At 35.8% G+C, this 72,089-nt stretch overlaps 1 protein-coding gene and 1 long non-coding RNA gene across 4 annotated transcripts; both read left to right on the forward strand.

The window, feature by feature from the left end:
• The first annotated feature begins 40,780 nt into the window (after positions 1-40,780).
• LOC107896018 (galactolipase DONGLE, chloroplastic) lies at positions 40,781-42,452 on the forward strand. The gene has a single exon (XM_016821180.1). The coding sequence runs from the start codon at positions 40,807-40,809 to the stop codon at positions 42,184-42,186; it is 1,380 nt and encodes a 459-aa protein (XP_016676669.1). The 5' UTR covers positions 40,781-40,806; the 3' UTR covers positions 42,187-42,452.
• A 2,536-nt stretch (positions 42,453-44,988) lies between these two features.
• On the forward strand, positions 44,989-51,296 carry LOC107896949 (uncharacterized). 3 transcript variants are annotated; one of them, XR_005903534.1, is made up of 6 exons: positions 44,989-45,227; positions 45,416-45,675; positions 45,774-45,855; positions 45,938-46,301; positions 46,435-46,521; positions 51,112-51,296. It is a non-coding gene; the product is annotated as an uncharacterized lncRNA (long non-coding RNA). The 3 variants fall into 3 exon arrangements; XR_001683961.2 differs by lacking the exon at positions 51,112-51,296 and having other exon boundaries at positions 46,435-47,476; XR_001683963.2 differs by lacking the exon at positions 51,112-51,296 and having other exon boundaries at positions 45,029-45,227; positions 45,412-45,675; positions 46,435-47,476.
• The last annotated feature ends 20,793 nt before the right edge of the window (positions 51,297-72,089 follow it).

Genomic DNA, 72,089 nt, shown 5'->3' on the forward strand with positions numbered 1-72,089 from the left:
CTATGATTGATGAGCTCATCAATACCATGATTTCCATTTCCTTGTTATTCTTCCATATTTATCCCGTTGAATTTCTTGAAATTTTCGATGGATTTTCAGAGATACACTTTTAGTGTACATTTTCGGGTCCGTCAATTCATATTCATGTGCGCACATATCCATTTCAGAGAGCACACTCCCGCGAACCTCGACCTTGCAGCGGGATTACCAGTCCAGGCTAAATCCCCTGCAACGACAATTACTCTAATGAGCTTGGATCTGAATTACCAGTCCAGGCTAAATTTAGACCCTAATTCGGATTACCCGTCAGGGCTAAATCCATTTTACACATATTCTTCGGGGGGGCTATATCAGGATAGGATCACCCGCCCGAGCTAGATCTTTTTTACCGTCAATTCCTTTTCAGAGATGCATCGAATTTTCCTTTCATTCAACCGGGATTTCTTCCCATTTTATCAAATATATCAATTTTTCATAAATTTTCATACAATGAACATTCAAATCATATTCACATCAATAACATACAATCTCAAGCATTTAAGAATATAATTCAAATTACACGAACTTACCTTGATACTTGTTTGTAAACAAAAAAAATCTACTAATCCTGAACTTTTTCCTTTCCTCAATCTAGCTTCATATTTTAATCTTCTGGATATAAATAAATAAATTTAATTATCAATTTAATAAACTTCATGTTCGTATGCAACATTCTCTATAATTCAACTATTATTTATAGTTCATTCAAAGCTGTCTACTTGAGTCATAGTCATGAAATTACTTTTATCTTGAGATACAGAACTCCAAATTAGGATCTGATAATTTTCCTTGAAACTAGACTCACATATATTATTACCATATAATTTTCAGAATTTTTGGTTTAGCCAATCAGTATAGTTTATTCTTTAAAGTCACCCCTATTCTGCTGTCAACAGTTCTGACCCTTCTTCACTAAAAATTAATTATCTCTTCATACAGAATTCAAATGATTTTTTCGTTTGTCTTTCCTAAAAATAGACTCATTAAGGATTCTATACATATAAATTTAAGCCCATAATTGTTTTTATTCAATTTTTTATGATTTTTAAAATTCAGAACAGGGGAATCCGAATTCATTCTGACCTTGTCTCACAAAATTCATTATATATCAAAATTTACAAATCCATTGCTTACATTATTTCTCTATGAGAAACTAGACTCAATAAGATTTAATTACATATTTTTTTCATCTTCTAATTCGATTTCTAAAATTTATGGTGATTTTTCAAATTTACATCACTACTGCTGTCAAATTCTGTTTTATGGCAAATTTCACTTTACTAAGGATTTTCATGGACTAAATAGCATTTTAAACATACATAACATCAAATATGACTTCGATTGGACATTCCAATGGCTAATCATTTACAAACCCTTTTCTTACCAAACCATAGCCATATCATAAACATCAAAATAATTATAAAATAATTATTTCTATCTCAGATTTGTGGTCACAAAACCACTATTCCGATTAGGCCCTAATTCGGGATATTACAAGGAGGCAAGGAATTACTCAAGGAAAGCCGATTGGTCCATCTCAGAAACCAGATTCATAGTCAAGACTGAAGATCTCCCTTCAATTTCCTTCAGGAGTTTTAGGTTTTCTTTATGTTTTATTATCTTCATTCTTTTGAGATGTTTTCTTTCATAATTATGAACTAAAACCCCTAAATACCTAAGGGGAATGAAACCTAAGACGGATCTTATTATTATTATCTGAATTGTATGATAAATATTTGACTTGTTCTTAATTCTTGTTTTGATATTCCAGGATATTGATTCAAGTTAATGCGCTTATTCAGAGGAGCAAAAGTCCCTGTCTAAGAGTAAATTTGTCATAATTAAGCAAAGTTGATTGCACGCCTAGAGATAGGGTGACAAGATTTTGCCGGATTAGGGTGAAACCTAATAAATGAGTCCATAGATCGAGTTAATGCAACACTAGGGTGTTAATAAGAAAGAGATTTCAATTAATCAACCTGGGGTTAGATGTTATTAGTCTCGAGAGAGATAATAATATAATTTAGGGATTTCTACGGATCAAGTCAAAATCGTCTGATTTAGAGTCAAATAACAAGTGAAGTCTAGGTGGATTTTTCCTTGGGTATTGTCTTCATCAATCGAGTTTTTCCAAAAGCTTTTCCCCAATTTTCTCTCTGTGCACCATTAGGTTAGTTAATTAGTTTAGATAAACAAATCCCTTAATTTTTAGGCTGGATAATAAAAAGAAAGTAATTACTAGTACTCTTGATTCCTTTGGGTTCAACAATCCGATCTTGCTAAAGCTATACTACTATTCAATAGGTACACTTGCCTTCATCGTGATAATAGTTAGTTTCAAGAGCAATTAATTATAAATTTTTAAAACTTGTCACGAAAATCACATATCATGTTTAATCAGCAAGCTCTAAAACCACCTCAAGCTGAGGCATTAAATAGTTTGGAGAAGTTATTGAAAGCCTACATGGCAAAGAATGACACTTTGATCCAAAGCCAAGCAGCAGCATTGAAAAATTTGGAAAACCAAATGGGTCAGTTATCTACAGAGCTTCGTAATAGATCGCAAGGAACCTTGCCGAGAGATACTGAGAATCCAATAAATTTAGGTGAAGAACATATCAAGGAAGTGGCATTACAAAGTGGTAAAATTCTGGAACCCCGATTGATTGATGTCGAAGATAAGCCCGTTGATAAGAATCAACCAGCTGTTGAAATTCCTACACCAAAAGAGTAAGAATCTGAAAAGACTAACAAGGTAAATCCTAACTTAGTGAATTCAGATTAAACATCTTCTTTGGATGCAGATTTACTTACTCAAAAGAGTTATCCGATTCAACCGAAAGTTCCATCACCTCCATATCCACAAAGATTGCAACAACACAAGCAGAAACAGGGGGTGCAATTCAAGAAGTTTTTAGATGTTCTGAAGCAGTTACACATCAATATTTCGTTCGTGGAAGCTTTAGAAAAAATTCTAAATTATGTGAAGTTTATGAATGATATACTGTTCAATAAGAAACGATTGAGTGAGCATGAGACTGCTGCCTTGACAAAGGAGTGCAGTGCGTTTTTGTAGAACAAACTGCCACCAAAATTGAAAGACCAGGAAGCTTTACTATACCCTGTAACATTGGCAAATCTTATTATGGTAAAACTTTGTGTGATTTAGGAGCGAGTATCAATTTGATGCCTAAGTCTATTTTCAAGATGCTAGGGATAGGTGAAGTAAGACCTACAACTATGACGCTTCAGCTAGTAGATCGATCTTTAGCATATCCCGAAGGAAAGATTGAGGATGTTTTAGTAAGTTTCAATCATCCTTGGGAGACCTTTCTTAGCCACGTGAAGAACGTTAATTGATGTGCAGAAAGGTGAACTCACCATGCAAGTTCAAGATGATCAGGTAACCTTTAACATTCTTAAAATGATGAAATTTCTTGATCCGGTAGAAGAGTGTTCAGTTATGGAAGAAATAGAAACCTTAGTTTCTATGGAAAGAAATTTTGAGGAAGATCTATTGGAGAAAGCGATCTTGACCCTTTGGAGGATGAAGAAGGTGAAGAAAACATGTCTTTGATGGAAGCCAATCCGAGAAATTTTATTCAATCCACACGGTTTGAACTGTTGGAGTTAGAAGTCAGAGAATTTGTGCAACCCAAGTTGACAATTGAAGAACCACCTAAACTTGAACTAAAGGTACTTCCTTCCCATTTGAAAAACTGTTCCACTTTGCTTGTGATTATTTCAGCAGAATTGACGAAAGATCAAGAGGAGCAACTAATTATTGTTCTAAAGAAATTTAAGAAAGTAATTGGTTGGACCATAACTGATATTTGAGGTATAAACCCTTTTTTTGCATGCATAAAATTATTTTAGAAGAAGGTGAAAAAGCTCGAATTGATGGGCAAAGGAGGCTCAATCCTATTAAGAAAGAAGTTGTGGGAAAGAAAGTGATCAAATGGTTACATGCAGGAATCATCTATCCTATTTCAAATAGTTTGTGGGTAAGTCCGGTGCAGTGTGTGCCGAAAAAAGGTGGAATCACAATTATTGAAAATGAGTGTAACAAGTTGATTCCAACAAGAACCATCACTGGTTGGAGAGTCTGTATTAATTATAGAAAGTTGAATAAAGCCACTCGGAAGGACAATTTTCTATTGCCTTTTATGGATCAGATATTAGATCGACTGGCAGGTAATGAATTCTATTATTTTTTAGATGGTTATTCGGGATATAACCAAATAGTTGTAGCTCCAGAGGACCAACATAAAACAACCTTTACTTGTCCATACGGTACATTTGCTTTTAGACAATTGCCTTTTGGTTTTTGTAATGCACCTGCAACATTTCGATGATGCATGATGGCAATATACACTGATATGGTTGAAATTTTTTTTGAGATTTTCATGGATGATTTTTCTGTTTTTGGTAACACTTATGATATTTGTTTGAGTAATTTGGCTAAGGTGCTGAAAAGATGCGAAGAGACGAATCTTGTCTTTAATTGGGAAAATGTCATTTATGGTTAAGAAAGGGATTGTTTTAGGGCATAAAATCTCAAAGAGAGGAATTGAAGTCCATAAAGCAAAGGTGGACGTAATTGAAAGCATACCGGCCCCAATTAATGTGAAAGGAGTCAGAAGTTTCTTAGGCCATGCTGATATTTCTCAAAAATTTCTAAATCATTGTGTTTGTTGTTAGAGAAAGATTTAGTGTTTGATTTCAACAAAGCATGTTTGGAAGCTTTTGAAGATCTAAAAGAACAGTTAATCTCAGCCCAAATAATCATTACACTTGATTCGAGCTCACCTTTTGAGTTGATGTGCTATGCAAGTGATTATGTCGTTGGAGCTATGATCATTGACCTGGACTGAACAAGCTCAGTGTGCCGTAAGGGTGTCACACCTGCATCACAGGAAACGGCGATGCCAATCGTTGTGATGACAGCGTCCCGGTGGCTGGCGACTGTTGGTGATCAGTGGTTAAGTAGTGGAACAATTCTACTCCTACTAGGACTCTACCAGAGAATTTAATTTTAGATTAATTATTCCAAAAATAATATTATTTTAATATTTTAATATTAAATTTAATTTAATGTTTATCTTGTAGATAAATATTCTATTATTTTAATACGATTTAATATTAAATTTAATATAATATTTATCATGATAAATATTATATTAATTTAATATTAAAGTGATTAAGTTTAATCATAGTTGAACTCTCTAAGCTCTCCCTATATAAGAAGAGCCTTGGGTCATTATTTTCACACACTTGAATTCAAGAGAAAGTTGTAGAGAGAAAATTCTCTGAAAAGATTATTTCAGAAAATTTCTAGAGATATTTTTTTAATTTATAATTTGACCCAAAAGTTTAGAGAAATTGCAAAATTGCCCCACTGGTAAATTTTATGAAAATTTTTCTGATTCGAAGTGAGCCCACACTAGACAGACGTAAGCTTGAGGATAGCGGAGAAGACTACTCGGTCGAAGAGCTCATCCTAAATAAATCGAAAAAGAACAATTTTTATTAAGTGTTTATGACTTTCGATATCACAACCAAGACTTTGTTTTGGAAAAAAATTTGAAACTCTAGTTTTTTTTTCCTAATTTATTTTTTGATGCGTTTTCCATACCTGTTTTCTAACACCTTGATGAGGGAGAGTTAAAGTGAATGTGCCAGGGGTGCTTCCTCCAAGACAATCGATACATGAGGCTAGTGTTGAGCCCTTAATGCAAGCGATGATCGGGGCTTTCCAGCGGATAACCGGAGGAAATCCTGCACTTACGAATTGAGGACTACCAGTGTCTACAAACTCTGGATGGAAGAGAATTTAAAGGAGTGATGGGAATTGAACCGACCAAATGTAAATATTTATTGGAGAGTGTGGAGAGAATCCTGGAGCAGATGGCCTGCTCGAATGAAGAAAAGTTGGGTTGCACCGTATCCCTACTCAATGATGAAGCACATCACTGGTGGAGTATGGTTAGGATGGGAGCTATTCCTGATCTTTTGACTTAGGATTTCTTTCTGGAGGCATTTCAGAAGAAATACATGGGTGAGCAATATTTGGAAGCAATGAACAGAGATTTCATTGTCTTGGTTCAAGGTAGAATGTCAGTGGCTGAGTACAAGTCAGATTTTTTATGACTCAGTCAGTATGCTCCTGAAATGGTGTGTTTTGAGAAGGATAGATGCAAGAGGTTTCAATTCGGGCTAAACTAGGAAATTCATGTGTATTTATTAGCACATGGATATGAGGCCTTTGATGAAATGGTTGAAAGGGCTAAAGATATGGAGGAATCTATGATCAAGCCACAGAATGCTAACTGATTTCGAAAAGAGAAGCTCTAATAGGTCGAGTGACTTGGAGCGACAGGATAAGAAGAGCCAAGAACTGCAGAATTTTGATAGAAGTACATGACATGAGTTCTAGCCGAACCAGTCACATCCACAGGTTACGATAATTGTTGCTTCTAGTGATACATTTGAGTGGTCGCTATGCGCACACTATAATTGTAGACATCTTGGCGAGTGTTGCAGGCTGTTGGAAGCATGTTTTGGATTTGGAACAAAGGGGCATCCGTTGAGGGACTACCCCAAAAGAGTTATGGTTGCTTAGACTGAAGGTTCTGCACTTGCACCTGCGAGAGGCAGAAGCCAAGGTCGAGGTGGTGATGGGAGGCTGATAAGACAACAAATCGTAGTTCATACCATAGCTACTCAGACCAAGATAGGAGGACCAACTCGAGTTTATGCAATTAGAAAACTGCAAGACCGAGACACGATTGACGTGATTGTATGAAATTTCGAGGACAGTTTTTTTAGAGGGAAAAAATTGTCACATCCCAAAAATCGGTTTAGTAGAATCGGGTTTAATAAATAGGGCTTGGTGAATCAAAATCGTAGTTGAGTTAGATAATTAAATTAAATAGGAATAATTAAATATAATATTAAAATAGTTCAAATTAAAAAATTAGGTTACGAAATTAAAATTGAGTGTTTGAGAAGGTTAAAACAGATTCTGAAAACGAGATTGAATTTGAAAATAATTTTGAAGTTGACTTTAATTGAAAAACAACGACCAATTTGAAAAAGGGAGAAAGCTGGAGGTGGTTAAATGGGCAATAGCACAATTTTTAAAAAAACCAGTTTCCTACTTAACAACGCCCACGTCTTCTTCTTTCCTCTTATTCATCATCATTTTCAAACTTTTTCCAAATACCAAATCAAAGGTTTTCTCCTAAAATTAATTCATCCTCTTTGATTTTCAAGCTCTCCTAATGCAAAATCTCTCTTCAATTTTGAAGAATACTCATGTTTTAAACCTCAATTTCTCTAAATCTCTTCACACGTTCGATGCTCGAAATGTTTTGTAGCTTGTCATTTTTTCAAAATTGTGGTAACATTTTTACTTTTCATGATCAAACTAAGTGTGTTAGCTTTACAAATTGAGTTTTAATCGATTAAATCAAGATCTCAATAAATCATTTGATTTTAAGTTGATTTTAAGCTGGAAAATGGTGGATTCCATTTTATTGAGGTAAGTTGCAGTTTCCAAGCTATTTTCAGCTTCTTTTGATCCTATTAAATTATTTTTAAAGTTAATTTTAAAGATCTTTTAGGAATTCAAAGGATTTGGACATTTTCCCATTTTTAATGAACATGTTTAGCTTGATTTTTCAAGAAAAATGAGATTTGTGTAATTGGCCTAAATTGAAGGTTTAAATATCCAATTAGATTATATTTAGGATGTTTGGAATCGAAATTAGGTTTAGAAACTAGATTTGAGTAGTGAAATCGCATTTTTAGCAAAATTAGCTAGTTTTAGATAAGATAGATAAGTTATGGTCTGCATTTTTTAAATGATTTCAATGTGTTTGAGGTTGTTTATAATGAGTTTGTATAATCTTTAATATTTTATGCAAAGTGTTAGATCCATCGGGAGGTTCTACAAGCAAGGAAAAAGGCAAACAAAGGCTTATTTGAGTTTTTTCCATTAAAGCCAAGGTTGTAAAGTGAGTGGTTTGGTGTGCTACAATTATGCACAAATCAAAGTATTAAAGGGTAACTTAGGTAGCCTAATCACCTATACTAACTTCCATGAGTAAGTGTTTCTACTTAATCTTCTACTTAATCTAATGGTGATTTGGAAATGATGCTTAAATGTGACATGTTATGTGATGTATATTGAGATGACAATGAAAATGTTATGTGTTTATGATTAAATATGATATGAATCTTGCTAATTTTATGCATACTATACGAAATATATATATATGTTAAGGCTTTTTGAGCATAACATGAGCACTTGTAAGTGCATGATATGAGACTTAAATATGTGATATGAAAAGAAGAGAACATGACTTATGTGATATGTGAAAGTGTGCATAAAATAGTAAGTATACATGTTTAAGTGGATGTGTTTGGAGGGAATATTTGGTTATGTTGGGAGGCTATATTTGGTGGTGTTGGAGGGTATGTTTAGTTATGTTTGGAGGGTAAATTGATTGTCTTTGGTTGATGATAGCTTTATACTACATGTTATATTGGTGGTATTTGGAAATTCGGCTATCCAATCTAATATATTTTGTATATATGCTTTACGATCACATTGTGCCAACATATCAATGAGAGCACTATGAGTTATGCCGAAATTCTTACCATGATTAATTGTGATGGTATGCTTTCTTTTAACTTTGGATATTTTTACTACTTGTGGTAATCTTTGAGCACTCACTGAGCATGAAAAAGTTTACACTTTTTTATGTTCAACAATGCAAGGATATAGCAAAATGAGGAGGAGAAGTGAGCTACCAAGTAATCCAAAGCAAGGCAATTTACCTTGAGTATGTTTAATGTGTGTCCAAATTAATAAGGAAGGTAATGTGGGACTAATTTAGAGGATTTTAGACTTTGAACTATTAATGGTTTGTAATTGGACATTGTGGAATTTTTAATTAGTTTGAATTGGAGCTTTTATTACAGCTTCAAAGGTTAAATGGTAGATTATGAATGCTTGATGAATGGTATAAGTATGTCACATCCTAAAAACTGGGTTAGAAGAAATTGGGATAACGAAACCAAGAGTGGTCACATTTTGTTTTTTAAGTTAAGATATTAAAAATCATGTAAAGTAAGTGATTTAGTTCAGTGGATAGGTGTTGTGCTTGTGTGTGTGTGAGGTTCTGGGTTCGAACCCTTCCCTTGTAATTTTGTTAATTTTTTTATCTGATACCAATAAATGTCATAGCCAACACCCAGCCTGGTAGAATATTATTCGCTTTGGGAATACATGGCCCTCACGGCTTTGTTCTTAGAAGTGCCCATACACCCTCAAAAAGCCTCTTACCCCTTAAGTGTTGCTACCCCTTTTTATATCCCAAGTCTCTCCCATGCTTTGCCAATGTAGGATTCGCCTAGGGTGTTTCATTCACCTCTTTAGGGACTCAACATCTCACTGAGGTTTTCCTCACCATCGCTCAAGAAGCACGACAAGTGGCTTTGATACCACTAAATATAACACCCCAAACCCCGCCTACAATTTATGACCAGATATTGAGGGATTACACAACTTATTCAAAGCTTTTGTTTTAACTGAACTCAATGCATGTTTTGAAAGCATAAATGTTTCTACGAAACTCGTATACATGTTTAGAAAAAAAAAACCAAAGTCCGAAAACACTTTTTTCAAACCCATAATTCGAATTCAAGTCACTGGTTTTGAAAGTACAACATTGACAGATCATTTCTAGTACAAAAACAAACATTCATTGAAACCACATGTTTATTTACAGAAAACACTTAAGTCATTACTTAATCTTTGCAGTAGAATTTTTCTTGAGTTAATTCTGAAAATCGAAATTTTAGTTTACGATATTGCAGTTTAATGTTAAAATATCAAAAGTCGACGAACAAAACATAACCCCAAAACAAAATCAAAACTAAAAACTTAGTCCAAAAATCAAAATTTTGAAAAAACATAATTAATTAAAAATAATAAAACCAACTTAAGTGTAATTAATCCACGGTCTCGCACGCCGTCCGATCTTAAGTCAGAAGTTAATTCTGAAACATATGAAACAAATAAATGAGCTAGAAGCCCAGTGTGTCACTCGGCCTACAAGCAAAATTTTTATTTAACAAGCGCATATGTAAATGTCATTACAAAATTTTACTTATAATGTACAAATATCATATTAGAATGTTGTATTACCAGAAACATATATCAAATCATAATGTCATATTTCCCGAACATATTTCGGATTGGAATGTCATATTTTCATAAATGCATATATTAGACTAGAATGTCATGATAGACCAAAACAAATATAGACATAGGTCCTACCCCCATCAGCTACACCAACTCCATCCAACCAATCACACCAGTTAGGACTACAAGGGTCCATCCATCCAATCACACCGGGTCATGGTGGTATGTCATGCATATAAGTGCGGCTCAGCTACCAAACAAAAATATTATGGTAGTCCGCTAGAGTCAAATATATGTGGTCAAGCCACTATAATTGTAGTCAAGCTACCATAATTGATATTGCAGATACACCACTAGAGGATGCAATAATACTACCAAAATCACACTTCCTCCATCACATATCATATCCCACCTTAATGCTCATACAAATACTAAGAAACATCATATGCACATATGCCATACATGTTTTTCACATCAGAGCTTACTAATAGAATTATTAAATTACAATTCATATACGAATTTCACATTTTACACATACTTGCAATTGTAACACATACCTTATCCCTATCACGTACATTCACAAATATCAAATTTCATATTTTATAATCATATTTATGCCTAACAAACCCCACAAAAGGTCTAATTATGAATTTCAAAATCTAATGAGCCTAAGTGAAATTTTCTAGAAAATGGACTCACACGCTCGTGTGGCCTATGCGACCTAAATGGCCTAGCCTGTGTGCTCCATATGTCCTGGGACACAGTCTAACACACGCTCGTGTGACGCAGAACAATTTTGAAAATAGTCTCTATTTTCAAGTTTTCCCGAGTTTCTAACATTGTTTCAGGTTAGAATCACACACGTGATTACTACTTTGTTAAACCACACCACTAAAACTCACAAACCTACAAATATTCATTAAACTTACTCCAATTCAACATCGAAAACCCTGACCAAAAACACATTCTAGCATTAAAATTTCAATCCTTAATATACGGTTCATGCACTTTCCACTATAAAACAGTGTCCAAACGAGCACTACCCCGCTGGAGAAACTCGATCTTCCAAACCCTCGCCTAACCAACAATCAGGGAAACATTTAATTATAGAATAGAAAGGCTAAAACTCAAATTTAATCTTGAACCATAAACAAAATACAACTAGAAGTAGAAAAATAATGGTTGAAACTTACACTATTGATGAATCAAAATCGCAATAGACTTTCAAGGTAGCCCCACGATGATCAAAAGGTAGTGAACAAGAAATAAACCAAGAAGAACAAAAGAAAATCACAAGTATAATCAAAGGAAAAGTAAAGAAGAAAGAAATAGGAGAAGATGATGAGAAAAGAAATATATGTGAAAAACAGAATGAGAATTTTGGGAAATGTGGGAAAACATGGACAGTTAAAGGAGAGCAATTTTAGGGGAAATAAAATTGTAAATAATATATATATTTTAAAACCACCCATATCCCCTTTGATTCCCACCAAATCCAATTATTTATTCTTATCAATTTTTTTCCCCAAAGTTTAAAACAAAAAATAATTCCTACTTTACATAAGTAGATATTCGAACACAAGACCAGAGGGTGAGTTGACACATTACTGCTGAACCAATAGGCTCATTCTGTCATCAATTGAGCAAAAATTAAACTTAGGCCAGATGTCCAAAGTTAGGGATTGAAGAAAAAATTAACAAAATAAAAATAGAAGGGTTCGAACCCAGAACCTCTCACACACACAAGTACAACACCTATCCACTGAACCAAATCACTCGCTTTACATAATTTTCAGTATCCTAACTTAAAAAATAGAATGTAACCACTCTTGGTTTCACGATCTCAATTACTTCTAACCCGATTTTTAGAATGTGACAACTCTCCCCTCCTTAAAAGAATTTCATCCTCGAAATTCCTGCTGGCACACCATTCACTTAACAACAAAATCTAAAATTTCACATTCCAAATTGAGCACCATGCTATCGCTGCACAACTCTGATTTCAATGCAAAACCAAAAATTAATTCACTCCCAAACTAAACAATTTTCTAACGAACTTTCCATTCACTACCTCAGATTATCTCATAAGTCTTTTTTATAGGAATATCACCAAAGATTCCAAAATCCCCAAGTCTGAGAAACTCCAATGATAATCAAATACTTAATCAATGCATAGTACAATTGAAATAGATCACAAATGAACCTGTACTACTACCAGATACGTTTCGATCCACTCGACACTTAATTACACAAACCAGTCTCAAATTCCCTATTTGTCGAAGCTTGCGTCCGACTAATAAAATGTTGTGAACAATCCTTAACATGATGCTCAATGGATCCACATCCAAAACACGCCTACATATCCCTCCAACACTCGCCCAGATGATGCTCATCATAGAAGCACAAATCAAAACCTAACATATGCCACAACTGCCTCAACCCGCTGAGACATAACTATTTTGGCCTCTTTTCCAAATTGCATGTTCAAGTCAACAGGACCAGAATTGCTCTTATTCCATCCTTATTCCTTTCCTTTCATACCAATAAATGATATGCCACGAATGTGATTACTGGTACGTTTGTTATCCATACTTTACCTTACTTTGCTTTAATTGATTGTGGTTCTATACATTCTTATGTATCTAGTAGTTTAGTAGGAAATTTGGGGATTGTGGTAGAGGACACTAGCTGTGAAATTTTTGTGATTAGTTCTTTGGGTCAATCCATTTGAGTTAGTAAAGTATATAGGAGTGTTCGATTGAGCTTCAGGGGTATGTATTCCCTGCTAACTTGATGGAGTTTCCATTTGGAGAGTTCGATTTGATTTGGGGTATAGTTTGGTTTATGGAGCATTGGATAGGGTTGGACTGTAAGACTAAAAAGGTGATCATTAAGGTTAGTGATGATGAGGAGTTTGTAATGGTTGGGGATCGTCGAGATTATTTATCCAATGTGATCTTCGCTTTGGTAGTTGAAAAGCTAATTTGTAAAGGTTGTGAAGCATATTTGTCTTGTGTGCATGACATGAGTAGTGTGAGTTCGGCTGCAGTGGAAATTTGCACTATGAAAGATTTTCCAAACATCTTCCCTAAAGAGTTACTGGGATTACCTCCGAATAAAGAGGTTGAGTTCAGTATTGAATTACTACCAGGTATGGTTCTGGTGTCCATTTCCCTATACCGAATGGTTCCTAAGGAGTTGAAGGAACTTAAGCTACAACTTCAAGAACTTTTAGATAGAGGGTTCATTCGGCCTAGTGTGTCCCTGTGGGGAGCAATGGTTCTATTTGTTAAGAAAAAAGATGACTCTATGAGGATGTGTGTGGATTATTGCCAGTTGAACAAATTAACGATAAAGAATAAATACTCACTTCTAAGGATTGATTATCTATTTGGTCAGTTCCGTGGAGCCTCTATTTCTCAAAAATTTATCTATTTCTCAAAAATTTATCTTCGTTTTGGGTACCATTAGTTGAAAGTTAAGGAGGCCAATGTGCATAAGATTACCTATAGGACTCATTATGGACATTACGAGTTCCTTGTCATGCCCTTCAGATTGAAAAATGCTCTAGCAACATTCATAGATCTCATGATCGGGTTTTTCAGTCATATTTGGATCAGTTCATTGTTGTGTTTAACAACAACATTTTAGTTTATTCTAAGACCGATGAGGAGCATGACAAGCATATTCGTACGGTACTTCAAATTCTTTGGGATTTTTTCTTCTTCTAATTACTAAAATTTCAAAAATAAAAATTCATCTTTACTTAGCAAAAGAATTAAAATCCAAGCGGCTACTTAAAGTTAAATTTGGGCTTTATAAAAGGGTAATAACACTTAAATGGTAAGAGGCCTTTTGGGGGGTTTATGGGCGTTCTAAAGAACAAAGCCATGAAGGTCGTACGTGCCCAAAGTGGACAATAGCTTATCGGGCTAGGTGTTAGGTATGACATTTATGGATGACAATCTCAAAACTGAAGGTTCGTTGAATGGTTTTCTGTGAGAGCATCACCTTTGACTAAGCTACTCCGAACACATACTCTATTTGTTTGGGTTCCAGAATAGCAATCGAGCTTAAGAAGCTCAAGTTAGTTTTGACTCAAACACCTGTCTTAATTCAATCTAAGTCTGGGAAAGAGTTTACACTAGTTTGTAGTGGAGCCATTACTTCTATGGTGAGAGATACATCATCTACATTGGTCATCAGAGTTTGAAGTACCTCCGCACTTAGAAAAAGTTGAATCTTAGGCAGCGTCGCTAGATCGAGTTCCTTAAGAATTATGATTGTTTGATTGAATATCATCCTGGTAAGGCCAATATGGTGGTCAATACTCTTAGTCAGAGATCTATGTCTGATTTCAGGGTGATGTTTGCTCGCTTAAGTTTGTTCTATGATGGTGAAATTCTGGCTGAGTTATAGGTTAAGTTGTCTTGGTTAAATGAGATTAAGTGTGAACATCTTTTAAATGAGCCTTTGATTAGTAGGGTTTAGGAGTTGGATGATGGTTGGAATTTGGATTTTGGGTATAATGATGATGAGATTCTATGTTTTTGAGTCATATCTGTATGCCTAATGATGTGGATTTGAGGCAGGTTATTTTACGGGAAGCACATAGTACTCTATCCTATACATCCCAGAGGTAATAAGATGTACCACGATCTACATAATTTGTATTGGTGGTCTAGGATAAAGCGTGAAGTGATTGAGTTTGTGTCCCATTGTTTGAGGTGTTAACAAGTTAAGGCTGAGCACCAACTTCCTTCTGAACTACTGCAACCCATTAAGATTCCGTTATGGAAATAGGAACGGGTAACTATGGATTCATTCGTGGGTTCCCATTGACACCATTTAAGAAGAATTCGGTTTGGGTTATTGTAGACTGGTTAACTAAATCTGCCCATTTCATTCTAGCTAGGATCAGCTACTCCTTACAAAAGCTAGCAAAGCTTTATGTTTCCGAGATTGTCAGACTTCATGGGGCTCTAGTATCTATCATTTTAGATCGAGATCCTTGTTTTACTTCACGATTTTGGCAAAAGTTACATGAGGCTTTGGATATGCGACTAGATTTTTAGCACGACTTTCATCCTCAGATTGATGGTTAGTCTGAGAGAGTAATTCAGATTTTGGAGGATATGCTTTGGAGTTGAGTAATTGATTTCTGGGGTAGTTGGGAGGAGTATTTTCTGCTAGCTAAACTCACTTATAATAACAGCTTTTAGTCTAGCATTCAGATGGCACCTTATGAGGCTCTTTATGGTAGGAAATGTCGCACTATGCTTTGTCAAACTAAGTTGGATGAGATGAAAGTTTTGGGTCTTGAGTTGGTAGCTGAGATAGAGGACAAGGATCGTTTGATTCGAGATCGACTTAAGGCCGCTTGTAATAGATAGAAGTCTTAGGCAGACCACCTTAAGAGGCGTGGGATTGAGTCTGAGGTAGGGGACCATGTTTTTCGGAATGTGTCTCCTTGGAAAAAAGTTCTCAGGTTTGGTTGTAAGGGTAAGTTGAGCCCTCATTTCATTGGGTCGTATTAGGTTTTGAGGCATGTTAAGCCAGTTTCTTATCACTTTAGGTTACCTCCAAAGTTGGATTGCATCCAAGATGTCTTTCATGTGTCTATGCTGAGGCGTTATCGATCTGATCCTTCACATGTGGTTCCAATGGAGGAGATTGAGTTAAGGCCAAATCTGTCTTTTAAAGAGGAGCCAATACAGATTTTGGATCATGAGGCTAAAGTTTTGAGAAGGAAGACCATTCTTTTGGTTAAAGTAATTTGGCAGAATCATGGTTCCAAGGAAGCTACTTGAGAGCCTGAGGACTTGATGCATCAGTAGAACGGTGGAAATGTGCAAGTGTACACAATCATAACAAGTAATAAGGTGACAAGTAAATGCTGAGTTATCGTACCCACAGGGACTGTAAAAATCAATATTTATGAAATTAATTAAAACACTTTGGTAAGGTAAAAATGATTTAGGTTTGAAAAGAGTGATTTATAAACTAAGATCTTAAAACTAAGCAAACAATTTAAATAAAATAAAAGAGTTCTAGTGCACGATTTCAATTAAGATTTAATCAAGATGATATAATTGTGTTGGATTAATTATACCTTTTTAACTTAGAAATATTAAATTTGTGCTCACGCTGTTATGAATAAATTCACGACAACCCAGTAATTTGCTAACTTATAAACATATTTACTAATTAAAAAATTCCATTTATCTCTTGAACATATCCCTATGCCAATTCAACCGACTAAACAGATTTAATAAAGGAAACATGCTATCGCACATACATACTTATTGAATTAAATTATCTCTCGCATATTCCTATGTCGATTCAACCGATTAATTCAACTTAATGAACATGTAAAAGATTATGTGAAGTAACAAAGTAGCCATACCTTGAAACAATTTAATCACAACAATCTTGCAAGTTATGCAAGGCATATGTATTGCCAAATACAATGCTAATTTAATTTTCAGTTACCTTAGAAGAATTAAACATGCACTGATTAAGTACTGAGTCCATTAATTGCAATTTCAATCCGTTTAAACAATTAATTCTTTAGTTATCTAAACAATTATAATGCCGATAACCTAAGCATGATTTTACTTATTCAAGCATTTCACTGAGGCCTATAACAGCATAAACACTATTTTAATAATTCAAGTAGGCAAAATATAATCAACCCAACACGAATTAAATTCAAGCTGAATTGATTAAAATAACCATTTCAACAACAATATTTTTCATAGATATGTTCATCATATAAACAACAGAAATTAAAAAGAAAGGGAACAAAAAGCAAATCTAGTGTTTCTCTACGGCTTGACTGTTGCTCCGTTCTTAGTCTCCGTTGTCTTTGTCGAGCAAGGCTTCTATGAATCCTTTATTGCTGCCCAAGATGGCTGAAGAACACCTCTTTCTCAAGAGAGGAAATCGGCACAAGAGGAAGGGAAAATGGGATGGAAAAATGGAGAGGAAACTTGAGAGAAGTGAAGAGAGGATGAGAGAATTTTATGGAATGAAGGATGTTGAGGGATGCTTTGAAATGGGCAGCATAGGGTGGCTTTTATAGCTGAAGAGGGCTGCTAAAAATAGCAAATTTAGCAGCCAAGAGAGCCCTCCCATGGCCAGCCACACACATGGCAAGGTTGAAGCTTTCAACCTTGCTAAAAATAGGCTGGGGCAAATCTACAAAGCCTAAAATAAAGGTGGGGTTTGAACGTAATTTGGAGGTTTTTTAAGGGCATTTTTGCAAGAATATTTTATCAGCTAATTTTCTGATTTGGGTCATCCAATGGACGGTTTTGGTCAGCCCAATTAGTGGCTGGTTCGGCTCACTTCATTCGGTTCAACCAGTGCGGTTCACTAGGCCCTTTCTTCGTAATTAATTAAAATTAATTCATTTAACCTAAATTAAATAGGAAATAAATTAAAATTAATTTAATTATGAATTAATACACATTTCTGGGCCGTCTTGGGCTAGAAATTAATTGACCTCGATACTTCAAATTGCTCTCGATTTTGTTCTTCTCGCAGTGTTTACTGGGCCCTTTTTCTCCAATTGTGTAATTCTATCAAAAATAACCAAATTTAATCAAAATTAACTAAAATATTAATTAAAATTCATAATGTTCATATTTTTAACATAATTTAATTATTTTATAATATTTAATTATTTTTTAACAAGAATTTAACCAAATTTGCATGAATTTAAGTAGAATTGGGTATGAAAAAGTATATAAATTTTTGTGTTTCCAATCAGCAGTATCCTCATCTTTTCGAGACTAGTAAACTTTGAGGCCGAAATTTCTTTTAGGATGGGAGAGTTCTAATGCCCCAAATTTGTGATTTCTTTTGAATGTGTATGATTGTCCAATAATTTGATTTGGTATAATGGTTAAGTGCTTAAGATGTGTGCTTTGGGTTTCATGTACGATTCCTTGGTTTTGGATTTTTCTCCTAAATTTTGGCTTAATGTTAAGTTTGAGTCCAGAGCTTATCTTTTATTTTTCATTGATTTATGACAACTATGAGCCTAGTGGTTCAGCGACAAGGCTTCAATTTACTCTATGGTCCTGGGTTCAAATCCTTTGTTACGTAAGTGGGGAATATTTTTTCTTAGGCTCAACTTATTGAGTTTAATTTAAACTTAATTAAATTTGGTAGGTGGGATTTGGATTAGATTTTGCCTTGCTATTTGATTTTATTTTATTTTTATGATAATTCTAAGGATCCCTAAATTCCTTCCTATCCATAATTGTTCACCCCCTCTCACTTGCACGTTCTTCCATCTTCTCCTTCTAGGTTTCTTTCTTTTTTTTATCTATTTTCTTTTCCCCTCTTTTGGGTGCTTTCTTTTTCTTTTATTTTGTTATTTTGGGTTTCTTTCTCCTTTGCTATTCCTTGAACATTGCCAATTGTTTCCTGCTTTTCTTGCATGGATTACTATGGTTTTTGTGTAAGTTTACTTAGTTGTTCATCCTACTATTTTTCTTTACTATGGATTACTACTTGGTTCCTCAACAAGTAGGGTCTATATTTTTATAACTTTATTCAATGTTTTGATTGGTAATTTTTGTGATGTTTAATTAGATGAAAGGCATGAAAATCCTAACCCTCCAGCAAAGTAGGTTCTATTTTTCGATGTTGTTACGAGGAAGTAAGTAATTGAATTTCATTTTGAGGGTTGAAAATTCAGTTTAAGGGGGTTATATTGCTTGAATATTGTTGGTTAATTCATATCAATTGATGAATGAATGTAGGTTTCTTGAAGCTCTAAGAGTGTGGTTAATCATATTTATGATCAGGTTCGTGAAAACAAACTAAAAACTCATGCAAAATTCGATAAAATTGTGTGGGGATGTTTCGAAACTACCAAGTGACCACACGGTTGTGTGTCAAGCGGTGTGGTCAACTGTGTGTGCCACACAATCGTGTGAGAGGACGTGTGCGCCGCATAACTATTTGAGAGGCCGTATGGAGCACAAAACCGTTTAAATTCTTACAACCCATGTTGCTTGGCTGTGTGGAGCACACGGCCGTGTGAAACTGTGTAAACAGTATGGGTAGACTGTGTGGACAATACAGGTTAGGTTTTTGAGCCGTGTGGGCCTTTTCGCCCAATTTTAAGGTCCGATCAGAGGCTGTTTAAGGGATTCAAAATTTGGGTCTGTAGACATCATATGGGGTCAGAAAATAGTAAGTTTTAGTATGTAATTTCATATAAATGAGCTTTATAAGGTATAACAAGTAGGATAAGTTACAATTAAATTATATGTTATGATATGATCAACATGAAATATATGTGTAAACATGCCATGGGATGTGTGATATGTGTATGTACACTCTATGTCTTTGATATGCATACGCGTGGGCTAGGTTATGTTATGATGGAGGAAGTGTATATGGCAGTTCACACTGCAAACATGGTGGCTAGACCTTAGATTATATGTATGGCAGCTTATTGTCAAATATGTGAGTGGCACACTGCCACAATCGGTTGTGATTGGATGGACGGACTCACATAGTCCTTTATGGTGTGATTGGCTAGTTGGAGATGGTGTGTAGCGAATGGGGGTAGGACATGCTATGATGTGATTCAATATGATATGACATCACATGATATACTAAGTAACTATACGATGTGATATGATAAACTGTGGTAAAAAATAATATGATCTGTATAATATGATAAAATATGATTTCCATAAAAATTCAATATGATACGAAAAGTGATGATTTTTTTCATCAAATGATTTGATAATTGTGTTCTTATGCATTGTGATTTTGGGCCAAATCATGCATTGGGCTTTAAGCTCACGTTTTGTTTGCTTCATTTCAGGTAATCCTCCAACTTAGGGATGGATGACGATTTTGGAGCTTGGGTTTCACATTTAGGTTTAAGTTTCATGGATTTTTTAATATTGTTTAATTTGGACATTTTAGGACTTTTTTTTTGGGTTTGTTTAAGTTTTGAACATTTTATCATCGGTTTAGATTGATTAGGGCTATATTAGTTTTTATCATGCTAAAGCTTTAACCGGTTAAAGACACTTATCTTAAGATAACTAGAATGAATCCTAGTTTTACAAATAATAAGTTTTTATGGTTTTTCCACTACAAACTTTAGCGTAAGTTTTAAAAATATGTATACTTTCGTATGCAGATGTTTTAAGTAAATTAACTTTGATTTTTGTAATGCAAACAAACTGAGAATTTAAGAAAAATAATTGTTTTTTTAAAGTAATTCGTAAGAATTTTCTACTGTTGAAGCATATTTTCACCAAGTTCTACATCATTTTTTTATAAATAAATGTTATGACCTCCACAGTCCGACCGTAACGTCTAGACCGGGTGTGGGGTGCTATCGAGTAATTGTTCGACTAACTTGTAAGTGCAGGTTGAAAAGTCGTTGGTTATTAAGGTAAGTCTTATATGTTTTATGTATGATTTGGAAATTAATCATGAGTTTAGTATGCATGAAATATAAAATTTGACAAATTACTAATTAAATAATGATGATTTTATGAAGAGATGCATGATGTTTTAATGAATCTTACTAAACAAGATTTATATGTATTGATCTACTATACTATTTTCAACCTTATGAAATGGTGTTTTCCAACATTTTACTACATTACAAGTTAGATCTAATCATTTGTTTTTAAATTAAATAGTTTCTAAAATCCTTTCAAATAAAACCTTTTAACTACCCTATCACCTGCATGAATGTTCAATTCAAGCTTTTAGAATATTTGATTATTAAAAATTCAATTTATGAATTACGCTGATGACTTGATGACCAGAGTAGAGCAACGAAAGCATGACGTTAGGTTATCAAATATTCCATAAATAATTGTATGAGGTGTGTTTGGTGGTTGGTGTGCTTTGTGGTGGCTTTAATGGAGAATTACTTCGATGGCTAATGTGACATTCTAAATTCGAGTCAAATCATCCTGGTCGAGTTTGAGGTGCCACAGGAGTCCTTTTTTAAGAATGTTTCTGTATTAGGTTTGTGTTTATGTCATTGATCTCAAGTTTGGTTTTGTCTTTTGTAGCACTAACCTTTTGGGTAGTATACAATTTTGGGTTTAATAAAAATCTATTTTACTGAAGAAAAAAAACATTTGTGTGTATACATACACACGTAAAATAGAATTACCGATAAAATTTAAAATTTGATACTTACTAATGAATATTCAATGAATTGAATTAACCTAAATTCATAAAAGTTGTAGTAAAAATGATTCTGTTCCATTTCATAAGTTTAGATCTTAAATTCTAAAAATTAATGAATCTTCATAATGAGTTCCTCGATGAAACTTTTTTTCCTTTATAAATAAAAATAAACAAATTGGATATTTTTCATTTTCCTTAAGTATCTTATAAATTTTTAACATACCCAAAGGGTCGAGAATGTGTCACTATTATTTTTGCTTGGGAGGTCGAAAAATTTTACAGCTGGAATAATTTTTGGAAAAAAATTTATTTGGTTTCTTTCCAGATATCATCGAAATAATTAATGTAATTGTATGTAATAATATTAAAAAAAAAGTGAAAACTTTTTGGTACAAAGCAAGAACATCAAGTTATGGCCATGTGAAACAAATGAAGACTTTTGAAGCTGCTTTAGCCCAATGGGAGGTTTCTCACTTCATATGGTCTACATTTGAAGTGTGCCACACATGTTGATCTCCTAGAGAAGAAATTTGATATCTTCAAGTGTCGATTGTAGCTTCTATCCAAAATTGGAATGTCCTATGATAATATTCATCGGTTTATTTCTTTGTTGAGTAACTTGCAATGATTGATACCAAAGGGTCTTAGAAGTATAAGAGTAGCTCTAAGGATTAGAATGCACACAAGGGCCTTGCTATTGGTTCTAAAGTTGTGGACAGTTGTCAATTGAAAATCATTGGGGTCTTGGGCCATGGTTCTATTGGTTAAGTTAAGTAAATGGTGAGTTTATTAAAACCATTGGGGTCTTAAAATACGGTGAGCTTCAGTTAAGTAAACGGTGCATTTAATACTGAGAATAAATTAGCAAAACAGTGCGTAGGGACTCTAATTAAATGGTTAGTATTGTTACAACTGATTTTTCCATGTTTGTCCTTTCTTTAGTTTCCTTTTTAAGCGTTGGTTGTAATGGGGAAAACTTTTATGAAAATACACAATGAAATTGCAAAAATCTATCTCTTTGTTCTTCTTCTTCTCTCTACTCTCTTCTTATCTCAGATTTGAGGTTGCATCAAAGTTATCAGAGCTCCTACGATCCCTGTGATGGCCAATGAAGGTGTTTCAACGCGATTGCAAAAGGAGGTTCTGGTCATGCAGCAGGAAATCTCTACAGTAACAGGCCATTTTCGATGAAATCGAAACAGTAGTTTCGGGGACCACAAATCTGACCCAAAAATAAAATTTATTTTTATTTTATTACATGGTCCATAATATGTTAGAAATGACATGTGAAAGTTTTGATACGAAAATTTTATCGACTTAGTGCTTAATTACGAGAAGGACTAAATCGCATAAAATACGAAAATTGCATTCTAGTAGCTAGAAGGATTAAATAGCTATGGAATTCAAATCTAGAGGTCCTTATATGTAATTAGACCATTAAGAAAAGTATGTAGATTTTTTTTAGTGACTCATCTATGGAAATATAGAAAAAAAGGTAAGGACTAAATTGGAAATTGCAAAATACTTAATTCATTAAAAGATGAAAAGAAAATATCATCTTATTTTCTCATCATCTTCAACCTAAAAACACATGGAAACCCTAGGAGAGAGAGAAGAAACTTTCAAGGCCTAATTGGGTAAGTTTTCTTGTCTCGTTTTTAGTAATTTTGAAATTTTTGAAACCAGGATAGTTTAATCTATTTGAGGGATTAATTTGAAATTTTATCAAGGTACGAACAATGGGTCATGGATGTATATGCTGAAAATTAGAAATTTATGGTAGAAAATGAAAGATTATTGATAAATAAACAACTTTTACAAAGTGATTTTTGATGAAAATATGATTTAGGGACTAAAATGTAAAGTTGTAAAATTTGATAAAAATTTTGAATTTTTATGAGTACATGTGCTGTAAATTTTGTAATGGGGCTTTGGTTAGGCTTGAAATAGGGAGTAATTTGCACAAGTTTCATTTTCGGGGCCTAGGGACGAAATTGGAATTTATGGAAAAGTTAGGAGCAAAATAGTAAGTTTGCCTAGGACATAAATTGAGTGCAAATAGATATGAAATATGTTAAATTTGCGATTAAAGCTATTTATATAGATCCGAAAAACATAAATTTGAGGTTAGACTGAGGAAAAGAAAGGGTTTCGGATTAGTAGATTTTATAAGCGAAAAAATGTCGAGGTAAGTTCGTGTAACTTAATCGAGCCTGTAAATATATTTAATTGAATGTTGTTTTTGTATGGAATGTGACTTATATTAATGTCCATTACTTGAATGTTATAATGAGGAACTTAATACATGCTTGAAATGGTGATAAAGGGTTAAGTCCCAATTGAATGTTGAATTCCGATGATTATATGCGCTTTCCCAAAACTAATAAGGTCCTGCATTTGTTGCGGAAGGGATTTGTCTCAGACGAGTAATCCTATTGATCTTGTTATATAAAGGATTTAGCCCAGACGGGTAATCCCGATATAATACCTCTCGAGCATACGTTATGATTAGGGTTTAGTCTAGACTAGTAATCCTAATCGAGCTCCTCTGAGCATACGTTATATAAAGGATTTAGCATGGACTGGTAATCTTGTTATATGATATTGATCGCAATGATTCGTAACAAGTAATAAATATTTATAATGAAGATCAAACCTAGACTAACTATTATCATGACGAAAAGGCAAGCACACCTATCGAACAATAGTATAGTAATGGTAAGACCGGGATATCGTACCCAAGGGAACCAAAAGTACTAGTAATAACTATCTTTTTATTATCTAGCATAAGAATAATAGGGGTTCATTTTAATTAACTAATTATTTAAAATAAGAACGTACAGAGAAAAGAATTGGGGAATTGCTTTTGGGAAAATCGATTGACTTGAGACAATACCTAAGGAAAAATCCATCTAGACTTTACTTGTTATTCTGGCTCCGAATCAGACGATTTATTCATTCAACTTGTTCCATAGAGATCCCTAAGTTATGTTATTATCCCTATCCAAGACTAATAACGTCTAATCCCTAGATTGAATAACTGAGACTTTTCTCTAATTAACACTCTAGGGTTGCATTAACTCGATGTATGGATTCCTTGATTAGGTTTCACCCTAATCCAGCAAAATCTTGTAACTCTATTTCTAGGCGCGCAATCAACTCCGCTTAATTATGACAAATGTACTCTTAGATAGGGCCTATTCCTCCTCTGAATAAGAGCGTGTCTTGAATCAGTATCCTGGGATATCAAAACAAGAATTAAAAACACATAATTAAGAACAAGTTAAATATTTATCATACGATTCAGAAAATAATAACAAGATTCGTCTTAGGTTTCATTCCCCTTAGGTATTTAGGGGATTTATTCATAACTAAGTAAGAAAACATCTCAGAAGAATAAATAATACAAAACGTAAAGAAAACCCAAAACTCCTGAATGGAAATTGAGGAGAGATCTTCAGTCTTGATGATGAATCCGGCTTCTGAGATGGATCAATCGACTTCCTTAGGGTAATTCCTTACCCCTCTTCTCTGTCTCCCTTTTTCTCCTCCTCTAGTGCGTATTTATAGGTTTTGGAATGCCTAAAAACCCTCAAATTTGGCCTTTTTCGAATTGGACTCAACTTAGGCTCGGCACGGACACGCCCGTGTGACACGCCCGTGCTCGATTACTTCAGGCCGTGTTCGAGCCTGCCAAATTGACACGGTTGTGTGGTCTGCCCGTGTGAGGAGGTCCAGGCCATGTTGATTTCATACTTTGGCCCGTTTCTCGTTCCTTTCACTCTCCTATGCTCTCCTAAGTATTAAATATGAAATTAAAGCATTAGGAGCATCGAATTCACTAATTCTAATGAGAAATCATCCATAAAATGCATTAAACATGGGGTAAAAATATGTATAATTTATGGTTTATCAGATATGTGGCTCGAGAGAGTGTTTCTTGGTTAAGTGCCCTAATGGGTACCCTTGAATAAGAAATTGACGGATTATTGTACCGTACACTTCGAGTGTACTACTTGAGCATCTATCAAAATTCAATGATTCAATAGACATATAACTCTTGACATGGCATGAAAATTTTGAGATGAAATGATAATGTCTTAAAAGAGTATTGCATGATAAGCTCATTTTTGTTACTTGATTGATATAAAGATTTTGGTGACTAACATGTTTGATTGAATATATGTGTTTAGGCAATTTAGCCAAATGGAAGGAAAACATGATATTGTATGCTTAGATTTAATAAATAGGATTGGTAAGTTTAGTTTTCATTATACAAACTTACTAAGCATGTAATGCTTACTCCATTTATTTTTCCCTTGTTTTATAATGTTCAGAAACTCGTGAAGGTTAGAGATCACTGGAGCATCGTCACACTATCAACTAGTCATTTGGGGTATACTTAGTAAAAATCATTTTGGTATAATGGCATGTATAGGAAAACTTGGCCAATAGTGGCTTGAAAATGATGTTTTGTAACATAGCCATTGGAATGGCTAGTAATGGCTTATTTTGGTATGATTAAGTAGGTTATGATGATATATTCATATGTGATATGTTAAGTACATGTGATCTAATGATATTAATGCCTAAGTTAATCCAAGGTAAGTTTACAAACACATATGCATGTAATGGTATGCCATGATGAATGATGGAATTGTCTAATTTGAATGCTTGGGTTGGTTGGTATTGGATGTGTGTTTCAAGTACAGGTCTTGGGTGAAATTTTGGGTGAGAAATAAAGCTAGAAATGGCTTCATTTTGTCTACACGGGAAGACACATGAGCGTGTGCCTAGACCGTGTGTGGCACACGGCCTGGTAACATGGGCATGTGGTTAGACCGTGTGTCCCCTGCACCTTAATTTTGAGAAATAGAATGCTCAAAATTGAGCACATGGGCAAAGACACGGGCGTGTGTCTCAGCCGTGTGTGCCACACGGCCTAAAACACGGGCATATATCTTGGCCATGTGAAACATGCTCCTAATTTCAAATTGAATTAATTAACCACACAGCCTAGCACACGGGCGTGTGGCATGGCCATGTGTACAAGTTAGAGAGTTACATGGGGTCAAACACAGCCTGCAGCATGGGTCCAATTAAGGGACGTTTTGAATTATCTCGATAAATAAATAATGATTTACATGAATTATTTGTAAAATGTTCTAAAAGTTCTAGTAATGCTCTTAAACTCTGTTCTGACGATGGATACGGGTTAGGTGGATACCAAGTTTCAAGAGTTCAAGGATGAATTTCATAGGGATTTACAAGCTTTTTTAGGGTAGTTATTTGGACCTCCAGCAAATAGGACCATGGGAAAGGGGAAGTGTGTTTAGGGGCTTCACCTAGATTCTTTCCAAAAGATTCGGGGGCATCCAATCCCCCAACTGGACCAAGCATGATACCTCTAGTTGATGTGAGCAGTGTGCATTTACAGAATCACTCACCTGTGTTGGAAGCATCTGAGAGACCAAGTAAGCTTGAGTGTCCCAAGTTTTATGGCAATGATTTTCGACGATAGTGGACCAAGCTCAAAAGGTCGAGCTATGTAATGGCACAATTTTTACTCTCAACGAAATGGTGGTCTCCAAATGTTATCCTGGCTAGCTTACATGAAGAGTTTGCAAGATCATTTTGGATTTGGTCAGTTTGGGAACCCTATGAAAGAGTTGGTTAATCTAAAACAACAAGGTACAGTGGAACAATATCAAGATAATTTTATTGGTTTATTAAATCAATTGCTTTTTCCTGAAACATATGCCCTTAGCATTTTTCTAAGTAACTTGAAGGCCGAAATCAATCATTATCTTGACTTGTTTAAACCCTTTACTCTAATGGAAGCTTTTCAATTAGCTAGGAAGATTGAAGTGCTCTCATCTTGCTCATTAAAGAAGACCTTAGATCCTTTGAATAGTTCCCTTAGATCATTGCTCAACCCATCTGTGATATCAGCTTATTCTTTAGCTCCCACAAGGTCAGTTTCTGCATCGCAGTCTATGATTAGTACTTGATTGTAGTAGAAAAAACATATGTTTTCTCCCTACTTATTGGTTAATTTGTTCCCATTTAGTTATCTTTAGCACACATTTTAGTATTTTTATTTTAGTAAATTGCATTTTATAACCCAGTGAATCCTAGCCTATTTTATCCTTAATTTTGCTATTTTTCTGCACTAATGTCGTTGCATTAGTTAATTCCAGATTGTGTCCAGAATTGTCACCGTAGTTGACAACTGTCTGATAAGAGCCAACCATGTATGAGCTGCCCAATCTGGTATTGATGCGTGATATTCGTAATAGGTTTTAAATATTTATAATGAATCGTTCTTAAAACTAACTATTATTACAATGAAGGCAAGTGTACCTATCGAACAGTAGTATAGCTTTAGCAAGACCGAATTGTCAAACCCAAAGGAACTAAAAGTACTAGTAATGACTGACTTTCTATTATCTAGCCTACGAATAATGGGGTTTGTTTTAACTAACTAATTAACTAAACTAAGAATTCACAAAAAAATAGAATTGGGGAATTACTTTTGGAAAAACGATTGAATTAGGACAATACCTAAGGAAAAATCCACCTAGACTTCACTTGTTATTTGACTCTGAATCAGACGATTTATTCATTTGACTTGATCCGTAGAAATCCCTAAGTTATATTATTATCCCTCTCGAGACTAACAACGTCTAACCCTACGTTGAATAATTGAAATCTCTTTCTAATTAACTTCCTAGGGTTGCATTAACTCGATCTATGGATCCCTTTATTAGGTTTCACCCTAATCCGGAAAAATCTTGTCACCCTATCTCTAGCAGCGCAATCAAGTCTGCTTAATTATGAAAAAAGTACTCTTAGACAGGATTTATTCCTCCTCTGAATAAGAGCTTAACTTGAATCAATATCCTGGAATATCAAGACAAGAATTAAAAACACATAATTAAGAACAAGCCAAATATTTATCATACAATTCAGATAATAATAACAAGATCTATCTTAGGTTTCATTCTCATTAGGTATTTAGGGTTTTTAGTTCATAACTAAAAAGGTAAACATCTCAAAAGAATAATGAATACAAAACATAAAGAAAAACCCAAAACTCCTGAAGGGAAATTGAGGGGAGATCTTCAGTCTTGATGATGAATTCGACTTCTAAGATGAATCAATCGGCTTTCCTTGAGCAGTTCCCTGCTTCCTCCTCTGTGCCTCCCATTTTCCTCCTCCTTTAGGGTGTATTTATAGGCTTTGGAATGCCTAAGAACCCTCAAAATTGGCGTTTTCCGAATTGGACTCAACTTGGGCTCGACAGGGACACGCCCGTGTGCGATTACTTCAGGCCGTGGTCAAGCCTGTTAAATAGGCACGAGCGTGTGGTCCACCCGTGTGAGTTGTGCTTCAATTCTGCCAAATAGATATGTCGTGTGGTCTGCCTGTGTGAGGAAGTCCAGGCCGTGTTAATTTCGTACGTTGGCTCATTTTCTCCGTTTTTGGCCTATTTCTCGTTCCTTTCACTCTCCTATGCTCATCTAAGTATAAAATATGAAATTAAGGCATTAGGAGCATTGAATTCACCAATTTTAAGGAAAAATCATCCATAAAATACGCTAAGCATTGGATAGAAATATGTATAAATTACGATTTATCAGGTATAATTGCCCTGTACGTACAATTAAAGAAGGATCTTGAGGGAATGTCACTTGTACAGTTGAGGAGAACTTAAAAGATTGACGTGAGATAAGGAAGAGGGGATTTTTCGCTAAACTTGTAACATCCCAAAATAGGGCCTAGTCGGAACAGTGGTTTTCGGACCACAAATCCGACGTTGAAATATTTTTTTATGATTATTATGAGGTCTAGAATATAGGAATATGCATGTGTTAAAGTTTCATGAAGAACTTCTATGAGTAAGGTGTCCAATTGGAAAATAATGACCAAATTGAATAAATTGTAAAACTTGGATTCTAGAAGCAATTTGCATGAAATCAGTTTAGATTATTAATTAGAAGTTCTTAAAGAGTAATTTATCCAATTTCTAAGTTTTTTGGACAAAAATGGGCATGTATGGATAAAATTTCAAAGAAATGGCTTAAGGGCATTTTGGTCATTTGGCTAATTAATGAAATAAAACAGGAAAATAAGCCAAAAATCAGCTCATGTTCTCCACCTTGTTGCTGAAATTTGAGAGCCACCATAGCTAGGGTTTCTTCACTTTTCAAGCTCAATAGTAAGTGCTCCCAAGCCCCGTTTTTAATGTTCTTCGTTTTTTTAAAATCCCGGTAACTTACTCACTCCATTTCTACCCATATTTTGAGTTAGGGTTCATGTATGTAAAGTGACCCATGTGTGGCATGTTTATCCTTTGATGATTTATGGAGGACTATGAAAGTTCGATGTGTGTTAAACATCTTTTTCTAGGTGATTTTCATAAAAAAAACCCCTAAAAGGACATTTTGCAAAAGGTGTAAAATATGTGGTAGAAATGTGAAATAATGGAAAAATGTGGGCTGCCATAAGAGGAAAGAACATTCGGCTAGGCTTGGGTAATGTAGAAAATTCATGCATTTCATCATACGAGCCTAGGGACTAAATCGTAAATAATGTGAAAAGTTAGGCGCAAAACGATCATTTTATCTGGGGGTGAAATTTAGACTCAAAAAGGATAAGGTGAGGTATTAATGATTCATTTTTATTGTTATAAACCCCGAGGAACAAATTCTGGAGGTTGATCAAGGAAAACAAAAGGTTTCGGAATAACCGAGATGCAAAACCGAAATGGATACCAGGTAAGTTCGAATAACTTTAAGTAAACTATTTTCATGCCTAATTACATGTGTTATGAATGTATGATAATTGGTTATAATGATGGTATGAAAATCCATGAAATGTGTTAATAATAATGAAATGATAATAAATGTCTCGGTTGAAGTCAAAAAGGGAAATTCGATAGATAAACCATTGTCTGCATGTGTTGCAAAAAAGGATTTAGCCCGGACGAGTAATCTGTTGATCTCAAATATAGGAAGGATCTAGCCCGGACGGGTGTTCTTTGAGTGATCGAGCCTCTCAAAAAATATGTGTGCATTGTGGATTTAGCTCGGACGGGTAATCCGACTAGGGTCTGAATTTAGCGTAGACTGGTAATTCAGATCTGAGCTCATTATGGGTGTTTGTTGCTACAAGGGGTTTAGCCTGGACTGGTAATACCGACATCACCCTATGAGTTTACATTGCGGGGGATTTAGCCTGGACTGGTAATCCCGCCGTAAAATGTGAGGTTCGCGGGAGTGCGTACTTGAGATGATCGCTCTTATGACTTGATGGTAAATGGATAATCCATCGAGACTTCTGAGAAACTCAACGGAATTAACATGAGATATGAAAATGAAAATCTTGGATAATGAGCTCATCTAAGACAAATTACAATTATGGAACTAACTTGTCAGTTTGAGTGCATGTTATAGGGAAACTATTTCATGCTTGTTGGTTTTATTGCCTAATATGGATGCATGCTAATTAATCGGTAAGTTTACTTTCTAGTTATTCGGGCTTACTAAGCATGTAAATACTTACCCCTCCTTTTTCCTTGTCTTACAGAGCTCGTGGACTCGTGAAGATTGGGAGACGGTTGGAGAATCAACACACTATCATCTTGTTTAGCTTTGGTATATAGATACTCTTATTTTGTTCAATTGCATGTATAGGGCTTTTGTTATTTTGTTATATGTGTCATTTGATTAGCCAATATGAAAGCTTATAAAAGTATACATATTCACTTGTATATGGCCATGGAAATTGGCTCATTTTGGTGTAGGTTGTGACCTACCAAATTGTGCATGTTATGTTCCAATGTTCTTGTGATGATTAAATATGGTGTGATACAATTAGTCATATATAATATGACCAAATCACATGGGGTGGTTAGGTCACAATTTAGCAATGAGTTAAGATAACGAGCCAAGCTTAATTGAGTTACAAGTTATGGAAATCCTTAATATAAAGGGGATAACCTAGCATGTATAGAAACCGATGAGATGAGGTTTACATGCAATGAAGCATATTAAGGTCATTTAAGAGTATAATTAGATCATGTTAAGTGTTATTGAAAACTATAAGAGGATATGATTATTAGAGGGTGACCTAAGGCTTGAAAAATAGCCCAACAAGGTCTACATGGGTAGACACACGGGTATGTGTCTAGGCCGTGTATGATACACGGACCACCCCATGGGCGTGTGAAATGGTCGTGTGTCCTCTGCACCTAAAAATTTTAAGTCAGAATGCATGGTAGTAAACACACGGGTAGAGACACGGCCGTGTGTCTCAACCGTATGGCTGGCACGACTTAGCACATGGGCGTGTGTCTTGGCCGTGTGCCCCTAAATGTATGCTGACGTCATAAACAGAATGCTCGAGTTTTTGGGCACAGGCGACCACAAGGGCATGTCTAGGCCATGTGAAGGACACGGGCCAGGGACACGGGCATGTGTTTGGCCATGTAAAAACCCCTGTAGGTTTGAAATAGAAAATAAATTCAATTAATTCCACATGGGTAGGGGACACGGGCATGTGCATTGCCTCCACACGGGCGTGTGAGGTGTAACCTAGCAATTTTCCAGGAACTTTCTCAAGTTCTCGGTTTAGTCTCGGACCTTTCTCAATGTATGTTTTGGGCCCCGTAGGCCCATAATAGGGACACTAAGATGTTGTTTGATTGGGTTCAAATTGGAACGAAATTTTAATAACTAGTATTTCTCAAAAATGTTCGAGCACATGCATGGTAACGCCTCGTACCTGGTTCCGATCTCAAGTACGGGTAAGGGGTGTTACAAAACCACCATTCTTTTATCCTATTTTGAAGCTTGCGGCTATGGCAGCTTGAGCCTCCTATGGGTGAGCCAACTTGAAGACTGATGCAGATCCACTCCTGATGAGGAAATCTAAGTGTAGAAGAAAGGGAAATTGAGAGATCTAGTTGAGAAGCCTAGGAATAGTATTACCCTATGTTTTCTACTGTATAGAAGTACAATGAATGCTTTTTAAATTGTTATCTTATTAAATCTTGTTTTATTGTTTAATCTTCATGGTTTGAATGTTCTAAACACGGAAGTGTTATTTCAGTCACTAACACTAGAAGGTGTAGTGACAGTTTGAATTAATAAGCATTTCTGCAAAAGTTGAGTAAGAACTAAAGGAATTTAGTCCACTTGTTTTTAATAGTGCCATATTGCCGTCATCGGAAGGTAAGGTTAACGTGCATGGTTAAGTCCCAGATTAAATAAAATAGTGTGTTTGGTAAGATATACATTAAATTTTATTGCATTAACAATCACCTATCTGTTATACCTTGTGAGTAGTTAGTATACTACTGAAGATTCATGTTGGGGATCTCATTTTATCATTACCATATTTTATTTCATTATTTTTAAGATATTGCTCCGACAATTACCCACACAATTTAATTCAGTTTTTTTAGCTATTGCATCGAAATTAATAGACAAAGAACTATCATCCCTATGGGATTGATATCCGACAGACTCACATCTATCTACTATACTTGCATCGACAATGTACGCTTGTACATTTTTGCTGTGACATTAACAGTCGATCAGTGATCTAGTAAGCAAATCTACTTCCTAGTCTATTTTACCAGCAAAAATGACTGAATGGCAGCAGAAGAGCCTATGCTTCTGGTGTGGAGCTAAGTACCATGTCGAACACAAGTGTGTCAAATCTCATTTATACCAGTTTCTACTTGAACCTCTATCTGACAGTGTAGCTGAAGAATTTTAGGAATGCTCTGATAGGCTTGAGGAGAGTAGTCCTAAAGAAGAACCATCCAAATCCCCTATGGTTTCATTACATTCCCTCACTAGTTTACAAGGTCACAATACCATGGGCCTGGTTGCTCGAGTGGGGTCTATTTGGGCAATCATTTTGGTTGACTCAGGTAGCACACATAACTTTATCGATGCTATGCTGGTGAGCAAATTATCTCTGCCAATGGTGCACCAAAAGCAGTTGAAGGTCACTGTAGCAAATGGGAGCTGTTTGTTTACCAAGGAAGTATACAAAGGAGTTCGATGGGAAGTTCAAAACTTCCAGTTTGAAATGGATTTCATAGTATTACCACTGTGTGACATGGTGTTAGGGGTTCAGTATTTACTGGCCTTGGGGGATATTATTTGGAACTTTGATTCCTTAACTATGCAGTTTATGGTTAAGGGTGAACCATGTATTATTCATAGTATTGTTCCAAGCGCAATAGTAGCAAAAGCCAGTGGCTCGAATTCCAGATGTTTTATGGCTATGGGACAAACCTTGGGGCCGTATACCTCAGTAATGAGCTCACCTAATTAAGTGGCACTTTCTGCTAAAGTATCCAATGATAGTGAGAAATAGCTTCAAGGGTTATTGGAAGACTTTGCTGATGCTTTCCAAGTGCCAAAGGGTTTACCACAACCTCAGTTGCAAGATAATAGAATTCCTTTAAAAGATGCAGGAGTTCTGGTTAAAATTCGACCATACAGGTATCCTACCATTCAAAAGGGAGAGATGGAGAAATTGATTCAAGAGATCCTCTAAGCTAGGATAATCAGAGATAGCAATAACTCTTTTTCTTCCCCTGTAGTGATGGTCAAAAAGAAGGATGGAAGCTAGAGGTTGTGTGTTTATTATAGATAACTAAATCAACATACAATCAAGAATAAATTTCTGACTCCCATAATTGAGGAGTTGCTAGATGAATTCAGGGAAGCTCGGGTGTTTTCTAAACTGGATTTGAGGTCCGAACATCATCAAATCTGAATGTGGGAACCTGATGTACATAAAACAACATTCAGGACACATGAGGGGAATTATGAGTTTCTAGTGATGCCCTTTGGCCTTACTAATGCACCCTTCAGTTTTCAGGCTCTTATGAATTTAGTGTTCAAACTACTGTTGAGGAAGTTTGTGCTAATATTCTTTGATGACATACTGGTCTATTCAAAGTCCTGGTCCAAACATTTACAACATTTGAGAACAGTTCTCCTCATCTTAAGGGATCAACAACTGTTTGCAAAAAAGAATAAATGTTGTTTTGGTACTTCTCAAATTGAGTACCTTGGACATGTGCTATATGAGGGGACAGTATCCATGGATAAATCCAAGATTGAATTTATTTCTTCATGACCACTCCTCAATCAGTGAAAGATTTAAGAAGCTTTCTTGGACTATTTGGCTACTATAAGAGATTCATTAGAAACTACAGGTTGTTAGCCAAGTCTCTAACAGATTTATTAAAAAAGAATGGTTGGGGTTGGTCTGAATAGGAAAAATTGACTTTCCAGTCATTAAAAGAAGCTTTGTATGCAACACTAGTCTTAGTGTTACCAAATTTTCAGCTTAAATTTACAGTGGATACAAATGCCAGTGGTTTTAGAATTGGAGCAGTACTGCAACAGCAAGGGAAACCAGTGGCCTGCTTTAGCAAGGCCTTAGGTGTAAGGCACCAAGCCTTATCGATCTACAAAAAGGAGATGTTAGCAGTTTTATTGGCTGTTAGGAAGTGGCATGCCTACCTTGTGGGGAAGCATTTCAAAATTAGAACAGATCACCAAAGTCTAATGTTTTTATCTGACTAGGTAGCTATCACACCATTCTAACAACGGTGGGTAGCTAAAATGTTAGGTTATGACTTTGAGGTCTCTTACAGGAAAAGAATCAACAACAGAGAGGCTGATACTCTCTCTAGACAACCCCAGCTAGAGCGAAGTCAGTTCTTTCAGTTATCAACTAGTTTTGTCATTTCTAGTCTCTTAGAGCAGATGCAACAATCATATGAATTAGATGATAAGTTGAAAGAGATCATAGAAGGTATCAAACAACATAGTCATCAGGACCAAAAGTATTCATGGGATGGAAGATTTTTGCAAAGAAAAGGGAAAATTATAGTGGGGAAGAACGTAAATTTGCGAAAGGAATTATATCACCATTTTCATGCTAGTGTAGTAGGGGGTCACTCAAGTATCCATGCCACTAGGAATTGTTTAGCTAGTTTGTTGTACTGGAAGGGTCAAACACCAGATGTCAAACACTGGATTAGAGAGTGCTTGTTCTATCAGAGATGCAAAAGTGAGATAGTAACATCTCCAAGACTTCTACAGCCCTTATATGTGCCTAATCGAGCTTGGTCTATTATCAGTTTGGATTTCATTGAAAGATTGTCGAACTCAAAAAGGAAAAAATCCATTCTGGTTGTGGTGGACCATTTGACTAAATATGGTTATTTTTTGGCCCTATCTCACCCATATACAAATAAAGATGTAGCACAGGAGTACTTGAATCATATTTATAAACTTCATGGAATGCCTGGGTCAATTATATCAGACAGAGACAAAATTTTGTCAGTGGATATTGCAGGAACTATTTTAAAGAGCTAGTACTATCCTCAAACGGATGCTCAAATGGAGGTATTTAATCGGTGTCTTAAGAACTATCTGAGATGCATGACCAGAGAGACACCTGCAAACTGGTTTAGTTGGTTACCTTTTGCAGAATGGTTGTATAACTCTTCTTTTCACTCCTCCATTCAACTCACCCCATATAAAGCTTTGTATGGACAGCCACCTTTTAAACACACGCCTTACTTAATAGGAGTCTCATCAGTGGCAGTAGTTGACAGAAGCTTGCAGGCTCGAAAGGCTGCTAGGACCATATGAAGCAGTTAGCTGACAAACATTGGTCTGAAAGGAGTTTCCAGGTTGGTGATTTGATATAATTGCGACTGCAACCTTATAGGAAACAAATGGTTAGGAAGGCTCTTCATCAAAAATTATCTCCTAAGTACTATAGACCCTTCCATGTGATTAAGAAAGTGGGGCAGGTGGTGTATACTCTTCAATTACCCCCAGGTTCCCGTATTTATTCAACATTTCACATCTTTCAGTTAAAGAAACAATAAGGTCATCTCCTACTCAAGCTCAACTACCTTTGATTGATGCCCATGGAGCATTGTAGAAAGAACCAATAAGAATTGTGGACAGAAGAATAGTTAATAAGGGGAACCAAGTTGTTACTGAAGTTTTGGTAGAACTGATTGACTCTTTTCCTATAGATACAAAATGGGAATCTTTACCTCTGCTTTAAGAAAATTTCCTCACTTTCATCATCGAGGACAATGATCATTTTCTTGAGAGGCAGTACTTGTTACGGGATAAAAAGCTAACTAGGAAAATTGAGAGTAAAAGGGTCTTAAAATACGATGAGTTTTAGTTAAGTAAACAGTGCGTTTAATACTGAGAATAAATTATCAAAACAGTGCGTAGGGACTTATAAAATTTATTTACAATATTACTTTAAATTAAATATAAATATAATTTGATTATTCGATAAATGTAAATTTTAATTTATGATTTTAATTTATTTATTTTAAATAAATGTAAACTTTTTAAAGAATAATATAATATTAAAATAAAATAAAAATAATTAAAAAACCCAACATTAAGTTATAAGTAGTTCTTTATCTACTTATTATTTTATAGACTTTTTATAAAAAAATATATACTTCCTTTGTTTTTTTATTATAAATCAAACAAATTTTAAAAAATAAATCAGATTTAATATTTTCACTATGATCTTAGTTAAATAATTTTAAAAAATTATATTATATAAATTTTGTTATTTCATAATTATGACATATTATATTATTTTTAAGTCAATTTTCCAGATTATATTTGATTCGAACTAGATTTTATAGCACGTGAAAGTCACTCACCGCGTTGAACCACGTAATATAAAGTGTTCGTCAAACCAGGTTACCCATGAGCGGGTTATGTTTGTACTTCACATCAAATTTATAAACCTTTTCGTCAGCTGAATTGTCGGCTAAAGTCCAAACCTTTTTGCTTTCCTTTTTCACTTGTTAATTTTTTTTATTTTTTTTGTCCCTAATTATCCATCTCTTCCGACCATATATTTTATTATTTAAATAATTAAATGATTTAAGGAAATAGCTAAAAAAAACCCACAACAAATAATTTCCAAACTGAAATTAAAGGAAGAAAAAACTTATACTAATAGAATTTTATAATCTTATATATATATGCTATACGGGAAATATAAAATTACAGAAAAATAAATAAATAGCCATATTCACTCATTTACAATTTAGATAAATTATTCTTTTATACATTGTCTTTTAAATGTTTTAAGTTATATCATCACTTTTGTTTAAATTTTATGTTATAAAATTGATCTTAAATAAATTGTCTCTTTATTTTAAAATTTTATTTAATTGAATTAACTTTTAATGTTATTATATTAAGAGTAATGAATATTAAAATTTTACATATAAAATATAGTTTTTTTAAAAAAGCATTGTTACAACTCCTAAAAAGTACTAGGACGACACTTGAAGATGGTTCTCTCTTTCTCACACTATCATTAACCACTCAACCTTCCGAATTAACCACTTGTTATGAGACTGCCTGTTAATAGAGGGAACCTCCCCTTCCATCAAGCTTCCTGCTTACTAACGTTAGCCACCCATTTTTTAGTGTGAACACTCCTAGTGTAAACACTCTCTTTAAAGACCACTAGGGCCCACTTAAGAATAGCAACCTCGTACTCCTTCAAAAGAAGTAATAGAATGAGTCCCACCGTGCATGTCCCTCATGTACTTCATAATGATAACTACCCTACCATGTCACTACCAAACATACGGTATCTTTTATAAATACTATTCAATACAATGGAAAAGGAATCTTCTGCTTCATTAGTAACCTCGAGCACGTACTCTCTCACTTTTTGCCTTCCTTACTTGGTAACCTTCTTCCTCCTAAGATAGCTTGTACTCTTTATATACATTAAAAAATTACACATATATATAAATCTAATATTTATTGTTACTCTTATCCATTGTTTTGCAAGACATTAGCTATAATAAACTTTTAACTTTTATATACTTTATTGATTTTGTATTTATTAAAGAAGTCAAAAAGAAGAGTTTTTTTTTCACAAGATTGTTGTATGTATACCATAAAAACAAATCCATATTTCACATTATATATATTAAAGATATATTATAATTTAAAAAGAAAGTATATTAAAAAAATTGAAGTCTATAAAGAAAATGTTAGAAAAAATAGATTTTGAAAGTTTTGAGGTATATTCTCCATTGGTAAAGGTAGAGATTTGATTAATAAAATTATGGTTTTATATTTTACTTCATGAGACCTTCACAACGGTATATCATATACTCAAAATGATTGAGTGATGAATGAGAAATTGATGCTCAAAGTAAGGCAATTGTGAATTATGTTGAGGAAAATGAAAAGATTGATTCCACCTTGGTTAGACATCAAGTAAGAAATATGTTTATGTATGAATCAACTTAATAGTTATTAAATGACTAAGCTAATAGTCTCCTTTGCATGTAGGAGAGATATAAATTGAAACATATTTATTTAATTATAATATAAAAAATCTAATTATATTATTCTTGACAAAATTTAAATACAACAAATGAGAGGCACAGTATTAATAAAGTGAGTTTACTAAAATGTCAATCACACTTGATGGGAATTAAATTAGAATTTGAAAATGTTACTTTAGATAAGAGATATATTTAAATTTCCAAATGTTTGTTTTAAAAGTTAATTTTGAAATGCAAACTTCTTCATATCATGTGAATAAAATTATTGTCAAATATTATAATAAATTTGACATTCCATTATAAGTCGTAACTTTGACAATGGTAAATAAAACTGAAACATTTTTCTGTGAAATCAGAAAATATTAATTTATTTTTGTTAAAATGTTGTGGCAAGTTTGTAGTTTTGCTGTCTCAATAGTTGAGAGGTTATTTTGACCCCACAAAATAACGCCTCTGAAGGTTTACGAGCACACGCGTATAAATAAGATATTAAATTTTTAATTATTTACAATTCAATAAATGAGTATTAAAATATTCTTTTATATTATGATGGTGATTTTTATTTTATTTTATTATCAGCTACGTAAAAAGAAAAAAAAAAAACCTCTGACTCTCTTGGTGAATTCATTTCGTAAAACTTAAAATATACCTAGATCTCTTCTTCGGAAAGAAAAACATATCTATTATCAATTAAAAATATGAGAAGTAATAAAATTTTTATATTTAAATATTTTAATTATTAAATAATATTTTAGGATGAAGCCCATTTTATCTTTATTTATTTTTATATAAAGAGGTGGAAATGTTTGAAGCATATTCTAATTAGGGGTGATCAAAATTCAATTTAATTAAAAAAATTGAAAAAATTTTGAATTTCAAGTTAATCGAATCGACTTATTCAAATTATTTAAGTCAACACGAATAAGTAATTCGAGTTTCGAGTTTAAATACACTTTTGGTCTCTGTCAAGTTTGAAAATGAGCAAATTGGTCACTCTCTCAACAAAAAATTACAAAATAATTCAAAATATTTATAAAAATTATAAATTTTATATTTTTTAAAAAATTATAAAAATTTCAAAAAAAATTCAAAAAAATATATAAAGAAAGTTAAAAAAATTAAAAATTTTCTAGGATAATAATTTTGGGACATAAATAAGTTAATTAATGATTCAAGTTTATCATACTAAAGTATTTTTTTTTATTTTGCTCTAAACAAGTTTTCAAAATTATATGCCCTAACATGAAATTAGTTATATTGTATCAAGATTTAAATTTGATATGTTTAACTTTTTACTTTAACTCGTTTAATTTCACTCGACTCGATTTGAAAAATTTTTATATCGAATCAAGATGATAAAATAAAATTCATCAACTCAATTAACTTAAATTTTTTACTCAATTTAATCAACCCTAAACTTAACCACGCAAGTCCTATCTCACGAAACTATAACTTAGATGAACAATTTTTTACTTCCTATATAAATAAAAAATAAAAGATAGATATAATTAAAATTTGGAATAATTTTTATAAACATAAGTACGTAAACATATTCATTTCAAACTATATTTTATCCATTTATAAATGTAAAAATAAAAATAAAAAGGATTGACCAGCCGTAACAAATTAAGCCCTTAATTATCTCCAAAAAAAAAAAAAGCCCTTGAAACCCAACCGACCAATTAAATTATAAAAGTCTTTTTGTGATTAGTATTATTTATTTCAGTCAAATCCAAACGACAAACGTGCTTTTTCTTTTCCTTTCATTTATTTTTTTTATCATTTTTTCCTCAATTTCACCATGAGAGAAATGCCATTGTCACTTCTTCAGCTCTCTCTATCCTTCATATATTTATATATATTGAATTCCTTCGTATTTTATATTCAAACAAATCGAGACTTCTTTTGATCTCCTCAGTCTCCGTGTCTCTCTCTCTCTCTTTCACTCTCTGAAATGGCGTCCAAAGTGTTGATGCCAAGCTTAACCCTAAACAATGTAACCTTTCCAGGGGACAATAAAACTCAATCACATTCATTTGGGCAAGTTTCATTCCCTAAAAAAACTGGGGTTTCTTCATCAAGACAATCGGTCATCAGTAGGAGCTGTGCAGTTGCAGTAAAACCAGCAGCTCTGATGGCGACGAGTACAGCAAAACCAGCCACTAGTTATACCTTGTCTCACTTGTGGAGAGAAGTTCAAGGTTCAAACAACTGGGAAAACCTATTGGAACCATTGGACCCTCTTCTTAGAAACGAGATTATCCGATACGGAGAGTTCGTGGCAGCCTGTTACAAGGCCTTTGATCTGGATTCAAGCTCCAAGAGGTACTTGAACTGCAAGTACGGGAAAAAGAATATGTTGAAGGAGGTTGGGATGGAAAATTCAGGCTATGAAGTGAGTAAATACATTTACGCTACACCCGATGTCAATATCCCCATCCAAAACGGGGCTACTTGCGGTCGTTGGATCGGATATGTCGCCGTTTCATCGGATGAAGCTGTGAAAAGGATTGGGAGAAGGGATTTGCTGATAACCTTTCGAGGCACGGTCACCAACCATGAATGGGTTGCTAATTTCATGAGCTCACTCACGCCTGCAAGACTCGACCCGCACAACCCGAGGCCCCTAGTGAAAGTGGAGTCTGGGTTTTTGAGCTTATACACATCTGAAGAAGCTGATAGCAAGTTTGGGCTTGAAAGTTGTCGACAACAGCTCTTATCTGAGGTTTCCAGGCTATTAAACAAGTATAAAGGTGAGGAATTGAGTATAACTTTGGCTGGTCATAGTATGGGGAGTGCTTTGGCTCTTCTTTTAGCTTATGATATAGCTGAACTTGGGTTGAATAGAACGGATACCAATCACCAAGACCAAATACCAATCACTGTCTTCTCCTTTGGGGGACCTAGAGTTGGGAACACGAGTTTCAAGCAAAGATGTGAGGAACTGGGAGTCAAAGTGTTGAGAATAGCGAATGTCAATGATCCCATTACAAAGCTTCCAGGTGTTTTCTTGAATGAAAACTTAAGGGTTTTGGGAGGAAGATATGAGTTGCCATGGAGTTGTTCTTGTTATGCTCATGTTGGAGTTGAACTAGCCCTAGATTTCTTCAATGTCCAAAACCCTTCTTGTGTTCATGACCTTGAAACCTATATCAGCTTACTGAGATGGCCCAAAAGATCAGTTCACAGTAAAATTGATGAAAATGATGGGGTCGATTTGTGGAATGGGGCAAGGGGTTTTCTCTTGAATGCCCAAAATTTTTACATTTGTTCGCCTTGGATTGGTGCTGCCATCGACATGGTAAACATGGTTCAATCTCAAAATCTTAGTTAATTAGGGTAGATGAAGAATCCCATAATATAGGCCTTATACCTTGTCCTTTCCCCTCATCATTTAGAGGTTTTTGCCAAGGAAAAGGCGATTCGTAGTGACAATACATGTATTTAGAAGTAGAGCCACAAAATATTAGTTAAGTGTAGATTTAGGGAAATTCTTTTGTATAGTCTCTTAGAAAAATTCAAGAGGTATATATATCTCAAGCACAAAGAAGTGTAGAATGGTCATATTCTTAATTTAAAGATCTTATTCTTATTGCTTTACAACATTTTGGGTTGGCTGCCTTGATTCTTCTCTTTTCCAATTTATCTATTTTATTTCTATGTTCCATTATATATAGACGTGTGTGTGCTTGTGAAGTTTAAGTGCTTTTTTTTTTTGAGGTAAAGTTTAAGGGTGTGTTTTGACAGATTTCATTTGATTTAAGGTGTAGATTTGTTATAAGTAATTTCCAGAGATATATTGTTAATATTTTGAATTGATGAAATCTAAATACTAACATTTTAAAAAACTTTAAAATTTTCGTCCAAACAGCATTAAACAGAAGAATATGGGGGTCAGAAACCTTGTGCTGCAATGAAAATTCTCTGCCTCTTTTCTTTACAAACTCACTAGACAAAAGCACAAGAGTGCATAGAATCCCATGCAAAGCACAAAACATGCAAACCAAGGATTTGGTAATCTTATTTTTTAATTTAAAGTCAAGATTTTATTTAAATTAAAAAAAAAGGTAATAGATAAGTTTATATTTCATCAACCGAAAGTATATAAATACATACAAATAACAATAAATTAGAGATAATGTCATCTAGATGGATATATCATATATTTTTAACAATTTCATTATAGGTTTTGATTATATTTATTTTTTTTGACACAATACATTGAACTACACATAACCCCTCTCCAATAATTAAATAAGAGAATAATGCGCTTTAGCACACTTGAACCCATGTCTTCCTACATTGATAACAATGCTTATGCCAATCGAGCTAAGACTTAATTGACGATATATTATATATATTTTTTAAAAAAGATATATTATATTTACTTTTTGAGAATAATTTATATTAAAATGATCCTAAAAATTAAAGCACTGATAAAATAATAACATCTCATTAATTTTTAAAAATATAAAATTAATATTATACACTCATCCGTATTTAATATATTATCTAATTCAATTTCAGTTTAGTTAAAGCATTTAAAAACAAGTAATCTCAATGATAAAGAAAACATTGAATGAATCGGAAAATAACTCATTAGTAGCCTTTGTTTTCTTTTAGATTTCTTGATGGATTTCATAATTTTTCTAATGCATTCAACGATTTCTTTATAAATTTTAAAGACATAAAAATAGTATTATACATTTATTTAGATTTAAATTTAATTAAACCATTTAAAAACAAATTAATTAAATTATAAAAAAAATGTTAGCAATATTTTGTTGAGAGCGCCATTAGCAATTATTCTTTTTTTTTTCTGTCTCGACCTATCAAAACTTTGATTTTTTTTTTTGAAAAAACTAAAACAGGTTAATGGCTTCACTTTCTTACTTTATAAAGTATTTACACTTCCTACGCTTACAGCTTAGTCTCTTACTTTAATTTAATTTTTTATTTTTTTAATTTAAAATTTTAAGTTCAGTTATTTATCTTGTTTAAATTATTCTATTAAAATCGCTAATGTGACATTCTAGAATTTAAAAAAAAAATGTATTCATTTACTAGTCATATGAAAAAAAATATATATTGTAATTTACTTGAATTTAACAAAAAAAATTTTAATAATACTAATAATTAAACTTAAAATTTTAAATCTAAAAAGTAGAAGAACTAAATTATTAAAAATAAAAGTACAATGACTAAATTCCAAATATATGAAAAATGCATAAACTTAAAGCATCTTTTAACCTAATAAATTTTGTTTTTTTGGACATAATGTAATAAAAATACATACCATGCATTCTAAATATGTGATATATACCTACAAATTAATTTCGAATGATAAATTTGCAGCAACTGCAACATTGGAATAATTTAGAAACAAACCAAATATATAACAATTTGATCAAATAGTTGAAATTTGCATTCTAGACTCGCCATCATCAAATCAGCTTGATGGTGAGCACCAATCAACCAAGAAAAAACTGTCAAAAGCCTAAAAAGACTCATCACATCATTGATGCACAAAAGGCCAAGTCTCAGAAAGCCTATCATTCTCCTCATAATCTTGAATCTATCAAAATTGCTATAATTTATCATGCTAAAACACTTTGAGAACAGTTTCTAATAGATCGGGTGACACCATTATATTGGAAAATATATCATATACGCCAGAACACGACTAAAAATTAAAAGTAAAAATAAAACCATCTCTGTTTTCAAATAAAACATAATGGACAAACAAAAATCATGAAAATGTGGACGGAATAGAACCACGAAACTGTGAACAAAACCACAAAAATGTGAACTGAAATTAAAAACAAAATAAACTACGAAAAAAATGTTGGAGAAACAGCAATTAGCAACTAGCCTGAAGGAAGCAAAGATTTAGTTTGAAAAAGTTGAACAGCTAGGGGTTTTTATGAAAAGAAGAATTTATTTATTTAATTATTAAAATTAAATACTCTTTTTTTGAAGTAAATTTAGCTGGGTTTTTATTATTAAGAAAAAAATAGAAAACACATTTCGAGGCCCGATTCTAGTATTGGCTTTATGGACTATATTTTGCTTATTGGCCTAACAAACAAAATCTAAATTAAAATAAACAAAATCAAATGAAAAGACAACTTAATTAAAACTGCAGAAAAAGGAAACCTAAAGTAATAATGCCTAGCCGATTTCCAAGGTACAGCTGGACACCAATAGCCTCTTCTTATCTTTTCCAACGTTCCTTTCTGTGCAGTCGAATAGCTTCTCTTTTAGTTTTCATTTCTACTATTCAATTCTTCCTGCACAAAATCCTCTCTAATCTGGGCATGTTCTCCATCGTCCTTCCGGGTTCAAATGGAAAAGGTCTAGGTTCGCTCTCAACTGGTATGTTTCCTCTCTTTTATTTAAAGATTCTTCTGCTACTTTGTGGGCATGGACGTTGTTTGTTTTGTTTATAATCTGGAACCTGATTTCATGAAACCATGCTTTCTTACTTTGAGTGTCACTGATTATCGCCCCGATGACTGACTTATCTTGTTCTTGTGATTGCCATTTTTTAATAACTGAGCAAGAATCTCCCCTTATCATGACTGAGCGAAGGTCCAACGATATTCCTAACTTTACAGCCTGTAGTCCTGCATAGGCTTCAACTGTGAAAGGCGATGGAACATTTGAGTGTAATACAGTTTTTGATGCCAAAAGTTCCCCCGAACAGTCCTAAGCCACCAAACCTGAAGCTGATTTAAAGTTTCTTTTATCGAAGGCTGCGTTAAACTTGATTTCCGCCCTAGTATTAATTTCTTGACTGCTATGATTTTTGTCTATGGTCAAGGTACTTGATCTATCTATTATACTTGTAAGTTCAGCTATATAGCTTTGTATTCTTTGTGATAACTCTCTTGCTGTCTCTGTTTTCCTTTCATGGACAAGCCTGTTTCTCAAGTTCCAGATGAGCCATATTCCACAGCAGACCATTCGGCACTGTTCAGAAAAGAAACTCTTAAAGATCTAGGTAAGCCAGTCCCTTATACTTAGATTTGTGCTATGTAGTACCCACGAGAAGTCTAACCTTTTCCATACCTCTGTTGTTATAGGACATTACCAAAAAACGTGAATACTGTCTTCCTCTTTGTTTTCGCATCGAGGACACACTACATTAACCGTTACTCATTTAGATCTTAGGCTGACAAGAATAGAAATATAATTCCAAGAAATACGCCATATTGTGATTGTAATCTTCGTAGGCATCTATAGATTCCAAAGTTTTTTTTTTTGTAGAAATCTTTTAGATTCGTTTGTATTAAAAGATTAGAATCTAAGCTAGCCTCCTGTAATAGTTTATAGGCGCTTCTTATTGAAAATTTACCGGATGTTTCCCCTCTCCATACTTGGAAATCGTCATAAGGTGTTTCCGAAATAGGGGTCTGCAAGATTTGTTGAGCTACTTCTGTTGGAAAGGTACTATTAATTAACTTTGTCTTCTATGTTCTTGTTGAAGCTTTAATTAAGTCTGATATTAACTCTATTCTGTTGTTTCTATTGCTCCGTTCGTTCGTGATCTGTCCTTGGATCTATCTATACTTCCATACAGAAATTCCATCGCCTCTTCCAACTCTCCAACCCAGTCCATTCTGTAGTAAGCCATTTGCAGCCCAGATAATCCTCCAAGTAAGAGAAGGTAAGTTCCCTAGTTGAGAATTAAGAAAATCTGACTGCAGATAATATTTAGCTTTAAGAGCTCTCGCCAATAACGAATTCGGATAAGTAATGAGGCGCCACCCCTGCTTGGCTAATAAAGCGATATTAAACTGACTAAAATTTCTAAAACCAAGGCCCCTTTTAACCTTTAAGATACATTCCTCCATGTACACCAATGTATTCCTTTTTTCTTATGCCCTTTTTCCCACCAAAACTTGGCAATAATACTCTCTAATTCAACATTTAACGAATTTGGTAAAAGAAAACAGGCCATCGTATATGTTACACCCCTTATCCGTGTCTGAGGCCGAGATAGGATATGAGGTATTACTAGACTTAAAAAATACATAATCACATAAAATCAACCATAAAATTGTCTAGATCAAAAACATTCATACGTATGTATAACGTCTTTTAGATGGGCTTATGAGGCTCTATACATGTATCAAAGATGATTCGGGACTAAAATGAAAACTTTAAAAGCTTTTGGGAAAACTTTAAAAATTTTATCATGAAATAGGGTCACATGCTTGTGCGGGTAAGCCATATGGTCACACACGCGTGTGGCTTGGGACACGTTCGTGTCCTCAGCCCGTGTAACTTTCTGTTTATGACGTCATTACAAATTAAGGGCACACGGCTAAAGCACACACCCATGTCCCAAGGCTATGTCTCTCACACGGCTGAGACACATGATCGTGTCTTAGCCTGTGTGACCAATTCGAAGTTAAAGTACAAGATACAGGGGATACACGGTTGGACTACATGCCCATGGGGGTAGGCTGTGTGTCACACAGGATTTAGACACACGTCCGTGTGTCTACCCGTGTAGACAAATACAAGGCTATTTTTCAAGCCATTTGCCACCCATAGTTGTAAACACACACTTGTACATCTCTATAGCAATTAACATACTTAACTTGAGCAATTATACATCTCTATAGCAATTAACATACTTAACTTGAGCAATTATACATCCACAATCAAGGCTCAAGCATGGCATCCTCACAATAACACATGCATGCACGTAACATTTCTCTTATTCAAGTCCAAACTTACCAGAACACATAATATATATAATTGGTTTACCTACAATTTATCCATTTGTCATTATTATCAACATGCCAACAAATCTAATTTAAATCTTCAAGCATTCATGCCTTATAACAAAATCCACGTCTTCAAAGCATTAGCACATACATGTATACAAAATTTGATTTACGACCATTTAAGCCATATAAGCAAATTTGCATGGCTACCCACAACATCAATCTATTAACTATTACAAGCCAATACATTTGGCTAAATTATAACGACATATTCACAAAGTGACTTAGTCCCTATACATGCCATAAACTTAAAAGATTTGCATATGTTTTTACCCAACTTGATAATGTGATGACGTCTCCTGCAATCTCCAACCCGAGCTAGCGAAAATTAACCTATAAGAGATGAAAAAAAGAAGGGGAGTAAGCTATAAAGCTTAGTAAGTTCATATGAAAATAATAATAAATTTTATTAATATGCTTTTACCAAATTCTTACAACATGCTCTCAAGGTATCACAATTATAATTGCATGTTAATCCACTATTTGATCAAATTCTAGTTAAGTAGTCTACTCAAGTCAGACACTAAATTATTTATATTTGGATCTATGGAGCTCCAATTTAAAATCTGTTAATTTTCTCTAAAACTAGACTCACATATCTTTCTACTATAAAATTTTCAAAATTTTTGGTTCAACCAATTAGTATAGTTTATTCTTCAAATTTACCCCTTTTTTGCTGTTTGATAGTTCTGATCCCTCTTCACTAAAATTTAATTATCTTCTCATACGGGATTCGAATGATGTTCCCATTTGTTTATTTTGAAAATAAACTCATTAAAGAATCTAAGAATATAAATTATAACTCATAATTATTTTTTTACAATTTTTGGTTATTTTCCCAAATCAGAACAAGGGATGTAAAAAACATTCTGACTCTGTCTCACGAAAATTCAAATATCTCATAATTTGATATTATTTTTCTTATACCGTTTCTTCTATGTGAAACTAGGCTCAATAATATTTAATTACATATTTTATTTAGCCTCTAATTCATTTTATATTATTTTTGGTGCATTTTCAAATTCGGACTGCTACTGCTGTTCAAAACTGTTTTTGTATAAAATAATGATAACTAAGTCAATAACACTTTTGCAAATTATTCCAACCATCATGGTAGAAATACATATCTTACTCATTTGTATCCTTACCAATAATGCGTCATAAACCAAATTCACTTCACCTGAGTTATATGTACATACCTGTACCACTCGTAATACGATCACTTACCTTCTCGTTTTGAACATACTCGTTGGATCATTCAGAATACCACGGGTTACTTGGAAGTCTCATACATATAGTATTGTTTTAATGTCATATTCCCGATATGGTCTTACATGAAATATCATATTGATGCCATGTCCACGACATAGTCTTATACAAAATCACATACCAAGGCCATATCCCGAATATGGTCTTATACGGAATCTTAATAACCTTATTGTTTTGACATTTGTACCCTATTCATTTCTAAGATTCATTCAGGATTTCTCATTCATCGGAACGTTGTCATAATCAACATTGATAAATTTCATGGGAAAAAAATGTACAATTCATGCAATACCAAAATATAAAATACATAACATAAAGTAGTATCTTTTACACATGAACTTATCTCGACACCAAAGTTATCAAAAAGTGACCTAACCATCGATTCCTCGTTTTTCCTCCGTTTTAGGTCCAAACCTCAATTTTCTCGATCTATAATGTCACATTTAGTCTAATTATTAGTCACATTATTCAATGTGGTCCAAATATCATATTTTAGCAAAATTATGTTTTTGCTCCTGAACTTTGTCATAATTACACTTTTTCCCCTAGACTCGTAAAATGAAATCCACTCAATTTCTTTGTTACCCAAGCCTAGCCGAACCATTTTCATAACTATAACGTCTCAAAAATTTCATTAAAACACACTCTTACTACACATTTTATAACTTTCTCAAAACAGTCCTTTTTACACCTTTTTTACCAAAAAATACTTAACAAAAGATGTTTATCTAACACCCAACATTCATTTTCTTCCATTAGACATCAAAACACAAGCATGTCATTCATGGGTAAATTTTTAGACATGAGCCCTAGCTTAAAATAATGGTAGAAATAGGTAAATCGAGTTACAGGAACTTCAAAAATATAAAGAACTTTGAAAACGGGGCTAGGGATCACTTACTATTGAGCTTGAAAGTTTGAACAAAACCCTAGCCATGGCTTCCGTAGGGGTTTCGGCTGGAGCAAGAAGATGGAGGCCAATTTTGGCTATTTTGGGCTTTTAATTCACTTATTTACTAGATTACCTAAATGCCTCTAACTTAAAAATTGTTCATTTCACCTATCTCATGTCCATTTTTGTCCAAAAAATGTCCAATGGTCCAATTAATATATAAAGACCTCTAATTTAAAGTCCATAGCAATTTGAAACCTTTAACATCTAAAACTCACATTTTGCACTTTTTACGATTTAGTCTTTTTGACCAAATAAGTGCCCAAACATCAAAATTTTTAAATGAAAATTTCACGAATTCATTCTGTGAAATTATAATATCCTGAATTAGGGCTTAATCGGAATAGTGGTTTCGTGACCACAAATCTGAGATAGAAATAATTATTTTATAATTATTTTGATGATTATGATAAGATTGCATGATTGTGTGAAAATTTCATGATGAAATTCTATGCCTAAAGTGCTTAAATTGAAAGTAGGGACTAAATCGAATAAGTTGCAAAATTTGCATTCTAGAAGTTTTTAGTATGAAATTGCATTGAAATATTAATTAAGAGACCTTAAATAGCAATTTTACCAATTTTAAGTTCACGGACAAAATTAAGACATGGAAGGAATTTTGAAACTTTAGTAAGGAGGGGCATTTTGGTCATTTGGATATTAAATGAAATAAAATGGGAAAAATAACACAAAATTGGTCATCATCCTCCTTAGTTGCTGCCGAATTCTCCCTTTCTCCATAGTTAGGGTTTCTTCAACTTTCAAGCTCCATAGTAAGTGATTCCAAGCCCCGTTTTAATGTTCTTTACGTTTTTAGAATCTCGGAAGCTCGATTAAGCTTATGCTAGCAATAATTCAACCTAGGGTTTATATTTGGAAAAATACCTATAGGCGAAATTTGTGTATTTTGATGTTTTATGATAGAATATGGGGTTTTAAATTATATTAGACAACTTGTGCTACTCGATTTTGAGTGAAAACGAGTAAAAGGGCTTAATCGGCAAAAATACCTAATAGTCGCAAGTATATGTTAGAGTGAGAATTTGATGTTGCCATAGAAGGGAAAAGTGATCAGCATGTTATAAAATATAAGAATAAGGAATAAAGTTTTATTCCTGGGCCTAGGGGCAAAAGTGTAATTATGCAAAAGTTTAGGGGCAAAAGTGTATTTTTTCAAAGTTCGTATTAAATGTTGTTTTGATGAATGTATGTATTAAATAAGATTAATTTGGTATTATAGATCAAGAGAAACGAGATTCAAGTCGCGATCGAGGAAAAGAAAAGATTGTGGACTAAATTGCAAAATCTTTATATTTTGGAACCAAGGTAAGTTCATGTGTAAATAATGTAGCATAATTATTATTTTTAAGTTATTGATGTTAATTATATGATACGCTGATTTTTAATCGTGAAATATTATGCTTTGTGGTTAATGTTGAGTAATATGCAAATTATGTTTACTACTTGATAAATATGAATTGCTACCGAGTATCAGTTCTGATATTCCATAAAAGACGACAAATGTGATATCGAGGGAAAAAGCCCGTTTGAACCTTAGGAATAGATTAAGATACAAGTGACATGTCACTAGGATGGTTGAGCATCCGAACTCGCTGAGTTGAGTCCGAGTTCACTTATGGATGCGAATGTCTGAACTCGTTGAGTTGAGTTCGAGTTCGTGAAATGTAACTAGGCATCCGAACTCGTTGAGTTGAGTTCGAGTTCACTTATGGATGCGAACGCCCGAGCTCGTTTAGTTGAGTCCGAGTTCACTTAGGGGCGGGTTACATGATTTCTTGATTACATATGAGGCACTTATGTGCAAATTATCCGTGTATCTGAGTTGTATTCCGATGTGTTCAACGGGTGAAAATTTCTAGTGAAATGGAAGAACACTTAAGATGCAAGCGACGATTTGGTAAGTGTTGTGAAATGGACACTTTGGACAGGTATGTTAACCCTCGGGTTGAAATTAGATACAACAACGATAAGGTGGTAAGATGATGAATGGTGTTTATAAATGTGATATATGTTTTGGTGATACCATGCTAAAGTTGTTTGGTATATTTGTATTGTTATGTTACTTGTTATTTACATATGAACTTACTAAGCATTTATGCTTACTCCCTCCTCTTTATTTACTGTAGTTTTGAACAAGCCAGTTCGGGAATCGGGACGGGTCGAAGGTTCGATCACACTATCCAAAGGACTTTCATCTGGGTAAATGGCTTGTAAAACTTAAGTATGGCATGTATAGCAATATACTTATTTTGTGTAAATAATTTTATGATATAGCCATGATTGGTTGAGAAAATGTTTGATATTAATAAGTCATGGTGATGGTTAAATTTAGATCATGTTTGATATCATGGAAGTTTAATAGTTTATCTAGTTCATAACAACTCATGAAAAGATGAAACTTGCCTTAAAACAGAATATTGCTGCAGCAATGACATGAATTTGAAAAATCACTAAAAATAGTATAAATGGAAATAAATGATGAGTAAGTTATGAAATTGAATCTTAATGAGTCTATTTTCATGTAGATTGAACAAAACAGACATATAAATTATATTTTATGAGATATTTAAACTTTTACGAAACGGGGCCAGAGTGATTTCTGGATCCCCTATTCTGAATTTAGAAATTCATAATAAATTTTTAAAAAAATAATTAGAAGTTTTTATTTATATTTACAGATTCCTTATTGAGTCTAGTTTTAATAGAAACAAACCTCATATCATTGAAATTCTTTATAGAGAGATATCTAATTCGTAATAAACAGAGGTCAGAGCAGTCGAACCCTGAAACAGGGGAGACTTTAACTAATAAACTGTACTAATTGGCCCAACCAAAAATTCTAGAAAAAAATTAGTAAATAGATATATGAGTCTAGATTTGGGGAAAATTTACGGATCTTGATTTCGAGTTTCGTAACTCAAGATATGATTTTTCTTGTAACTGTGACGTGGGTAGCTAGAAAGCTGTGAATGTAGAAACAAATGATTTGAAGTTCTTAATTTGATAAATTATGTTCGGTAACTCCTCAAGCTCGACTCCGGCGACGGTTTCGGGCGTGGGGGTGTGACAGCCCAAAATTGACCCTAGTCGGGAAATGGTTTCGGGACCGCTAAACCGAGTCACAATAATAATTAGATGTTATATCCTATGTTTATTTCATGTGCAAGTGCATGTGTGAAAATTCCATGCTTTGATTTTGCCAATTGTGAGTGAAATTTTGAAATGTGACTCATGTGAAAATTTTTGCAAATGCTATAGGCTAATTTGTAGTGGCCAAATAACTTATAGTATGAAATAGGTGGATTTGCATGTCAAATTTCCCACCTTAAAACAAGGTGGCCGGCCATGATGGGCATGATGAGCAATTGTGCAATTTTTTTTATGGAAATTATGGCATAAGTATGGCACAAATAAAATATGTTAATTTGTGTCATAAAATGTTGGGATAAAACAAATAAAATAAGGGGCATGGGCATAAAATAATAAAAAGGAGTATAGTGAATACAAAAAAAAAATGTGTGTGTAGTTGTTTGTCCTCCCCCCATTGCCGTGAGCTAAAGAAAAGAAAGGAGAGAATTTTTGTTCATCCTTTTCTCATCTTCATACTTGCCGAAACTAGAAAGAAAAACAAAGAAAAAAATTTCTCATCCTTTGGTTCATCCTTGGCCAATAATTTTAAGGAGGAAGGAAGAAGAAAGGTGAAGAGGTTCGGCCATGCATGTAGCTAGGCTAAGGTATGTTTGATGATGTTCCATGAGATGCATGCATGTTTTAGTTGTTAGCTTGAGTTCTACCTAGCCCATGGTCTAAATCTTGCTATGTGATGGAAATGACATTTGACCATGGATGCATCATTCTTGGTTGATGTTTGATGTGGTGGTGATGAGGCAAGAGGATGAGTTAAAATTCGGCCTAGGTGGAGGTTGTGTTAATGCCATTGCATGCTAAATATGAAGTTTGTTAATGATGCATGTGATGATGACTTGATGATTCTTGAACCTCCTTTTTAGCATTTTTGTGTGAGCACATATGTGCATTGGTTGCTAAATGGAGAAGAATCGGCTAGCAAGTTGTGTGCTAAGGCCGAATGTAACTTTTACATGTTAATGAGCAATGCATGTGTTAAATCGATGGAAAGGGAGAGGATGCTTTACTAGTGTGTATATGTGTGTATTAAGTGTTGAAATCGACCCCAAAAATAGACATGCATATTCGGCCAAGGGGGAAAAATTAGCTAATATGTTGTGTTGATGCATGATTTCACATGTATGTGAACTTTAATGTCTAATGTATAAATATGGGCTAAGTGCTTCGTGTTCATCTTTTTTTGATGCCTAAATGATGAAATCAATTTATTTGTTTAATTAAGCTCAAGAGCAAAGGGGAAATAAATCCGATAAAGGGAAGGAAAAAGTGGTCGAATAGTTAGCGGAATTGTTCGACAACACCCGAGGTAAGTTCTTGAGTAAGAGAGCTTAAATTACGATGTGATTAAATCATGTTTTAAGCAAATTAAAATCATGCTCTATGTGTGGCTATTGAGCCGAATGTGCAAGGATGGTATGTGCCTTGTGTTTGAGTTTTGCTAATGAAAAAGAAATACGAATGTGCCATGAATTATTGCTAGATGTGCATGATTAATTGAATGCTGTCCGGGCTAAGTCCCGAAGGCTTTGTGCTAAGTGACTATATCCGGACTAAGATCCGAAGGCATTTGTGCGAGTTATTAATTCCGGGTTAAGTCCCGAAGGCCTTTGTGCGAGATACTAATTCCGGGTTAAGTCCCGAAGGCATTCGTGCGAGTTTTAAAATCCGGGTTAAGTCCCGAAGGCATTGTATGAGTTACTATAACCGGGCTATGTCCCGAAGGCACTTGAATGAGGAGCTATATCCGGTTAAATTCCGAAGGTACGTGATTTTGGTAATGAATGAGCTTGCTGTAAAATTCCAGCTAATACTCGAAAAACATCCCAATATTGGGATATGTTACGTATGTGTTGAATTTAATCGAGCCCTTACAAATAAATATTCGCTCAGTTGATGAACGAGCTACCGGCCTTCGGCTAAGTTGGTCTTTTGTGTATGTACATAAGGGTTAACGTCGTGAAGTAAGTTTGATATCGGAAAAATTGTGTATTATGAAATATTTCGTTTAGCTAAATGTGTGCTATGCTTTCGTTATGCTGGAATTTCTTGCTCAAAACTTACTAAGCATAAATTGCTTACTTCGTTCCATTGCTCCTCTGTTTTATAGATTTTTGGTTCTCCAGCTATCGGACTCGGGATCTTGAAGTCGAAGTCGCCCACACTATCAAAGGCTCTTTTGGGTACTCTTTTGGTTGAATTTTGATATGGCATGTATAGGACGACCCATTGTTGTTTTTCGAGTACTTTATGTGATGTGTAAGTTTTGGATAGCCATGCGAAAATGGCTTATATGTGTTTGAGTATAATGTTATAATCATTTGGTGTGGATATGCTTGACAAGGATTGGCCACGGGGATGGTTAATCACTTTCATAAATTGTGCTATGTATGCAAAAAGGGCTAGTTGAACCATGAAATAGGTAAAGCCTACCTTAAAGGTAGATGCTGACAGCATCAGTGACGTAGATTTGGAAAATCACTAAAAATAGTAGGAATGGAATTAAATAGTGAATAAATTATGTAAACAAACCTTGAAGAATCTACTTTCATAGGAAAGTAACGAAACAATCATATGGACAGTATGTTAAGAGATATTCAGGTTCTCGTGAGACAGGGCCAGAACGGGTTCTGGATTCCTTGTTCCGACTTTGGAAATTGATTATAAATTAACCAGAGATAATTAGGAGTCATACCGTATATGTATAGATTCCTCTCTGAGTCTAGTTTCTATAGAAATAAACGGCATCAGTATTGGAGCCCTGTACAAGGAGATATCCAAGTCGTAATGCGCAAAGGTCAGGGTAGTCGATTCCTGTAACATGGGAGACTTTAACTAATAAATTGTACTAATTGGCCTGATCAAAAATTCTAGAAAAAAATATGTAGATGGGCATATGAGTCTAGTTTCAGGGAAAAATCACGAAACTGATTTTCGAGTTGTGAAGCTCAAGATATGATTTTTAAAGCGACTAGTACACAGATTGGGCAGTGTCTGGAAATTTTTCAAAGTTTGTTAACACCTCGTGTTCGACTCCGGTGTCAGACTCGGGTTCGGGGTGTTTCATTTTATTGGTATCAGAGCTACGGTTTAGTCGATTCTAGGACTACCGTAATGTGTTGGGTCTAGCTATACATGCCATTTTATGTGATTACTTGATAGTGTGGTGATTTCTGACAATTGTAAATGTGTTTATTTATAGTAATGGATCCCGATCGTGACCGAGAGTAGCTGATGATCTTGAGAGTGTAGCGCCTGCTCCCGCACAAGGGACAGTGCCGGCAGACTCTCAACCTAATGCTAGTAATCCGAATGATGAAGCTAGACAAGCATTCTATAGCGTGATGAATGATTGGTTCAACCAATACATTCGAACTAATATGGCTGTTCCACAACCTCCATTCCCGACAAATACTACCCCCGCACCTACAATACCACCGGTAACTAACCAAATAAGGTCAAATAAGCCCCCAGTTGACAGAATCCGAAAACATGGGGCTACTGAATTTAAGGCTATGGATAGCGATGATGCCGAGCAAGCTGAACTTTGGCTGGACAACACTATCCGGGTACTCGATGAGCTATCTTGTACACCCGATGAATGCCTAAAGTGTGCTATCTCCTTGCTACGTGATTCTGCCTACTATTGGTGGAGTACTCTGACTTCCGTTGTGCCCCGAGAGCAAGTAACTTGGGAGTTTTTCCAAACTGAGTTTCGGAAAAAGTATATCAGTCAGAGGTTTGTTGATCAAAAACGGAAGGAATTTCTTGAGCTTAAGCAAGGCTCCATGTCGGTTACTGATTACGAGCGAAAATTTGTTAGACTTAGCAAATACGCTCGGGAATGTGTTTCGTTCGAAGCTATTATGTGTAAACGCTTCGAGGATGGGCTGAATGAAGATATAAAAATGTTCGTTGGCGTTCTTGAAATACGAGAGTTCGTGGTACTTGTTGAACGAGCTTGTAAAGCCGAAGAGCTTAGAAAAGAAAAGCAAAGAGTTGATGAGGGAACTGGAGAGTTTCGTAAAAGATCCTCGGGAAGGTCTCTTCAACAGGCATCGAAGAGATTTCGGGATGATGCGGGCCAGTTTAGAGGCACTTCGGGCTTTTTTAGACGAGATCGTGATCGACCCCTTGTAGGTACACGAGGCACTTCAGTCACCAGTGTTGGGAATGAACGTCGAGACAGAACGAAATACCGATATTGCGGTAAATGGCATTCGGGGAGTTGTAGATTCCCTGACCGCTCCTGTTACAAATGCGGATCAGTTGACCACTTCATTAAAGATTGCCCGAGGTTGTCGGAACAGAATGTAAATCAGAATGGGAGACCGGGTGCTACCACTGCTCGGGGTAGACCATCTGGAAATGCGAGCAATACTGGTGGTGGTCAGAGAGGATCTAGAGATGATATAACCAGATCCGAAGCTCGTGCGCCTGCTAGAGCTTATGCTATACGTGCCCGCGAGGATGCTTCTTCGCCTGATGTTATTACCGGTACATTCACTCTCTTTGATACTAATGTAATTGCTTTGATTGACCCCGGTTCTACTCATTCTTACATATGTGAAACCTTAGCATCCAGAAAGACTTTACCTATTGAGTCTACTGAGTTCGTAATTCGGGTGTCAAATCCCTTGGGTCGTTACGTGCTTGTCGACAAAGTGTGTAAGAAATGTCCCCTGGAAATTCGAGGTTCCTGTTTTTCGGCGGACTTGATGCTTTTGCCGTTTGATGAATTTGATGTTATCCTTGGTTTGGATTGGTTGACCGCGCATGATGCGGTTGTGAATTGCAAGAGCAAGACTATTGATTTGAGGTGCGCAAATAACGAAGTAATCCGAATTGAGTCTGCGGACTTGGAGGGCATGCCAGCTGTAATATCAGCAATGTTGGCACAGAAATATGTAAGAAAAGGGTGCGAAGCATACCTTGCGTATGTACTTTATGACAAAGAATTAGAAAAGAAACCCGAATCTGTGCCGGTGGCTTGTGAATACCCGGATGTTTTTCCGGAAGAATTACCGGGTTTACCACCTGTTCGGGAGGTAGAGTTTGGTATTGAGCTTGTACCTGGGACTACGCCGATTTCGATAGCTCCGTATCGTATGGCACCAACCGAGTTAAAGGAGTTGAAAGCTCAGTTGCAAGAACTGACGGATAGAGGTTTCGCTCGACCAAGTTTCTCACCTTGGGGTGCACCAGTATTGTTCGTGAAAAAGAAGGACGGAACCATGATGTTGTGCATTGACTATCGTCAGTTGAATAAAGTGACGATAAAGAACAAATATCCGTTGCCGCGCATCGATGATTTGTTCGACCAACTGAAGGGAGCCTCAGTGTTCTCAAAAATAGATTTGAGATCGGGCTATTATCAGTTGCGAATTCGAGATTCAGATATTCCCAAAACTGCCTTCAGAACGAGATATGGTCACTACGAATTCTTAGTGATGCCGTTTGGGCTCACTAATGCCCCTGCGGTATTTATGGATTTGATGAATCGGATCTTCAGACCGTATTTGGATCGGTTCGTAGTTGTGTTCATTGATGACATTTTGGTTTATTCAAGAGATGAGACCGAACATGCTGAGCATCTGAGGCTAGTGCTGCAAATTTTGCGGGATAAGCAGTTATATGCTAAGTTCAGTAAGTGTGAGTTCTGGTTAAGAGAGGTTAGCTTCTTGGGTCATGTGGTATCCGCGTCAGGTATTCGTGTTGACCCGAACAAAATTTCAGCCATACTTGACTGGAAACCTCCGAGAAATATTACTGAAGTTCGGAGCTTTTTGGGGCTCGCCGGTTATTACCGACGATTTGTGAAAGGTTTCTCGATGATAGCCACACCAATGACGAAGCTACTTCAAAAGGATGTTAAGTTCGAGTGGACGGAGAAATGTCAGAAAAGTTTCGACCAACTGAAAACTCATTTGACTGAAGCTCCAATTTTGGTGCAATCCGAATCAGGTAAAGAGTTTGTCATTTATAGTGACGCATCCCTACTTGGGTTGGGTTGCGTATTGATGCAAGAAGGTCGAGTCGTGGCCTATGCGTCGAGACAATTGAAGCCACACGAGAGGAATTATCCGACCCATGATCTCGAACTAGCTGCCATCGTGTTTGCTTTAAAAATATGGTGACATTATCTGTTTGGTGAGAAGTGCCATGTATTTTCGGATCACAAAAGTCTCAAATATTTGATGACTCAACGAGACTTGAATCTGCGACAAAGACATTGGCTTGAGTTGTTGAAAGATTACGAGCTTGTCATTAATTACCACCCCGGAAAGGCTAACGTGGTTGCGGACGCCTTAAGCCGGAAGTCATTGTTTGCTTTACGAGCGATGAACGTGCATTTGTCTGTTCTACCAGACAATGTGTTAGTAGCTGAATTAAAAGCTAAACCATTATTGACTCATCAAATTCGTGAAGCTCAAAAAGTCGATGATGAATTGGTTGCAAAACGGGCTAAGTGTGTTCCGAACGAAGAATCGGAGTTTCAAATTGATGGTGATGATTGTTTGAGGTTCAGAAATCGTTTGTGTGTTCCAAGGAATTCGGAACTCATTTCGATGATTCTGAATGAAGCCCATTGTAGCCGAATGTCAATTCACCCGGGGAGTACGAAAATGTACAACGATTTGAAACGTCAATTTTGGTGGCATGGTATGAAACGGGACATCTCCGACTTTGTTGCGAGATGTTTAATATGTCAACAAGTGAAAGCGGAACATCAAGTGCCTTCAGGATTGCTCCAGCCGATCATGATACCCGAGTGGAAATGGGATCGAGTCACAATGGACTTTGTGTCCGGACTGCCCTTGTCAGCAAGTAAGAAGGATGCGATATGGGTTGTTGTTGATAGACTGACTAAGTCGGCTCATTTCATCCCCGTACGTACGGATTTTTCATTGGATAAACTAGCTGAATTGTACGTTTATCAAATTGTGAGATTACACGGGGTACCTGTTTCTATCGTGTCGGATAGAGATCCGAGATTCACCTCACGATTTTGGAAGAAATTGCAAGAAGCTCTGGGTACCAAGCTGCATTTTAGCACTACTTTTCACCCCCAAACCGATGGTCAATCCGAGCGGATAATTCAGATACTTGAGGATATGTTGAGATGTTGCATCCTCGAGTACAGTAGTGCATGGGAACGGTATTTACCTTTGATTGAATTCGCTTACAACAATAGTTTTCAATCAAGTATTAAGATGGCACCTTACGAGGCTTTGTACGGTCGTAAATGCCGTACACCATTGTTTTGGACCGAGCTCGGTGAAAGTAAAATTTTCGGAGTTGATTTGATTAAAGATGCTGAACAGAAAGTAAAGGTAATCCGTGAAAGTCTGAAGGTAGCCACGGATCGTCAGAAGTCGTACGCAGATTTGAAACGAAAAGACATCGAGTATCAGGTGGGAGACAAAGTGTTCCTTAAGGTTTCACCTTGGAAAAAGATACTCAGGTTCGGCCGTAAGGGCAAGTTAAGCCCAAGATTCATTGGGCCGTACGAAATCTCCGAACGAGTTGGTCCGGTTGCGTATAGATTGATTTTACCCCCTGAGCTTGAAAAGATTCATGACGTCTTTCATGTTTCGATGCTTCGACGCTATCGATCTGATCCATCGCACATAATTAGCCCACCAGAGGTTGAAATTCAAGTCGACATGAGCTATGAAGAAGAACCGATGCGTATCCTAGCTCGTGAAGTGAAGGAGTTGCGAAACAAAAGAGTTCCGCTAGTAAAGGTGTTATGGCTCAAACACGGGATCGAGGAAGCTACTTGGGAGACCGAGAGCTCGATGAAAGAACAATACCCAAACCTATTTACCGGTAAGATTTTCGGGGACGAAAATTTCTTAAGTGGGGGAGAGTTGTGACAACCCAAAATTGACCCTAGTCGGGAAATGGTTTCGGGACCGCTAAACCGAGTCACAATAATAATTAGATGTTATATCCTATGTTTATTTCATGTGAAAGTGCATGTGTGAAAATTCCATGCTTTGATTTTGCCAATTGTGAGTGAAATTTTGAAATGTGACTCATGTGAAAATTTTTGCAAATGCTATAGGCTAATTTGTAGTGGCCAAATAACTTATAGTATGAAATAGGTGGATTTGCATGTCAAATTTCCCACCTTAAAACAAGGTGGCCGGCCATGATGGGCATGATGAGCAATTGTGCAATTTTTTTTTATGGAAATTATGGCATAAGTATGGCACAAATAAAATATGTTAATTTGTGTCATAAAATGTTGGGATAAAACAAATAAAATAAGGGGCATGGGCATAAAATAATAAAAGGAGTATGGTGAATACAAAAAAAAAATGTGTGTGTAGTTGTTTGTCCTCCCCCCATTGCCGTGAGCTAAAGAAAAGAAAGGAGAGAATTTTGTTCATCATTTTCTCATCTTCATACTTGCCGAAACTAGAAAGAAAAACAAAGAAAAAAATTTCTCATCCTTTGGTTCATCCTTGGCCAATAATTTTAAGGAGGAAGGAAGAAGAAAGGTGAAGAGGTTCGGCCATGCATGTAGCTAGGCTAAGGTATGTTTGATGATGTTCCATGAGATGCATGCATGTTTTAGTTGTTAGCTTGAGTTCTACCTAGCCCATGGTCTAAATCTTGCTATGTGATGGAAATGACATTTGACCATGGATGCATCATTCTTGGTTGATGTTTGATGTGGTGGTGATGAGGCAAGAGGATGAGTTAAAATTCGGCCTAGGTGGAGGTTGTGTTAATGCCATTGCATGCTAAATATGAAGTTTGTTAATGATGCATGTGATGATGACTTGATGATTCTTGAACCTCCTTTTTAGCATTTTTGTGTGAGCACATATGTGCATTGGTTGCTAAATGGAGAAGAATCGGCTAGCAAGTTGTGTGCTAAGGCCGAATGTAACTTTTACATGTTAATGAGCAATGCATGTGTTAAATCGATGGAAAGGGAGAGGATGCTTTACTAGTGTGTATATGTGTGTATTAAGTGTTGAAATCGACCCCAAAAATAGACATGCATATTCGGCCAAGGGGGAAAAATTAGCTAATATGTTGTGTTGATGCATGATTTCACATGTATGTGAACTTTAATGTCTAATGTATAAATATGGGCTAAGTGCTTCGTGTTCATCTTTTTTGATGCCTAAATGATGAAATCAATTTATTTGTTTAATTAAGCTCAAGAGCAAAGGGGAAATAAATCCGATAAAGGGAAGGAAAAAGTGGTCGAATAGTTAGCGGAATGTTCGACAACACCCGAGGTAAGTTCTTGAGTAAGAGAGCTTAAATTACGATGTGATTAAATCATGTTTTAAGCAAATTAAAATCATGCTCTATGTGTGGCTATTGAGCCGAATGTGCAAGGATGGTATGTGCCTTGTGTTTGAGTTTTGCTAATGAAAAAGAAATACGAATGTGCCATGAATTATTGCTAGATGTGCATGATTAATTGAATGCTGTCCGGGCTAAGTCCCGAAGGCTTTGTGCTAAGTGACTATATCCGGACTAAGATCCGAAGGCATTTGTGCGAGTTATTAATTCCGAGTTAAGTCCCGAAGGCCTTTGTGCGAGATACTAATTCCGGGTTAAGTCCCGAAGGCATTCGTGCGAGTTTTAAAATCCGGGTTAAGTCCCGAAGGCATTGTATGAGTTACTATAACCGGGCTATGTCCCGAAGGCACTTGAATGAGGAGCTATATCCGGTTAAATTCCGAAGGTACGTGATTTGGTAATGAATGAGCTTGCTGTAAAATTCCAGCTAATACTCGAAAAACATCCCAATATTGGGATATGTTACGTATGTGTTGAATTTAATCGAGCCCTTACAAATAAATATTCGCTCAGTTGATGAACGAGCTACCGGCCTTCGGCTAAGTTGGTCTTTTGTGTATGTACATAAGGGTTAACGTCGTGAAGTAAGTTTGATATCGGAAAAATTGTGTATTATGAAATATTTCGTTTAGCTAAATGTGTGCTATGCTTTCGTTATGCTGGAATTTCTTGCTCAAAACTTACTAAGCATAAATTGCTTACTTCGTTCCATTGCTCCTCTGTTTTATAGATTTTTGGTTCTCCAGCTATCGGACTCGGGATCTTGAAGTCGAAGTCGCCCACACTATCAAAGGCTCTTTTGGGTACTCTTTTGGTTGAATTTTGATATGGCATGTATAGGACGACCCATTGTTGTTTTTCGAGTACTTTATGTGATGTGTAAGTTTTGGATAGCCATGCGAAAATGGCTTATATGTGTTTGAGTATAATGTTATAATCATTTGGTGTGGATATGCTTGACAAGGATTGGCCACGGGGATGGTTAATCACTTTCATAAATTGTGCTATGTATGCAAAAAGGGCTAGTTGAACCATGAAATAGGTAAAGCCTACCTTAAAGGTAGATGCTGACAGCATCAGTGACGTAGATTTGGAAAATCACTAAAATAGTAGGAATGGAATTAAATAGTGAATAAATTATGTAAACAAACCTTGAAGAATCTACTTTCATAGGAAAGTAACGAAACAATCATATGGACAGTATGTTAAGAGATATTCAGGTTCTCGTGAGACAGGGCCAGAACGGGTTCTGGATTCCTTGTTCCGACTTTGGAAATTGATTATAAATTAACCAGAGATAATTAGGAGTCATACCGTATATGTATAGATTCCTCTCTGAGTCTAGTTTCTATAGAAATAAACGGCATCAGTATTGGAGCCCTGTACAAGGAGATATCCAAGTCGTAATGCGCAAAGGTCAGGGTAGTCGATTCCTGTAACATGGGAGACTTTAACTAATAAATTGTACTAATTGGCCCGATCAAAAATTCTAGAAAAAATATGTAGATGGGCATATGAGTCTAGTTTCAGGGAAAAATCACGAAACTGATTTTCGAGTTGTGAAGCTCAAGATATGATTTTTAAAGCGACTAGTACACAGATTGGGCAGTGTCTGGAAATTTTTCAAAGTTTGTTAACACCTCGTGTTCGACTCCGGTGTCAGACTCGGGTTCGGGGTGTTTCATTTTATTGGTATCAGAGCTACGGTTTAGTCGATTCTAGGACTACCGTAATGTGTTGGGTCTAGCTATACATGCCATTTTATGTGATTACTTGATAGTGTGGTGATTTCTGACAATTGTAAATGTGTTTATTTATAGTAATGGATCCCGATCGTGACCGAGAGGTAGCTGATGATCTTGAGAGTGTAGCGCCTGCTCCCGCACAAGGGACAGTGCCGGCAGACTCTCAACCTAATGCTAGTAATCCGAATGATGAAGCTAGACAAGCATTCTATAGCGTGATGAATGATTGGTTCAACCAATACATTCGAACTAATATGGCTGTTCCACAACCTCCATTCCCGACAAATACTACCCCCGCACCTACAATACCACCGGTAACTAACCAAATAAGGTCAAATAAGCCCCCAGTTGACAGAATCCGAAAACATGGGGCTACTGAATTTAAGGCTATGGATAGCGATGATGCCGAGCAAGCTGAACTTTGGCTGGACAACACTATCCGGGTACTCGATGAGCTATCTTGTACACCCGATGAATGCCTAAAGTGTGCTATCTCCTTGCTACGTGATTCTGCCTACTATTGGTGGAGTACTCTGACTTCCGTTGTGCCCCGAGAGCAAGTAACTTGGGAGTTTTTCCAAACTGAGTTTCGGAAAAAGTATATCAGTCAGAGGTTTGTTGATCAAAAACGGAAGGAATTTCTTGAGCTTAAGCAAGGCTCCATGTCGGTTACTGATTACGAGCGAAAATTTGTTAGACTTAGCAAATACGCTCGGGAATGTGTTTCGTTCGAAGCTATTATGTGTAAACGCTTCGAGGATGGGCTGAATGAAGATATAAAAATGTTCGTTGGCGTTCTTGAAATACGAGAGTTCGTGGTACTTGTTGAACGAGCTTGTAAAGCCGAAGAGCTTAGAAAAGAAAAGCAAAGAGTTGATGAGGGAACTGGAGAGTTTCGTAAAAGATCCTCGGGAAGGTCTCTTCAACAGGCATCGAAGAGATTTCGGGATGATGCGGGCCAGTTTAGAGGCACTTCGGGCTTTTTTAGACGAGATCGTGATCGACCCCTTGTAGGTACACGAGGCACTTCAGTCACCAGTGTTGGGAATGAACGTCGAGACAGAACGAAATACCGATATTGCGGTAAATGGCATTCGGGGAGTTGTAGATTCCCTGACCGCTCCTGTTACAAATGCGGATCAGTTGACCACTTCATTAAAGATTGCCCGAGGTTGTCGGAACAGAATGTAAATCAGAGTGGGAGACCGGGTGCTACCACTGCTCGGGGTAGACCATCTGGAAATGCGAGCAATACTGGTGGTGGTCAGAGAGGATCTAGAGATGATATAACCAGATCCGAAGCTCGTGCGCCTGCTAGAGCTTATGCTATACGTGCCCGCGAGGATGCTTCTTCGCCTGATGTTATTACCGGTACATTCACTCTCTTTGATACTAATGTAATTGCTTTGATTGACCCCGGTTCTACTCATTCTTACATATGTGAAACCTTAGCATCCAGAAAGACTTTACCTATTGAGTCTACTGAGTTCGTAATTCGGGTGTCAAATCCCTTGGGTCGTTACGTGCTTGTCGACAAAGTGTGTAAGAAATGTCCCCTGGAAATTCGAGGTTCCTGTTTTTCGGCGGACTTGATGCTTTTGCCGTTTGATGAATTTGATGTTATCCTTGGTTTGGATTGGTTGACCGCGCATGATGCGGTTGTGAATTGCAAGAGCAAGACTATTGATTTGAGGTGCGCAAATAACGAAGTAATCCGAATTGAGTCTGCGGACTTGGAGGGCATGCCAGCTGTAATATCAGCAATGTTGGCACAGAAATATGTAAGAAAAGGGTGCGAAGCATACCTTGCGTATGTACTTTATGACAAAGAATTAGAAAAGAAACCCGAATCTGTGCCGGTGGCTTGTGAATACCCGGATGTTTTTCCGGAAGAATTACCGGGTTTACCACCTGTTCGGGAGGTAGAGTTTGGTATTGAGCTTGTACCTGGGACTACGCCGATTTCGATAGCTCCGTATCGTATGGCACCAACCGAGTTAAAGGAGTTGAAAGCTCAGTTGCAAGAACTGACGGATAGAGGTTTCGCTCGACCAAGTTTCTCACCTTGGGGTGCACCAGTATTGTTCGTGAAAAAGAAGGACGGAACCATGATGTTGTGCATTGACTATCGTCAGTTGAATAAAGTGACGATAAAGAACAAATATCCGTTGCCGCGCATCGATGATTTGTTCGACCAACTGAAGGGAGCCTCAGTGTTCTCAAAAATAGATTTGAGATCGGGCTATTATCAGTTGCGAATTCGAGATTCAGATATTCCCAAAACTGCCTTCAGAACGAGATATGGTCACTACGAATTCTTAGTGATGCCGTTTGGGCTCACTAATGCCCCTGCGGTATTTATGGATTTGATGAATCGGATCTTCAGACCGTATTTGGATCGGTTCGTAGTTGTGTTCATTGATGACATTTTGGTTTATTCAAGAGATGAGACCGAACATGCTGAGCATCTGAGGCTAGTGCTGCAAATTTTGCGGGATAAGCAGTTATATGCTAAGTTCAGTAAGTGTGAGTTCTGGTTAAGAGAGGTTAGCTTCTTGGGTCATGTGGTATCCGCGTCAGGTATTCGTGTTGACCCGAACAAAATTTCAGCCATACTTGACTGGAAACCTCCGAGAAATATTACTGAAGTTCGGAGCTTTTTGGGGCTCGCCGGTTATTACCGACGATTTGTGAAAGGTTTCTCGATGATAGCCACACCAATGACGAAGCTACTTCAAAAGGATGTTAAGTTCGAGTGGACGGAGAAATGTCAGAAAAGTTTCGACCAACTGAAAACTCATTTGACTGAAGCTCCAATTTTGGTGCAATCCGAATCAGGTAAAGAGTTTGTCATTTATAGTGACGCATCCCTACTTGGGTTGGGTTGCGTATTGATGCAAGAAGGTCGAGTCGTGGCCTATGCGTCGAGACAATTGAAGCCACACGAGAGGAATTATCCGACCCATGATCTCGAACTAGCTGCCATCGTGTTTGCTTTAAAAATATGGTGACATTATCTGTTTGGTGAGAAGTGCCATGTATTTTCGGATCACAAAAGTCTCAAATATTTGATGACTCAACGAGACTTGAATCTGCGACAAAGACATTGGCTTGAGTTGTTGAAAGATTACGAGCTTGTCATTAATTACCACCCCGGAAAGGCTAACGTGGTTGCGGACGCCTTAAGCCGGAAGTCATTGTTTGCTTTACGAGCGATGAACGTGCATTTGTCTGTTCTACCAGACAATGTGTTAGTAGCTGAATTAAAAGCTAAACCATTATTGACTCATCAAATTCGTGAAGCTCAAAAAGTCGATGATGAATTGGTTGCAAAACGGGCTAAGTGTGTTCCGAACGAAGAATCGGAGTTTCAAATTGATGGTGATGATTGTTTGAGGTTCAGAAATCGTTTGTGTGTTCCAAGGAATTCGGAACTCATTTCGATGATTCTGAATGAAGCCCATTGTAGCCGAATGTCAATTCACCCGGGGAGTACGAAAATGTACAACGATTTGAAACGTCAATTTTGGTGGCATGGTATGAAACGGGACATCTCCGACTTTGTTGCGAGATGTTTAATATGTCAACAAGTGAAAGCGGAACATCAAGTGCCTTCAGGATTGCTCCAGCCGATCATGATACCCGAGTGGAAATGGGATCGAGTCACAATGGACTTTGTGTCCGGACTGCCCTTGTCAGCAAGTAAGAAGGATGCGATATGGGTTGTTGTTGATAGACTGACTAAGTCGGCTCATTTCATCCCCGTACGTACGGATTTTTCATTGGATAAACTAGCTGAATTGTACGTTTATCAAATTGTGAGATTACACGGGGTACCTGTTTCTATCGTGTCGGATAGAGATCCGAGATTCACCTCACGATTTTGGAAGAAATTGCAAGAAGCTCTGGGTACCAAGCTGCATTTTAGCACTACTTTTCACCCCCAAACCGATGGTCAATCCGAGCGGATAATTCAGATACTTGAGGATATGTTGAGATGTTGCATCCTCGAGTACAGTAGTGCATGGGAACGGTATTTACCTTTGATTGAATTCGCTTACAACAATAGTTTTCAATCAAGTATTAAGATGGCACCTTACGAGGCTTTGTACGGTCGTAAATGCCGTACACCATTGTTTTGGACCGAGCTCGGTGAAAGTAAAATTTTCGGAGTTGATTTGATTAAAGATGCTGAACAGAAAGTAAAGGTAATCCGTGAAAGTCTGAAGGTAGCCACGGATCGTCAGAAGTCGTACGCAGATTTGAAACGAAAAGACATCGAGTATCAGGTGGGAGACAAAGTGTTCCTTAAGGTTTCACCTTGGAAAAAGATACTCAGGTTCGGCCGTAAGGGCAAGTTAAGCCCAAGATTCATTGGGCCGTACGAAATCTCCGAACGAGTTGGTCCGGTTGCGTATAGATTGATTTTACCCCCTGAGCTTGAAAAGATTCATGACGTCTTTCATGTTTCGATGCTTCGACGCTATCGATCTGATCCATCGCACATAATTAGCCCACCAGAGGTTGAAATTCAAGTCGACATGAGCTATGAAGAAGAACCGATGCGTATCCTAGCTCGTGAAGTGAAGGAGTTGCGAAACAAAAGAGTTCCGCTAGTAAAGGTGTTATGGCTCAAACACGGGATCGAGGAAGCTACTTGGGAGACCGAGAGCTCGATGAAAGAACAATACCCAAACCTATTTACCGGTAAGATTTTCGGGGACGAAAATTTCTTAAGTGGGGGAGAGTTGTGACAACCCAAAATTGACCCTAGTCGGGAAATGGTTTCGGGACCGCTAAACCGAGTCACAATAATAATTAGATGTTATATCCTATGTTTATTTCATGTGAAAGTGCATGTGTGAAAATTCCATGCTTTGATTTTGCCAATTGTGAGTGAAATTTTGAAATGTGACTCATGTGAAAATTTTTGCAAATGCTATAGGCTAATTTGTAGTGGCCAAATAACTTATAGTATGAAATAGGTGGATTTGCATGTCAAATTTCCCACCTTAAAACAAGGTGGCCGGCCATGATGGGCATGATGAGCAATTGTGCAATTTTTTTTTATGGAAATTATGGCATAAGTATGGCACAAATAAAATATGTTAATTTGTGTCATAAAATGTTGGGATAAAACAAATAAAATAAGGGGCATGGGCATAAAATAATAAAAAGGAGTATGGTGAATACAAAAAAAAAATGTGTGTGTAGTTGTTTGTCCTCCCCCCATTGCCGTGAGCTAAAGAAAAGAAAGGAGAGAATTTTTGTTCATCCTTTTCTCATCTTCATACTTGCCGAAACTAGAAAGAAAAACAAAGAAAAAAATTTCTCATCCTTTGGTTCATCCTTGGCCAATAATTTTAAGGAGGAAGGAAGAAGAAAGGTGAAGAGGTTCGGCCATGCATGTAGCTAGGCTAAGGTATGTTTGATGATGTTCCATGAGATGCATGCATGTTTTAGTTGTTAGCTTGAGTTCTACCTAGCCCATGGTCTAAATCTTGCTATGTGATGGAAATGACATTTGACCATGGATGCATCATTCTTGGTTGATGTTTGATGTGGTGGTGATGAGGCAAGAGGATGAGTTAAAATTCGGCCTAGGTGGAGGTTGTGTTAATGCCATTGCATGCTAAATATGAAGTTTGTTAATGATGCATGTGATGATGACTTGATGATTCTTGAACCTCCTTTTTAGCATTTTTGTGTGAGCACATATGTGCATTGGTTGCTAAATGGAGAAGAATCGGCTAGCAAGTTGTGTGCTAAGGCCGAATGTAACTTTTACATGTTAATGAGCAATGCATGTGTTAAATCGATGGAAAGGGAGAGGATGCTTTACTAGTGTGTATATGTGTGTATTAAGTGTTGAAATCGACCCCAAAAATAGACATGCATATTCGGCCAAGGGGGAAAAATTAGCTAATATGTTGTGTTGATGCATGATTTCACATGTATGTGAACTTTAATGTCTAATGTATAAATATGGGCTAAGTGCTTCGTGTTCATCTTTTTTTGATGCCTAAATGATGAAATCAATTTATTTGTTTAATTAAGCTCAAGAGCAAAGGGGAAATAAATCCGATAAAGGGAAGGAAAAAGTGGTCGAATAGTTAGCGGAATTGTTCGACAACACCCGAGGTAAGTTCTTGAGTAAGAGAGCTTAAATTACGATGTGATTAAATCATGTTTTAAGCAAATTAAAATCATGCTCTATGTGTGGCTATTGAGCCGAATGTGCAAGGATGGTATGTGCCTTGTGTTTGAGTTTTGCTAATGAAAAAGAAATACGAATGTGCCATGAATTATTGCTAGATGTGCATGATTAATTGAATGCTGTCCGGGCTAAGTCCCGAAGGCTTTGTGCTAAGTGACTATATCCGGACTAAGATCCGAAGGCATTTGTGCGAGTTATTAATTCCGGGTTAAGTCCCGAAGGCCTTTGTGCGAGATACTAATTCCGGGTTAAGTCCCGAAGGCATTCGTGCGAGTTTTAAAATCCGGGTTAAGTCCCGAAGGCATTGTATGAGTTACTATAACCGGGCTATGTCCCGAAGGCACTTGAATGAGGAGCTATATCCGGTTAAATTCCGAAGGTACGTGATTTTGGTAATGAATGAGCTTGCTGTAAAATTCCAGCTAATACTCGAAAAACATCCCAATATTGGGATATGTTACGTATGTGTTGAATTTAATCGAGCCCTTACAAATAAATATTCGCTCAGTTGATGAACGAGCTACCGGCCTTCGGCTAAGTTGGTCTTTTGTGTATGTACATAAGGGTTAACGTCGTGAAGTAAGTTTGATATCGGAAAAATTGTGTATTATGAAATATTTCGTTTAGCTAAATGTGTGCTATGCTTTCGTTATGCTGGAATTTCTTGCTCAAAACTTACTAAGCATAAATTGCTTACTTCGTTCCATTGCTCCTCTGTTTTATAGATTTTTGGTTCTCCAGCTATCGGACTCGGGATCTTGAAGTCGAAGTCGCCCACACTATCAAAGGCTCTTTTGGGTACTCTTTTGGTTGAATTTTGATATGGCATGTATAGGACGACCCATTGTTGTTTTTCGAGTACTTTATGTGATGTGTAAGTTTTGGATAGCCATGCGAAAATGGCTTATATGTGTTTGAGTATAATGTTATAATCATTTGGTGTGGATATGCTTGACAAGGATTGGCCACGGGGATGGTTAATCACTTTCATAAATTGTGCTATGTATGCAAAAAAGGGCTAGTTGAACCATGAAATAGGTAAAGCCTACCTTAAAGGTAGATGCTGACAGCATCAGTGACGTAGATTTGGAAAATCACTAAAAATAGTAGGAATGTAATTAAATAGTGAATAAATTATGTAAACAAACCTTGAAGAATCTACTTTCATAGGAAAGTAACGAAACAATCATATGGACAGTATGTTAAGAGATATTCAGGTTCTCGTGAGACAGGGACAGAACGGGTTCTGGATTCCTTGTTCCGACTTTGGAAATTGATTATAAATTAACCAGAGATAATTAGGAGTCATACCATATATGTATAGATTCCTCTCTGAGTCTAGTTTCTATAGAAATAAACGGCATCAGTATTGGAGCCCTGTACAAGGAGATATCCAAGTCATAATGCGCAAAGGTCAGGGTAGTCGATTCCTGTAACATGGGAAACTTTAACTAATAAACTGTACTAATTGGCCCGATCAAAAATTCTAGAAAAAAATATGTAGATGGGCATATGAGTCTAGTTTCAGGGAAAAATCACGAAACTGATTTTCGAGTTGTGAAGCTCAAGATATGATTTTTAAAGCGACTAGTACACAGATTGGGCAGTGTCTGGAAATTTTTCAAAGTTTGTTAACACCTCGTGTTCGACTCCGGTGTCGGACTCGGGTTCGGGGTGTTTCAGGGGGCGTTACAAAAATCGTGGACCATAAAAATAAAATAAAAATAAATTTTCTTATGTCGAATTTATGGTCCCGAA

Source organism: Gossypium hirsutum, chromosome A10 (genome assembly GCF_007990345.1).
Source record: "Gossypium hirsutum isolate 1008001.06 chromosome A10, Gossypium_hirsutum_v2.1, whole genome shotgun sequence".
NCBI classification, from domain to species: domain Eukaryota; kingdom Viridiplantae; phylum Streptophyta; class Magnoliopsida; order Malvales; family Malvaceae; genus Gossypium; species Gossypium hirsutum.

What these genes read in the sequence shown, in the direction of transcription:
- LOC107896018 (XM_016821180.1), top strand. Translation starts at nt 40,807, where the DNA reads ATGGCGTCCAAAGTGTTGATGCCAAGCTTAACCCTAAACAATGTAACC.